General features: G+C 31.8%; 2 protein-coding genes and 1 long non-coding RNA gene across 5 annotated transcripts in view; 2 read left to right on the forward strand and 1 right to left on the reverse strand.

Annotated features, from left to right (window-relative positions):
* Positions 1-11,801: 11,801 nt before the first annotated feature.
* LOC145327762 (uncharacterized) lies at positions 11,802-24,546 on the forward strand. 2 transcript variants are annotated; one of them, XM_080171317.1, is made up of 17 exons: positions 11,802-11,872; positions 12,469-12,516; positions 16,305-16,393; positions 17,199-17,278; positions 17,468-17,537; positions 17,631-17,679; positions 18,518-18,593; positions 20,759-20,828; positions 21,230-21,305; positions 21,694-21,800; positions 22,760-22,820; positions 23,266-23,323; positions 23,449-23,555; positions 23,797-23,849; positions 23,974-24,051; positions 24,185-24,226; positions 24,358-24,546. In XM_080171317.1, the coding sequence occupies exons 1-17, from the start codon at positions 11,804-11,806 to the stop codon at positions 24,419-24,421; spliced, it is 1,197 nt and encodes a 398-aa protein (XP_080027443.1). In that variant the 5' UTR covers positions 11,802-11,803; the 3' UTR covers positions 24,422-24,546. The 2 variants fall into 2 exon arrangements, with proteins under 2 accessions (XP_080027443.1, XP_080027444.1); XM_080171318.1 differs by lacking the exons at positions 11,802-11,872; positions 12,469-12,516; positions 16,305-16,393 and adding an exon at positions 16,494-16,531.
* A 3,787-nt stretch (positions 24,547-28,333) lies between these two features.
* Positions 28,334-28,828, reverse strand: LOC145327763 (uncharacterized). Its single transcript, XR_013882235.1, has 2 exons — positions 28,716-28,828; positions 28,334-28,643 (listed from the first exon to the last, which is right to left on the reverse strand). It is a non-coding gene; the product is annotated as an uncharacterized LOC145327763 (long non-coding RNA).
* A 25,397-nt stretch (positions 28,829-54,225) lies between these two features.
* LOC145327764 (histone-lysine N-methyltransferase SETD7-like) overlaps positions 54,226-61,684 on the forward strand; it is a 16,413-nt gene continuing 8,954 nt past the window's right edge. For both annotated transcript variants that reach the window (XM_080171320.1, XM_080171321.1), the window contains exons 1-9: positions 54,226-54,305; positions 54,744-54,817; positions 56,088-56,127; positions 56,832-56,988; positions 57,272-57,315; positions 57,648-57,772; positions 58,976-59,099; positions 59,875-59,984; positions 60,401-60,443. In XM_080171320.1, the coding sequence (XP_080027446.1) occupies positions 54,251-54,305; positions 54,744-54,817; positions 56,088-56,127; positions 56,832-56,988; positions 57,272-57,315; positions 57,648-57,772; positions 58,976-59,099; positions 59,875-59,984; positions 60,401-60,443 (772 nt within the window). In that variant the 5' untranslated portion in view covers positions 54,226-54,250. The remainder of the gene's footprint in view (positions 54,306-54,743; positions 54,818-56,087; positions 56,128-56,831; positions 56,989-57,271; positions 57,316-57,647; positions 57,773-58,975; positions 59,100-59,874; positions 59,985-60,400; positions 60,444-61,684) is intronic.

Here is a 61,684-nt window from a genome sequence, read left to right on the forward strand (position 1 = left end):
TTTAAGTAAAAAAGGACCTAAAAACAAAGGTTGTTAAATAAAAGGGGGAAGGAAGCGAAAATTGACTTTGACCCATTTAAGGTCGGAACTTCATTACCAAACAAGGGACATGCACAAAATTGTTTAGCCCTCTAGCTCTAATGGGGACTGAGATAATAGGGGAGGGGGGCGTTGAACGCCCCCCCCCCCCAACTGATTAAGGTGCGGCAAGGGGCCCGACTGTTGAGGGTTAATAGATTCCTCCCAATTTTTTTCTATTTCAAAAAAAAAAATTTAAAATCCATCTCAAGTACCCCTAGAGGCCTGTAGGGTCGTAGCTGTTAGTATTTAAAAATGAAAAAAAGTAAAATCTAAAATTTTTAAGATATTAATTCTATGTTAATAATATTAAAACACAGTAACTCTATGATAATATTTGTTAATTTTTGTCCCCATATTTATTTTGTTAATCTTCGCTTTTACAGATGTTGTCATTCTTGTTCATTTCATGCATTGAATAAACTACTTATGTTACCATAATATAAGTACTGATTATGTTTATCTACTAGATTATATCAAATCAATTGTGTACACTTATACATTCTTTTTAATGGCAAAATAAATACTGCATAACTTTTTTTTTACATTTTTACATAAAACTATAAAGATTACTTTTGTGTTATTTTCTTCTCAAAAATGAAGAAGATAATCAAGTTATATTTTAATACAGAGATTCTATAGAAGTATACTGTTTAAAGAAAAATTTTACTAGTGGCTTCCTATGTTTTAGGGCTCTTTTTTTCTAAGGGACAGAGGTAAAAGAAAATAGCCTATAACTATATCAGAAGAATTTTAGTGGTTAATGAGATTTTAACGAACAGAAATTAAAACCTTAATACTTTAAATGACTGGATATTAATGTTGTTTTGACTAAAACAGGGTGTTTAATTATCATCTAAACTGTTCGAAAAAATTAAAAGAGGCAGAGAAAGGACAAGAGGGCATAAATTAATTTTTTATTCTCTTAAAATGATTAGTTATCAAAGGCAGACATTTATACACTTAAAATATATAATACATATAATACCATTAATATAATACATTTATAGAAATGTAATACTAAAATATGTTTCTAAAAAAGATGACAGCGTCTAAAAAAGCGAAGCTCTGAAACGGTAGGACAAATGAACATTAACACTTGTAGAGTTTCAGAACTGAAAAAGCAGAATATAAATGTATAAAATCTAAAACAAATGTATTTAAATTTGTTACTAAATACAGTATAATGTTTATGGACATACTTACATTTTTAAGACAAGACTATAGAGATAGTTTGCTCATAATATTGTACCTTGTTGTAATAGGAATCAATATTACAAAAATCAGATGGATAGGATAATTATATAACATACAATTGTTGTTACTAAGCTTCCTAAATCGTACCTAAATGCTAAATGAATCATCATGAAAAGTTTGAAATCAAAAGCACAATTCTAACATGATTATATGGACTGACTAACCTAAATTATAGAAAAGCTTGGCTTTTAACAACTAAGTCTATGCAATAAAATAAACAGAACTATATAATGATTTACAACATATTGATGTTTCTCCGCCAGTATTGTGTGTTCAACTGCAGCTTTACTCCACATTAGACTGTGTATTTATAAAGAGAGACTTTATATTTACTCTGTGCAGAGAAACAATTTTTCATATATATACATTTAGTAAAGTTAAATAAATTGCACTGTTTGCATAATTCTAAATAAAAGTGTTTTAACCTTATTATTTGAGGGTTTGAGGGAGGTGGTTGTATATTTACACTCCCCCCCCCCCTCCTCCCAATTGCTAGCTGGATAAATTGAAAATAATTTACCTTATGGGGGTGGGAAGTTATATCGTCCCACCAACAAAAAACTTGACACGGAGATTATTGCAAGGTACATTTTGATTTGAGGAGTATATTTATAATACAAAGTAGCTTGATGTCTGTCCGCCCGTCCCTTAAGATCTCGGTAACCAATAAACCGATCGGAAACTACTCTTCAGGGAATATACATACTGGTCCTGTGGTGGTTTTAGGCTATTTTTTTCGAGGGTGTTACAACCCCAACCCTAGAGGCTAGGGGCGAAGCCGCTAGTAATACATATAATGGTTAGTATGAGGTCAGTATGCATGTAGAAGCGTGCCTCCTGGCAAAATTAAAAGGGGGAATACACCACACCCCTAGTTGTTTATTACACCGCATTGGCAAGGGTTTTAATCCACTAAAACAGACTAGGGGTGTATAAAGTTTAATAAGTAGCAACCCCTTTCAAAATTTTGAAAGGAAAAATATTTTTTTTATATGATTTGTAAAAAAAGCTGCGCCCAAAAAAATAGGCATATGAACTTTTTGCTAAACTTTTAAAACTGTACCTCATTATTACAAAAATCTTCTTAGAATATGAAATATTTTCTCTTGTATTTAGAATATCTTACAGTATATAGTTAACTTTACATTAGAGGATAATATTATATCCCTCTATAATGATATTCTCTATTAAAAGCTCAATTAGTTTTTTTTGTTTGTTTAATTGCATATAATCATTACTTTTAATGTATGTACATATTAACTTAATTTTCGTATATATATACATACAGTGGCGTGCAGAGAATTTTACCAGGGGGGTACGAAAAAGCATTTAACATTTTTGACACCCGAACCAATGCATCAAAATCGAGGGTGGTTTAGAGATGTGTGAGTTCTATTGGGGGTTGGATACTGACACCTACACACTCTATTGGTAGGGTAGCAATATCCTATTATATAAAGTAGCAATTTTTTTATTATGTCCGTTAAGAATTCGCCAACTAATCCTTTTACATTTGTAAATTTGTATTTGCAAATTTGTATACACTTCGATTAAAACGACAAAATATTTGACTGTGTCCTTTGCTAGATGGATATAAATAGGTATATCTTTAACATTCAGGTAAATCATTCTTAATTGCTATTTTCAACATTTGTTAATCATGAAACAAAAAATATAAAAACCATTTATTATCAAGTCTAGAGCATTCTATAGCTTAAGTCAAAAAAGTCACATAATTAATGACCTTAAGGTTTAAAATATTTATAAAAAGTTAGTTTAAAAAAAAAATTTAGTATGGTATGTAATAATGAATTAGGAATCACATCATTTAATTTAGAAATGAGACCAAAGACCAAACATATTCTAAAAGACTTGCCACCATAAAAAAACGAAGCTATAAAATCATACGATAGGACAAACGTACATTAACACTTGTAGAATGTAAGAACTTTGTAAGCAGAATATAATGTTCAAGTTTAAGTGACGTGAATACAGATTAGCTTTTAAGGTCATGCTTACATTTTTAGGACTTGATTATAGAGATAATATGCTTAAAGTATTGAATCGTGTTATTCTAGAACTTACTGTTCCAAAAAGCAGATGAAAAGGATAATAATATTATACAGAAAAATGTTGTCAAAAAAGTGAAAACTCAGCATTTTTAAATATAACGATTTTAAAATTGTACCTAACGTATATGAAAATACGGTACTAGGTCAAACACTAGATACGTCAAACAGTAGATGCGACAAACGCTAGACAGACAAACAGTAGATGAGTCAAACGCTAGACAGACAAACAATAGATGCGTCAAACACTAGACTACGATAAACAGTAGAATGTTCAATTTCGCGACAAACGATAGAATTTTTTAAGTGCGACAAACACTAGAAGCGACATACGCTAGAATTTAAACTTACAAAATATTCATTGATATTTTTGTTCATAAATACTAAATTCAAAAATCTATCAATGCAGGGATCTAAAAGGATAAGATAATTGCCGAAAAATCTATGTACATAGCGTAAAATTAGTGGTTGAAACGTTTGAACACCCAACTTATTATACCAACAAATCAAAATTCATTCACGTAACAAAAGTTGTTTAGTCAACGAATAAAAAAAAACGTTCTTATAAAACTTTGGGGACTAGTGTAATAAACAGCCCATTGTCCCCTCTCGCTCTGCTATCATTGTCCTTTCCCTGCAGATTTGCCCCAAGAGGTTGATCAATTTTTTTGTGGGGGGGGGGGTGAGGGGGGTCTCACCCACCCCCCGGAAATAGCTTTAAACCATCACAGGACCATTAGTATATTTCCTGAAGAGTACAGCCCATTTGTTTCGGCGGTTGCCGAGATCTTAAGCTTCATACGGACAGACAGTTATCATTCTTTGTATTATAGATATAATAGAATTAATTCTAGCGTTTGTCGTATCTATTGTTTGTCGCCTTTAGAAAAAATCTAGTGTTTGTCATATTCTAGTGTTTGTGGGCATTCTAGCGTTTGTCGTATCTAGCGTATGTCGTGTCTAGGGTTTGTATGTCTAGCGTTTGTCGCATCTACTGTTTGACGTATCTAGGGTTTGACGTAGTACCGAAAATACCACCATAGGACAATTATAATATGTCTAAATAACGACTCGAATCATTCGTAACGTACGGACCAATCCTATTTATAGAAAAGCTTCGCTTTTAAAAATAAAGGTTTTGTAACCTAAGATTGTATTATGTATCAATGCCTAAAGTATGTGTACGTACTTTTTAATACTTGTGTTTACTCAATATAGTTTCGGGGATTTTTAGTGATTTACCCTTTTAAATTAAGTAAAGCAATCCCCCAACTTTTAGACAAGGTTAGGTTATATTGGGTACTGGGAAGCCTCTCCCCTTTATTTTCAATAATTTATTTCCAAAATATGGGGAGTTTTCCAATAAGACAATGGCCGATAAATTGATGTACATACCCAATGTTGCTACACAAAATTACAATGTAGATTATAATTAGTGGTTGAAACGTTTGAACACGCAACTTAATGAAACAACGAATCAAAATTCACTAAAGTCCCCAAAGTTGTAAAGCCAACTAATAAGATAACGTTATTATACAACTTTTGGAACTAGTGTAATAAACAGCCCTGCATTGAACCCTCTCTCTCTGGGAGTTTTCATTGGGGGGGAATGCGATTTTTTTTAGGTTCGGGAAGGGGGGACTACAACTACTACATAAAAGGAAATTACGGATTTTTTTGTTTGCAGAGCAATATCAGGTTATTGGGGGAAAAATTGCAAATAATACCAGGAAATAATTTAACAAATTATTTTCCAGGAAAATCCTGCAGGCTTGAAGCGCTGGAAAGTGTCATGTTTGATGTCTAATATCCATCTCTTTTTTAGAGGTTTCCTTTCCCAGTTCTCCTCGATTCCCCCCTTTTTAGACGTATTTTTATGACATATCACACGTGACACTTTCCAGTGCCATGCAGACTTTACAGGCCGTCCATTTTTCAACTGAGGGTGTTAAAAAGTGCACAAAAATCGAGTCAAAACCAATCACCCCTACTCAACCTTACTAGTTAGAGAGGCGTTTTCTCCATCAAATATTTTAGGTGTCGAATTTCAACCTACCAATTTTGTAGGTTTATGGCTATTTTAAAGAGTTTTGGAGTGACCTCTACTTAAGAGTAAATTAGTTACTGACATTATAAATGATAAGACACAAAACATAAAAAACAAAGCATTAATAAAAGCGAAGCTCTAAAATAAGAATTAAGGACAAACGAACAATAAATTACAGAATGTCAGAACCTAATAAGCAGAACATCAATTTGTAAGTCTAAAAAAATTTTACATAAACTTGTTACAAAACAGTTTTAAAAGATCTATATAGACTAAGCTCAACAAATCAGACTAAATATATCATTATATGAAAAATCAAAGAAGATATCAATGAAGGTTTCCATATAATAGAACAATTAAAACATGACTAGAGAAGCATTTATAGTGCCTTTAAAAAATGACGTCTTACTGGCCTACAATTGGTCAATTAAAATGTCTGCTATTGGTGATTTAGCCTGTGTAGTGTATCGGCCTATCATTGGTCATTTGTATTGTATGACGTAATGTTTTAAAGACTAGATTAAAGATTATTACTGACATTCATAAGAATCAAATATTGTAATTACAATAAATAGAAGGTGAATTATGGTAAAAGCACAAAGTTTATAATGATATTAATTTTGTGCAGAAACGTGATGAATAAATAATAACTAATACCACTGGGTCAATTCAACAGTTCAATTTCATATAGTATTCGAAAATACTAAAGTTTTAAATCTTTAGGATGGTTTTACTTTTACTAAATATACAATAATAGTTATTTATTGCATCGTATTATAGACATCTTTCCGCGGATACAAAAAACATAAGATTAAAACTAGTTTTGGTAGCCACGAGGGGCCGAAGTCCCGTACTAACAAACCGTTATTAATTTTATGATTTTTATTTTAATATTTGTGGAAAATTGTCTGTAATACGCTACTATACATGATATTTCAGTAAGGCTAAGAATCGGTTCTAATCCAGCAGATATTAATTGGTTTTGAAGCCAAACTGGAAATGATTTTAAAAAATGGCAATAAGCAATGATAAGTATAGATTGCAGATTGTATGTCAATCAATGCTCAATATTAAAGTTATGGGATGTCTCTCAGTACGTCGTAAAAGCTAGTATATCGGAAATTGCTTATTGGAAGAAGGATGGGTAACGACATTTGTAGAAATGGATTAATTGCGAGTGAGGGAGGGGACATTGGGCTGTTTATTACATTAGTCCCCAAAGTAACGTAATATAATGACGTTTCTTATTTGTTGGTTTAACAACGTTGGGTATTATGCATGATCGAATTTTGATTTGTTGGTTCATTTAATTGAGTGTCCAAACGTTTCAATCATAAATTGAAATTTACTGAAGGGGTAATTTTGTGTATCAATATTGGAGATATACATAAATTTATCAGCCATTGTCATATCCCTTTAGATCCCAGATTAATTACTCTGCCGCTAAAAAGTGTCAAACGAACATTAAGAGAAATTGAACAATTACATATTGAGGTGAGCAACTATTAATAATTAATTACTCAGAAGGGTTCAATGATTACTAAATTATGATTCTAAATTGACTCTAACCATATATTGTACAATATTATTAGCACTGCTACTCTTTAAATATGCCTGTTTTATTGCATTTTAATACTATTTATTATTCAGTCTTGTATAAAAATAATAACATGAGAAAAGGTTGCGTGATGTATTAAATTATTTTTGTTGCCTACATCACAACATTACATTGTATATATATGCATGTACTTACTAAAGTACTTGGATGTATGTGTGTTTGTCCTGTAATTGTTCGTAAACGGCTAGTTCCATCAGAACAAATTCCATGCAAGTTTCGTATTGGTTAATGCTGGATTTATGCCATTTTTTAAGAGGCCTATTCCACCACTGTGTAAATTATTCTCATACATTGCCATTTTCATATTATTTGTCTTTGTTGACATGTCTTATTAGCCTTAATTACAAGCTTAAACCATTTATTTCTCTACTTACTTATTTTAATTCTAATAATTGAACTGTGAACATTTTGACCCTAGAGCTGTAAAGACTATCATAAATAATAAATCAACAGTTTGTTTGTCTGCCTATATATGTATGTATGTTCTTTATATTTACAGATTTTTGATTTTTCAAGAAATTGCCAAAAAGAAAAAAAATAGCCTTTCAATTAACTTTCCTTATAAGCAGAGGTACTATCGTTTTCAAACATTGCTTTTAAATATAGACGGTAGCAGCGCAGCTACTATATAACTAGCTTCTTTTTATATATTGTAGGTCAATTTGTAAGGATATTAATTCTATAAATAATATTTTAGAGTTGTTATACAATTTAATCTGTACTACAAAATAGAAGGATGTATTTCTGTTCGTCCGTCACTTTGATTGTCCGTTCGTTTACATTTGATAATCTTAGTATATCTGATATGTTAAGCTTCGCTTTGTACATGGATTTTTTCATTCGTGTTTTTTTTAACTTATATTGATTATATTGATATTGATATGAGCGTTTTTTAGGCTAGGCGTGAAGCCAATAGTAACAAAAAAACAGAAAAAATAGTATATGTGTGTGTGTGTGTAGCCATAGTGTGTGTCATATGTATCATTCCGTATAGGTTTGTACTGGTCTATTTAGGAGTAACGTATGAATATAGTCATAGATAAGCTCGCTCCAAAAAAATAGCTTCTTTTAAAGGTGAGGGGAAGTAGAGAGCGTAATATATGCAATTTAAAAGCAAGGGAGTGTCATAACATCTTCTAAGTGGTGTCATTTGAGGCACACAGAGTAAACAATAAAAGAGTGGATGTCTTACTTTAATTTTATACCAGCGGTACGCCCCCTTGAAGCCTATAGTGGCATTTAAGATGGGGGGGGGAGGGGGAGTCTATCCATCCCTTTTTAATTTAATTTTAAAAAGAAAAAGTAATAGTTATATACTTTCCTTGGACCTATATGAAGCGTCACTGTAAAGGATAATCATATCAGTTCAGTGGTTACCGAGATCTTTTGGTACTAACAAACAAACAGACAGACAGACCCGCAATAAATTAAAATAACTTGGTAAGACTCTTAATTAACTTTGTAAGTAAAGTTTTAAAAAGATCGGATACTTCTTTCTTTTTTATGAATTGAACAGAATTTGTAGTTAAAAAACTTTATAGACTATGTGAGACCCTAACACTAATATGATATAATTATTAGATGATTTCATCCTCACTTTGTATTATTGTAAAATACGTGATAAACTTATTGAAAATGACCTCTTTTTCATTATACTCTATGGTTAAACGTAGAGCATATCTAAAAAGACGACTTGGGATGCCTATATAAGTGTTCATTCACTTAAGTTAAACTTACTGATAACTAGAAAATAAAAATTATAAAAAGTAGCCTGACTGGCAATAATATGAAAAAGCAAAGATACTAAAAAGAATTTACACAAAAAATACATTTATAATAGCTGAGAAATTCTTATTATAACTAAATAACTTGAATTCACAAGTATAAAAAAAGAAAAAAATATAACTATAAAATTATTGTTAGATAAGATTATACATTTTTTTTGTCAGTTTGTGTACACACTTTGATGTTGTAACCAGGCGGTTGGTTTGAAGTTGTTTAAAGCGGTTGGTTATTGCAACGGCGGAGAGAGGTGAGGGAATGTTGTGCAAGAGGAAGGGGGGGGGGGGGATAATTGTAAGCATAATACGCGCACTTTGGAAGGTTGTCACTCAATTCAGCTAAAATATATACCCCACAATCAAAATAATTATTCTGTAAAAAAAATTGTGGGGTCTTTTTGAAACAATTTTAAAGATTTTAAACTACAAAGCTCCTTCAGACATTAAACCTATTGAAATTTAAAAAAAAAATAATGTTCATGACATTGTTTGAACATTTTTTTCTACCAAGGGAGAAGAAGATAGGTAGTTGTTGTATGTCAAGAGAGAGAGAGAGAGAGAGAGAGATAGATTAATGCGAGGGAGATAAGTAAGTGAGGGAGATAAAGAGAGGGTTGTTGTCAGTGGGAGAGTTAAAAAATTGCTTTTTAGCTTCAGTGTCTAGGTGACATTTGAAAGGTCGATGCTTGAAAACTAAGGTTTTTTTGTCTATATTCTGGTCCTATGTTTTTTTTAACAAAAAAATCATGTGATTATAATAAAAATGCACTTTTGGTGTTTAATTAAGATAAAGTGAAATTATATAGTTTAAACCTTAGACCTAATATTTTAATAAATTGCATTTATAATATATGAATCTATGTTTGTAAATACATACATGTTTTTTTTGCTTCCTACATATGGTTATGGGTAATATGTATAACCAAAATGGGGATTTTGTTTATCTTGTAATTCACATATACATACAAGCATTTCATTATTTAATTATTTGTAACCGTAGATGCTCTACAATAGCACTTGTTGATTTTCATTCAAGATTTAGGCTAGTTTTTTTCTATACCAATGATACAAAAATTTTATTTTAAGGGTTATTTTTAATTTATGACAAAGGAGTTAATGCTTTTAATGATTTTTACGATATGTTACTTATAAATAATTGTAGATCAAAAACTATTTTATTTATCATAACTTTGCTGCTTCAAGAAAAATTTTAGTTGAGTTGCTAAAATACCATCTAATCTATCGATATCAGCTGCTAGCAAAGCCACGCTTTTTATGTTTAATCTGCAGCAGTTCAGGCTAAAGATGCTGTTTGTTTCTGGTAAATCGTGTTTTATGATTAACGGCCGCTATAATCAGCTGTCGTGCCATGCTTTTAAATAATTTAATCAATAACAGACATAAAAATATGTCAGAAGGTGAAATTTAAATTAACTTAACATGATTTAACTGGAAATTAATTTGAAAGTACTTCAATTTCACTAATAGATATTAATTAGAGTAATAAAGATGCGCCTATAAGAAGATTAAAAGTGCCCCTATTTGCTTTGGTTATCTGATAGGTGTTTTTTACTTTTTACTTTTGTCTGAATTGAATATGCAAATTTATGTCTATCATTTACTTTTCATTCATTCTGTGTAGTTTTTCTGCGTTATTCCAAACCCTTTTAGGAACATATAAAAGGTTTTCAGATGCAATTTCTGACAAAAGGAGTTTTTTTTACCCTCTATTGGGATAGCTGAAAGAACCTTACACCATACAAGAACTTTTAGGATATTAATTTAAAATTATACGCTCTTCCTCTTGCCCAAAAAGCCTAAAACCTCCAAGTAACCAAAACTTTTTTTTTTTGGGGGGGGGTATGGGGTATAAGGGTATAAATAGACCTTCAGTTTACTTGATTTTATTGGACATACTTTACTTAATACACATACTAAATCCCACAAAAACACACACATACAGCCTCTTACATTATAAGTACAAGGATGGATAAAGTTCAATTGTTACTCTAACTAATTCTCACTTATATCATTGAACCATAAAAATGAAAGTGAATAGAAATTATGTAAATTTTTCTAAATAAGATGTTGATGTTTAAATTTAAATCATTTATACTATAGACCTTAATTTGGTGTTATTTTATAGGGATTGTATTTTCTTTTTTTTTACTTAATAAAATTAAAGTTAATGCAATTAGTTTCAAAAGTTTGATTGTTACATTATAATAATAAAGTTGATATAATTTGTAGATGGTTGAACTCAAGAGATACAATACCAGAAAGTCCCTACATCTGTTTCTAGTGTGATGGTTTTAAAGTTATTTTATAACAACTTTAGATATGAATAATATTATCCTATTATCTTTATGTGTGACTCCTAAGAGAAGTAGACACAATATATATCACCTTTGTATTTAATTCTTACAAAAGTGTTTTCTACTTTATTTTAAGAATTTTGCTCGAAAAATACAGTGAGATTTTTCATTGCTTTAATAGTTATTCATAACATCGTATTATAGACAGCGTTGTGATTTTTATTTGAATATTTGTAGACAATTGTTTGTAATACGATGCTATACATGACTATTCAGTATGACAGATAACCGGTTCTAATGGATTTTGAAGTCCTTCTAGAAAAAAATATTATGTTTTCTAAGTGATGTCACTCTATAACTGTTATATTCATTCACGATTATGGATGTTGCCATCCTTGTTTATTAAAAAAATAACTTTTATATAAAAAATGTGCTGATAAAATATTTGCACTGGACAATAAATTATGGACAAAGAAAGTTTAAATATCTCTCGTGATTAAAACAAAAACATTCTAAAGAAAAATTTGTTAAAATGTCTTTTGTTTTATTTGTAAAACATTTTTTCAAAACTGTTGATAAAGTAATCATTAGATAACAAGGATGCTATTTTACATTTTAATATTTTTTTCCAGATAAAAATGCGGTTGCTAGTCATGGATGAACCAAAAGCATTTTTAAAATTTCTTTGCCTATTCTTCTGTTTTCAGGTAATAGTTTACAATTCTTAGTAATTTTTAAAAGGGAAGCTTTTTCTATAATTAGAGTCGGTCCATACGTCCATAACAGATAGCTCTTTTTGTTAATTTATACGTGTTAGAATTGTCTTTTCGATTTCAAACTTTGCATGATGATTTGTATAACAATAAGGTACAATTCAGAAAGCGTAAAAACTCTAAAATCGTTAAATTTCCAGAAAGTCCATAGGTCAATTTGAAAACATGTTGATTTTTAGCTTTTTGACAACAACTTTTTGTATGATCTGATAACCTTATTCATCATTGTTTTTTAGAATAATGATTCCTAGGTCAAGAAGTTCCAATATAATTTTTTTCTTGAAAATAAAATAGGGAGGGAAAATTGGACTGTTAATTACACTGCAGTTAACAAATTTTTTAAAAAATCTTCGTTGGCTCAAAACCTTTTGGTACATTATCAAATATAGATTATTTGGTTGACTTTTGTAGTGACCAAACTTTTCAAGCATTAATTTTAATCTACAAAAAGTGGTAACTTTGTTCATCATCATTGTTAATGGTTATCAATTTATCTCTTGAGATTTTAATTGTATTTTTTTTCTTTTTAGTCAAGTTTTGGAGTGATAACGAACCAGGGAATGCACAGCTATAGAGAGGCAGGATCATAATAATATGAAGTAGCTGCAGCCAAATGTCTATACAAACTTTGACTAATCAAATATTATAACTACCTTAAAATTTGGAGTGGGAGGGGACGGTTTTTGTATAGGGTAAGTTTTTCTTGGGCTTTATCCCCCCCATACAGCTTAAAATATGCCCTGGATCTAATAATGAACCTCTCTAAAAACTACAAAACGATTGTCCAACCGTTTTTGAGATCTTAGCAGACACACACAACTTATTATTTGACATAAAAGGAGTATGTGGTAAATAAAAAATATATAACAAGTACAAATAATATTTAACAGTTAGGGAGTTGAATCCATTTTTATAGAAGCAGAAATATAATCTATGATTATGGTTTGGACCCTCTAAAACTGTAATCTACCTTTCCACTTTCCCCTCTCTTGGTGAAGATATCTTCAACGCTGATACGATTTTTGAAATATAAGATTCCACTTTTGTCTCTCTTGTTGAAGATATCTTCACCAAGAGAGGCAAAAGTGGAATCTTAAATTTCAAAAATCGTATCGGCGTTGAAGATATCTTCATTAAGAGAGGGGAAAGTGGAATCTTACATTTCAAAAATCGTATCGGCGTTGAAGATATCTTCACCAAGAGAGGGGAAAGTAGAATCTTACATTTCAAAAATCGTATCGGCTTTGAAGATATCTTCACCAAGAGAGGGGAAAGTGGAAAGGTAGATTACAGTTTTAGAGGGTCCAAACCATAATCATAGATTATATTTCTGCTTCTATAAAAATGGATTCAACTCCCTAACTGTTTAAAGAGCCTAAAAAATGACGCCATACAATACAAATGACCAATGCTAGGCCAATACACATGGCAGGCCAGTATACATTTTAATTGGCCATTGGTAGGCCAGAATGCCGTCATTTTTATAGGCACAAAAAAGCTTCTGTGATACTTTTCTTTGACTGCAGTTTTGAAATGAACAAATTTTGATGATGTTTGCATATATTGTTTGTCACGGTATGTAACTTCTCACATCTAGGAATATTCAGACAGATAGGGGATATTATACTGTTTATTACATTGTTTAAGTACCCAAAGTTTGATAAGTTTTCTTATTTGTCGATTGAAAAACTTTGGGTACTTTTATTAAATTTTGATTGTTTAGTTTCAACCTCATGGTGCATAGACGTTTCAACCAATAATTTTATTCTACAGAAAGCAAATTTTTTTTTAGGATCTAGAACTTTTTCTAGTCTTTTCATATTATGATATTCCTCAGGACGTGTATCATTGGATATATTATTACATGGATGTTACATCAGCTTGTTCTTTAATAAAGTGAAACTCGCAGCGGGCTAAAATAACGATACCCTCATCCACCCCTTTAAACCCATCCCCTCCCCTCCTAATGGATGAACTAAATGAGTTCCTTGTTAACAACAACTTTTCCCCTGTCATAATATCCACGTATGTTTTATATCCATACGTTCCTTCACTTTCGCACATCGCAATACACTAATAAATACCAAAAGGCAAAAAATAAGAGTTCTTATTTGAAATTATGTCTATCAAATTGTAATCAATTAGATATACATTTTCTCAAAATCTAAAAATATTATTTCAAACAAAAGCAACAATACCGCACCCTATTTCTATTTGTAGTTTCTTTTGATGATAGATAAAAGTTTTTAAAATCATGATTTTGACATTTGACTTTTAGTTAGCGAAGCTTCTCTGTTACTCTGAGAATAATATATAGTAAAGTATATATTACTAAAAAATTCAGACTTTTAATGGCACGCACCTAGCATAGTCATAGAAGCAGTAGGAAATTTAATGCTTTTTTAAATTGAATTTGAAAGCACATTATAAACAGACAATAAGACTAATGTACTAAGCTCATATATAAGCTTACATCAGAAATCATCTAAGATTTCGTTATTATTAGACTAATTTTAGTTTAACCATTTATAATTGAAATAATTTTTTTGGAAGATTTAAAAAAATTTGCAAAAAAAAATTCAGAAATTTTATATTATATAATAATTAGTACTGTTGAAACAAAATTCAATTCCATATAATTTTATGGGAATAAAAATTGATTGTTCAAAATATATAAACCTAGAGTAAAATATTTAAAAGTAGCGTTGAAATATGAAAGTTGGAAATTATTTTTGTATTAAGTTGTACATGATATTATTTCATATTCTTAAATAAGTGATTCTTATAAGTTATAAAGATCTGACACAATGTTTTAATCGTAGCATCTTGATAGTTGTGTCTTTTTATCTTTAACTCTTACCACCTCTCAAAAAGCCAATGATTTCTCATAGAAGAACATACAGGATGCATAATCAACAGGCAATTGTCCTATCCCTGAAAAATTTTGACTCTCAGTAGCAATTTATATTTATGATAATCGCTCATCGGTGTCTGGTTTTATTATGTTATATCTATATTAATATGTAACTGTTACATTTTAGTAATAAAAGGATTTTAAAAAAGCATAGCAGCAAAACTGAGTAATAATGTTGTATTAAAACAATTTAGTTTCATTCTTTTGGACACTACTATATAATATCACTAGCGGCTACGCCCCTAGAGGCCTCTAGGGGCACTTGAGGATAACCCAATTTCTTATTTTAGATTTTAAAAGAAAAAAATTAAAAAATATTTGGGGGGTGGAATTTTTTTTCATTTTTTTGGGGGGGAATTTTTCATTTTTGGGGGGGTTGGGGGTGTCCTACCCCCCAAGAAAATAGTTATAAACCTTCACGGGACTTGTGAGAAGCTACCCTGTTAAGGAGAACCCGATCGGTTCAGCGGTTAGCGAGATCCTTCGGTACAGACAGACACACAGACAAACATCCTGTTACTTTAGTATAAGGAATAGTTGTTTTTCCCCTATCCTCTAGGGGGTAGTTTAATTCTGTATATATGCGTAACCCTTCTATGACCTAACCTAAAGTAAACCTAAAGTAAAACACAAACACACGAGAAACTAGACCTCTTATTTCCAATTATCTTAAAACAAGGGAGGGGGTTGTAAGTTCTTTTGTGAAATACTAGGCGCATTTAGGGAACCGCTAATATAGACTTACTTAAATTAACAAACTGACTATTCCTTTATCTGTAAATTTACAATGCAAATATATTATCAATCATTATAATTTATATTTAATATTACGCTTCATTTAATTTACACTTACCCCGTCATATATATGTAATTAGGATTTAAACAAATGCAAATAAACAAGGATGAGAACATGCAAAACAGCAAAACCAAAAAATTAAAAGCCAAAACATAAGCTCAAGGTTTTGGTTGAAAATTAAGAATGTCTTGAAAATAAATTTCGCTAAAGAATATGTTATAATAAATGATAATCAAGCCAGATTTATATAGGGTTCAAACTCTACATAACTGAACTTCAGATTGAAAAAATAACCAATACATTTAGACAATTGGGGGAATTGTGGGAATTAGAATCAGTTCCAAAAATCCTATCCGCTCCTTCTTGCGAGATATGAACATTTAAAGATTTCAGGTCAAACTACAATAAATAGCCTAATACAAACCTCACTCTTTTCTCAATTTTCATTTGCAATGTCTAAAAATGTAAATCAAACAACTCTGTCAGTAATCTATAATCAAAGTCTCTTCAAAGAGCTTTCCAAAATGGTCTCTAAAATTCATTTAGCTCAATTAGTTTTAACTTTGTTTCCCTTCAAAGAAAGGTGTGGGTTATTAATGTACATTTTTATAACTATCACCACTTATCAAACATATTATTGAGCCTTGACATGCAAGGAGTCAGAAAACCAGGTTGAAGAAAGAGAATTTGAGGGATGGCTTCAAAGTAGACCTGAGGAATATATCATGTCTCTACAACAACACAAGTAAGATCAATTTGAGGGATAGTTGCAGAGTAGACCTGAGGAATAAATCATGTCTCTACAACAACACAAGTAAGATCAATTTGAGGGATAGTTGCAGAGTAGACCTGAGGAATATATCATGTCTCTACAACAACACAAGTAAGATCAATTTGAGGGATAGTTGCAGAGTAGACCTGAGGAATATATCATGTCTCTACAACACAAGTAAGATCAATTTGAGGGATAGTTACAGAGTAGACCTGAGGAATATATCATGTCTCTACAACACAAGTAAGATTAATTTGAGGGATAGTTACAGAGTAGACCTGAGGAATATATCATGTCTCTACAACACAAGTAAGATTAATATGAGGGATAGAGTAGACCTGAGGAAAATATCCTATCTCTACAACACAAGTAAGATTAATTTGCATAGTTTTTAACTTGAGGAATATGTAGCACGGTGCTTTGAACCTTCAAAGGTGTAAAGGGGGAGGTGCATTGGCCATCTACAGATGGTAGATGGGTGAGGGATGAAACTGACCATGCCTGGTATTTATGGCTTTCTATAGATAGCTGTGTCCATTGTCCCCAGCTGTACGGTCAACAACAATTAGCGGTCAACCTACGAAAATAACAAGGACAACCATGTTATACACGTAGCGATGCTTCTCTACAGACCGTCCCTCAGACTACAAATACATTATGTTTAACAAGAAGGACTAATTTAAGGGATGCTTGAACTTATATCATAAAAGATAATAAATATACAAGACTTTTGAAGCTATAGTAATGGTAAATTTACTAAACAATATTATATTTTTAGTAGAAACAAAGTGACTGCACCAAAATTATCAACTCAAAAAGTCACATTCTTTGATGAGAGCAAGCTCACCTACAAGAAAGGTAATATTTAATCCTGGTGGGTCATATAATCCATTTTTTTCTGGACAAAAGAACAAATTGGAATTTAGTAGAATTTATAATTGGTGTTAGATTCAATTCTTAGTTTTTGGAGACAAAGCATTCATGTTTATTACAATTTAGAAACCTAGTCATTCTTATGGTGTAGCCTAAAAACAACTGATATTTCAGGTCCATACAACGGATTCCCCAAACATGTGATGGGAATGTATATTCTTTTGGCTGATGATACTGAACCTGGGTAAGCTTTTTAATCATACAACATTTATCTTATAGTTCTTTGTGAAAAAAAAAGATTTCAGTCAATAACCATTGATTTTAATTCTAATTTTAGGTATGGAACTAATTCTGATTGGGAACCAAAACTTCACAAATATCAACAGGTTTGTTTCCATCAGGCATTCAGAAATAAGGGAATGGATAATCTTTTAATCCTCCCTCCTTATTATGATTAATGAAAGTATTTATTTGGGTCTATTATTTACATTTCTTTATCCCCTCACTCTTTGGTTTTCACTTCATTAAAACTTTATAGAAATTAAAGACAATCTATAAATTTAGTTTTGGATCTCATATGATAGATGAATAATGGACGATAGTTTGATGTACAAATAATGATAAACAATTTGCCCCTATTGTAAATCATTGCTAAAATGGTTTAAACTTCTTTGAACCAACTAATCATGATATAATCAATCTTACTAGTCCAAAAGTTACCATTGTTAAAAATTAATTATTATATTTATTTCTTTACTTTTTTGTATTGATTTCCAATTTAAACAAAATCTGCTATAATCCAGTTACATTATAAAATGTGCCACTACTAGTATATATAAAACATTGATAATCAAATATTTACCTACAATTATAATACTTATAAGAAATTCGTCCGTTTATACAAAAATGTATGGCTTTGCAAATAGAGGATTTAAGAAAGTCTTTAGTTTTATTTATATTTAATAGTTTGTGTTTTTAGGTCATCATAGTAAAGTTTAAAACAATGCAATGCTACTAATGTTGACTTATTGATAGCTGTGACCCTGACTACAAATATTCTTAAAACTTTTAATTTTATTTATCATATGCATATAAAAAACACAAAATTTGTTGAAAATGAAGGATTGTTAGATTACTTGTGGTTTTGGCTTAATCATTCTTGTGAATCTTACTTTTTATCAAATCAATCTTAAACTTTAAAGCTTTTCTTAACATTTTATTTAGGAAGGAGCTAATGTTCTGTTTTTTACATTTATAAATCCTGAAACCATGGAGGTGCCAAGGTCCTTCAAGCGTTTAGGTAAATATTTTGAATTATATAGCTACAGATGAACATTCATTTGTTAAAGGAACATTGTTTGCTTTAAAAGACATTTCAACAGAAAAAAAAATGAAATTAAACCAAAAATACATACATTTTATCTTATAGTTTTATTTTATTTTTTTCATGATTCTTTGACAATAAAAATTATTTTTTTTTCATAATTAAAGTTTTCTTGGGGTTTGGGGGTGTCCCCCCCCCCCCAAGAAAATAGCCTAAAACCACCACAGGACTAGTAGGTATATTTGAATCAGTGGTTACAGACGGATGGAGGGACGGACAGACGGACATACATCATTCTACTTATATGTATTATAGATTAAATATTTATATTTGTTTCTTAACTCCTATGCTTTGTATGTCAGGGAAGTTGTTTTATAATTAGTCTAAAACTTTTAATGGCAAACAGAAGGCTTTCCGGAAAACTCAATTATAATTCTTTTATTTTATCATCTGCTGCTTTTTTTGTTTTTTTTTGGGGGGGGGGGGCAAGGTCTTTTAAAAATCCTTAAGTCATTTTCTCTTCATAGGGCTCTTTAAAACAGGTTGATTTGAACTAATTTACATTGAAGGCTTAGGGTTTGCTTGATCTTTTTAGTGCATGTTCATTATGTTACTAAATAAAATTATCTTGCACTTTGATCCTCTAACTTTCTTGTGTTGATAATCTATTTATCAATTTGATTAAAACTCTGCAATATGTTGACTGAAAAAATATGTTTCACAATATTGCAATTTTTAGGTTTCTAAACATACTCAATTGTTAATATTTGATCATTTTATTGCAAATTTTTGCGGTTAGCTTGAAATAGAATTTAGAGCTGTAAATAAATAAGGGAAAGAGAGTGAGAGAGATTATTTAATTAAAATTATGTTAAAAAGATTTCAATAAATTTAAAAATCAATTTAATTTAGGAATAAATTAAATAAGATTATTTCATATTAAGTTAAGTTTATTTATTTATTATAGAATTTAAAGTAATGTCAAATTATACTTCTACAAATATCTGCCCTGCAATAAAATAAAATTCCTGTGATATTTGTCACCTGTTGATTCTATCAATTGTATAAAACTTTTGAAAACACTTGTATCTGTCTATGAAAGTAAAGTACAAAGTAAAGGTTTTACAAAAGTTCATTAAACTCAGAATTAATGGGAATACTTAGCCCAGTTTTAATTGTTTGTTTTGTTGGTGTTGTAATTTTTTTATTGTAGAATATGTAGGTATATTTGTAATGAAATATATATCTATAATACAAAGTAGAATGATGTCTGTCCGTCCGTCCGTCCGTCTGTCCGTCCGTCCGTCTGAAGCTTATGTTCTCGGTAACCACTGAACCGATCGGATTCTACTCTTCAGGGTATATACCTATTGGTCCTGTGGTGGTTTTAAGCTATTTTCTTTGGGGGTGGGACACCCCCAACCCCCCCAAAAACAAAAAAATCCCCCCCCCATTTTTTTTTAATTTTTTTTTATTTGCTGAAGATTTCCTAGGTCCTTTGTTAAAAAATATTTTTTATTCCAGCATTTATTTTGAATGAAAGAATAGCAACATTCTCTCACTAAAAACAATAAATATTAATTTTTTTTATCACCTCTTGGGGCAAAGCCCCTAGAGGCTAGGGGCGAAGCCGCTAGTACATATATATTTGAATAGGAAATTTTGGACACAATAAAATAACGGAATGTATTGTTTCATTTTATTACAGTGATTAAATTGTTATCACCGCTAATATGACCGACAGAACACTTAAAGGCAGAACTAGCCGAACTTGTTTACATGTTATTTACCATGAATAAAATGCTCCATGCAGGGGTGCAAATATATATCAGAATTTTTTGATAAAAAGATAAAATTTTAGGATAGTTATTTCTTTCATCGTATTATAAACGGCTTTCCGCGGATATGGAATGTACAATTATAAGATTAAAACCAGTTTTTTAGCCCCGAGGTGCCAAAGGCACGGGCTAAAAATAACTGGTTTTAATCTTATGATTGTACATTTTTATATTCGTAGAAAGCTGGATATAATACGATGCTAGACATAGTTTTTTCGTATGGATGAGAACCGGTTCCTATCCACCGGATTCGAATGAATATAAGAGAAAAATATTTATACTTAATTCATAAAATTATTTCAGCTGCTACCCGCGGAAAGGATGTTGAAGGTGCAGTTCCCAAAGATACTCTTGTCATCTTTGCTATTGGAGGGTAACACATTTTCTCGTATTCATTCGAATCCGGTGGATAGGAACCGGTTCTCATCAATACGAAAAAACTATGTCTAGCATGTACAATCATAAGATTAAAACCAGTTTTTTTAAGCCTGTGTCTTCGGCAACTGGGGGCCTAAAAAACTGGTTTTAATCTTATAATTGTACATTCTATATCCGCGGAAAGCCGTTTATAATACGATGAAAGAAATAACTATTACAATATTTAAATACAATGATTCAAATTAGGGGGTCCAATGGTGTAAGTTAAAGGGTAAATATCCCAGGGATCCAAAGGGATAAGACAATGAAAAAAATTAAATTCAACTAATCATCTTCTATTTACTTTTGCTTTAATCATTTACAAATATTTTTCAATGAAATTTTAACCATTTTTAGTTATCAGTACAGTTTGGACTACAACCCATGGAATTGGTTGAAGAGCAGGCCCGCTGCTGAGGCTATGGCCGTTGAGGTAGTGTAATTATTTATCTACTAGAGAACTTTAGGTTTTAATTTTAGTTTTAATATAATTTTTTTGCTGGATTATTTTATATGTGTGATTTCACGTGAGAAGGTGTTTGTACCCTCCCGCTAAAAAGTTATTAATCTTTCCTGGATCAATGAGAAGATACAGTGTGAAGGAGAAGCCTATCTGTTAAGCTTTTATCAAGATTCTCTGGTATATACAGACAGACATACATACAAGCAGACAGCCATCATGTTTCTATTATATACGGATTTTCATTAGACCATTTTTTCATGAAGCTTCTATGAATAGAATTTATGGCAATGGCTTGGAAATAGATAGCTCTATCTTTTTTTTTAATATATCAAAACCTACACATCTATTTACCTTCTAGGTTGCCAAATGGAGAGACCTGTATGGTATAGATGGTATTGATCTGGATATAGAGGAAGGTGCTGGTAGTAGAAAAGAGGCGGGACCTAACATGCTCTACTTTGTCAAGTAATTTTATTATAAACTCATAGGCCATTTATTTTAGATACATCATAAATTTATATACAACCCAAATAATAATAAACAAAGTTACCCCTTTTATTTAAAACATTTTTGTGGTTATAATTTTTGAACCAACGAATGTGATAATGTTTTATACAACTTTGGGTACCAATAGTTTATCCCCTTTTATCCCCTAACCCTCTTTGTCTTAGAGGCTAATATCGCAGCCTCTAGTTTGATAAAAAAAACAAGGATGACAACATCCATAAAAACGAAGCACAGAAACGGTAGGACAAACGGACATTAACACTTACATAGTGACAGAACTGAATAATCAGAATATAAATGTATAAGAATCGAAGCAAAATTTTAAGTAAGTTTGTTGAAAAACTGCTTGATACAGGATAATGTTTATGGTTATGGACATGGACATGGAGTTGATTTTCTTATGACATTAAAATTTGTTGTCCTAGGAATCAACATACCAAAAATCAGATCAATCGGATGATTAGATCACATAAAAATTTGTTGTTAAAAAAGTAAAAAAATCAACATGTTTAAAATGGACGTACGAACATTCTTGTTATGATTATAGAGTTGTTACGCTTTCTAAATCGTACCTAACTACTAAAGGAATCACCATGCAAAGTTTGAAATCGATAGGACAATTCTAACATGCCTAAATTAACGAAAAAAGCTATCCGTTTGTGACGGACGGACGGACGGACGGACGGACTGACCCTAATTATAGAAAAGCTTCGCTTTAAAAACAATAAAAGTACTCATTGATAAATTAAGCCTATTGGCTAGTCTCCTTAAAACCCAACAAGGGTTCTTAAAGAAAAACCTTTTATTCAGTATTTAAATACGCCATTGGGGAGGGAGTGGAACCTTAAACTGTAAATTACACTGGTACTTGTAATAAAAATAACAAGGTTCATTTATTTATTATATGAAAAATTTAGAAAGTTAAAGTCCATTCATCCAGATCTTTTGGTGAGCCAGCCTACCTATGGTTATCCACAGGTGAAAATAAATATGTAACCATGGTTAATATGGTTATATATGTAAACTAGATCATGGAAAGAAAACTAAGTAGGGGGGTTTCGTCGTTTTTTTTACAGTAGCTTTTGATTGGTTATTTTAGGTTAGGTAAATGTTAATGATTGCCCCGTGGATTTAGAAGATTGGCCCTGCAGGGTTAGAGTCCCCCGTAGGGGCTAGAAACAGGAGAAAAGCTACTGTGAAATTACGAAGAAACCCGCTACTTCATTTTCATTTCATGATTCTGTAAACTTTCTTCATTTTTAAAGTATATTCTAGAAAACTGCATATAACAGACTAATGCATAGCTTCAAGCATGCGTAATGTATATTACATTTAATTTACATTTATGCTGAATTTGATCGCAAACTGTGTTTTAATTTGGCCCAGACGACTGCCTTCCATTTCAATAAAAAAAATATTTAAGGTTCAAGCTGAGATTGATGTTATCAATGGAGGCTGGAGAAAAGGTGGAGACCCAACAGGTGAATAAAGTTTTAAAATAATATAAAGTTTATTTTTACAATACACATAACATATTTACTTGAATAATAATTTTTCTTTCGAAATTTAATTGTTTATTTGACAAATAAAATATTTGTTGTAATAGGCCTTGTAGACAGTATTGGCTTGATGGTTTATGAGGGCACCCAGGCTCTCAATTATGTTAAGAATTATGCTTCTGGTACTAGCCAATGGGATGGATTCCCTATTAAGGTACATAAAAAATATTTTTTCAAAATAATTTAAAAACTTAACGAATGTCCCTAATATTAGTTCATTCTAACATTAGTTACTATGAATTATTAATAACTCCAATCAGAAAAAAAATGCTTTGATTAGAATATATTCTACAGAACACACTGATGCTATTTGTCGTCTTCCATGAACATTATTTTTTAATGAAAACAATTCTAGATTGTGATACAACAAGATTACAATATTTTGAAATGTTTAGGTCGATGTACCAAAATCAAGAATCCTGCTTGGTTGCAAAGGTTCTAGTAATAGGTAGAAATCATATTAATTTTATCAGAAATTATGTACTTGTAATTAGTAATCTATGTGTTGTTCCTTTTGGCATCTTCTAAATTCAACTTGATATTTTGATACTGAATATTATATTTGTTTGTAGGGAGTCAATAACTGGGCTAGCTTCAGCTGCTGTAAAACAGAAAATTATGGGTGTTATGGTCTGGTACTGCTCAGTTAGGTAAACAAAAATAGATAGATAATTGTTTGTGTTATCATAACTTCCATAGTGATAAATTACCAATTTCTTTAATATAAAAATTTTCAATTCTAATACCTATTCATTTATAATTTTTAAATTTCTATTTTTTTAGAAATGGTCTTAAATACTCAGAGGCTTGGGATTGTTCTGGAAGGTAAATCTTTTTTTTATATTTTTAAGGAAATAAGTGAGAAATATAAATATTTTATATTACTTTCATTTAAGTACATATGTTCATCCAAAATTACAAATTACTAAGTTTGAATTTTTCATTTTCTTTTTTAGGCCTGATAGTGAGCAAGCTTATGTGGATTCAATGAGTTTATTTAGTGCTGCCAACACTTATTAATTAAACAAATATCAAGAAAACTAATTAAAAATAAATATTCTCATTAACTATATGTATTATATGTATGCATTATCAAGTTTAATATTTTAAAATCTTAATTTACAGACAATAAAATAATTCTTTAATTTTTTTTGGTAATTATCTTTTGTCATTAAAAGATCTGCTTGTGAGCCAACCATTTTTTCTATCCCAATTTTTGTGTAAAAGATAGAAAGATAGAAGGCTTTTTATTGGATAAACTTTTTTAATGTTTCAAAAAAACATCCAGGCGGGACAAAATTTTTTTTTATTTTTCTTAATAACTTTGACAATAAAATAAACGTTTGTATGATACTTAAATATCCAATTATAGATTACAATATCTTTTTGTTACATATATGTATGATGTATATGTATATATGTTAAGAACAACTTAAAAGGGATCCTATTTACAAATTAACTAAAGCCAACTTTAAACACACAGAATTTATTAAGTATTTTTAAGACATCAATAAAAATATGTTTTTAAAATGAAAATATTTTCTAAAATAACAATTTTAGTAATAAAACCTGTCCTGTAGTGTTATATCTATATGATCACATAGCATATCTGAATAATGCTTTAATCTTTGTAAACACAAAAGCAACTAAATCAGCTATAGTCATAAATGAGAACCCAAGGAATAATCCTAAAATAAAACATGATAATTTAGGTTTTATTCATTTTTTTATGAAAGATTCATGGCCTAATGAATTCCAATTATTATATAACTCTTTTTTTGTAATCATCTTTGTAATAAAAAGAATTACCAATAGTACCGCCATATCCTGAAACTCTGGTGAAGAATGAACTTCTGTTCACAACAATAGTTTTCACATAGAAATCATTAGCAAAATCAACTTTTACAACTGCCAAATTTCCAGCTCTTTTATATATATAACAAGAGATTAGTTCTTTACCTTCCTCTTTACACCTAGGTATAAAAGTCAACTTATTTACATAAAGTATAAAAAATAAAGTTAAATATATTTAAAAGGTTCAAAGCCCACAGTTGTTTATTCGTCATAATATCAACATCATAAGTAACATTGTCTCCATTGTAAAACCATTTACTCTCCAGTCCTGAAGCATTTATTTTCGTGTCATTTATTTTAATTGATTTAAACTGAAATTTATTCCTTGTAGTTTTTTTATATGTAATTGACTTTCACACAAACTTTTGTTTGTAAGTTAATGTCTACAATTGCAGATAACTTGCCCTTACCTATAAGTTTATCCCTTGCATAAGGCAGCAAATATTTGCCAGCTCCATATTGTGTAATCCAGTTATCATCTTTCCAGTTTTCATCAAGTTTACCATCAATTGTATATACAAGATCAATGAGCTCATGGTTCTCGGTAGTTTTTAACTGTAAAATATTTTAAAAATAATAATGGTAAATTCAATCTTTTTAATATACTTTACCTCTACTACCCTATTCTTAGACTGTGGAGTAATCTCTATTTTTGAGCAATCTGGATAGCATAGACAATCTGGTTCAGCTAAAATAGTTGCAAATGGTTTATTTGTATAATGATGGAGATTATGTAATCAAGGTAATTACACAGCAGGATGTAAATATAATAGAACTAGTAATAGAGAGTTATTTTTTATTTGCTTGTCTTAAATTTAGTGTCCCTCATTTTTTTAATCTCTCTTCAAGTTCAAATTAATGAAAAAATTAGTCTTGTACAAAAACAATTATAAAACCTTATAAAAAATAATTTATATAGAAAATAACAATAAAAAGAAAACCTGTACTAAATACTGCAAAAGACAACTTTGAATTGGCCACAAGCATAGACTGTTCATAGCACTTGTTTCCAAATATGTTACAAACAGAAACATTCTGGTCAGCTCCAACTCTAATTTGATGAACATACCATGGTAAACATCCACAAACATTGGAGACATAATTCACTTTGCATTCAAAGATACAATTTTTCTACACAAGAAAATGATATAATAACAATAATCTCATGTTATAGTAGTTATTTTTGTACCTAAGAATATTTTACAAACATTGGAAGTTCAAAGTTCTCATTTTCATACCTACATCTGCGTTGTTTGAAGTTGAAGTCATCCTCTAGGTTTGTGTCATATTCTACAAAGCCACTTACCTATACAAATTTATTATTGCCATGTAATAAATATGAGCTACAACTAATACTACCAAAGAGGACTATCCACGAACCAGAGCAAGTGATTCTAAGCATCTTCCAGCATTGACCCAAATAATTTTTTTAGTGAATATACTAGGTTTATGTTTAATATTTGCTTTATCGACTAAACAGTTAGGTTTCACCATGTTTTTATATGAAAAAAACTTTGAAATGTAAATCAATTTCCGAAGCAATATCATCAAGTGCTTTGTTGAGTTCAAAGGACAAACTAAAATAACACTGTAGAAAAGCATCAAATGTTGTACATTAATTAAACTGTTTACATGTTACCAACCCTTTTTCTAAATATACATTTTTAATCACAATAATATACTTTTGTGTCAAAGCTTTTAAACAACAGTTTGAACTCATTAAAACATTCGATGATATTGCACCAAATAAGGCTTAACATTTCAAAGTTTTTTTCATATAAACCATGGTGAGGCCTAACTTTTTAGTCGATAAAGCAAATATTAAACATAAACCTAGTATATTCACTAAAAAAATAATATGGGTTAATGCTGGAAGATGCTTAGAATTACTTGCTCTTGTTCGTGGATAGTCCTCTTTGTTTACCTGGATTGGAAATCTAATTTCTTTCACCCATTGTGATCCAGGTGTATTTGGATTAATAACATTGATAGTATTTTGGGGACCCAAAAACATTGGGACTTCATCTCTTTTGTGAATTAAAATTGTATGTCCATTGTAAGGATCAAAAGGTGTATATATGTGTTCCAGCTTCCCAGCATTATACATTTCAGATGATTTAAAATCTCGTATTTTTCTTAGGTCATTGTTGTAAGCAGATGAATCCAAGATTAAGTTTATTCCTTTTTCATAAATAACACTCTCTCCAGTTGATGGATATTTCAGGTTATCTTTAACATTGAAAGTTGTACAAATGCCAATATCTGTTAATCTCTGGAAGCTTTCATTGCAAAATTCATAATTTAAGTTTGTTATATTTACATCAATCAACTCTTTGTTAAACTTTTCAGCTTCATAACCTGTAAAACAGAATGGCACTAGCTTTGTGTGAGATTTCACAGTTTGAGATGAATGAGAGATGTACATGATCAGTTTCTTCAATTCATGGTTAGTATGAATTTGATCTTCCATAATTTTGGAATTCTTGCAAAACTTTGCACATATTTGACTTGGAACATTGCATGGATTTCTGTATTTTAGGTTTTTGTGTAATACACTAAGAACATGTTCGTACTCATCTTTAATGCATTCACGTTCTTCTAAATTAAGTGAATTCCATGGTTTGTCATGGTGTCTATACCATAAAGTTTCATTATCTAATGATGTTCTTTTTTCTAAAATGATATTGTTTCTGTTATATTTAATTCAAATTTTGCATCTTAGAATGTTTACATGTAGTGTCCTATTGATATCTGCCTTATTAGATATGTTATTTCCTTCTTGTTTTGTAATAATAATTATTACTTACTTTTTAAGGTATTACATTATCAACAGTTAAGATACAAAATTGTAAACAAATTAAAAAAAAATTAAAACAATACATTTAAGCTTTACAATTAGCTTTTAACTATTTTAACAAATTAGTACAAAATAAATATTCATGTAGAAAAAAACAACATTGCAACCCAAAATATGTAATTGCTTCAGCAAGGTTGAAAAAAATCTCTTTGTTTTTCTATTAAGCAACATGTATATGCAAATTATGCACCCTATCCTATAATCATTTAGCAATTACAAACCTGATATGACAGCTGATCCAGTTGTGAGGTAAATCTCAATAGCATCATCTAGTGCCCAGGAAATTTCTGAGTTGTTGACAATGTTTTGTAAAATTATGTTTAATATTTGTGTTGTTTCATTTTGAGTTTGCTCAATAAGTTCTTTGGTCAGATGATAAGGCAAAATTGTATTATTTGATGACAATAATTTTTTCATAGTAACAATTAAATCTCCTAAACTATTGATGTTTGATATTTTCAGCATTTCATCTTGAAGCATAACCAATTGATCATATTTTCTAAACCACTCACACCAGACTACATCCTGATCCTGAATCAATGAAGTTTACATGATATTCTAAATAAAAATAAACTTAAAACAATAAAGTTAATAATTGCTTACTTTAAATGTTTGAGGGACAATCAATGTTGAGTTTCTATTCATAATAAATTCATCTGTTAACCCTTACAGATCGGGGGGAGGGCTCAAAGAGCCCCCCCCCTCTAGTTTTTTCAATCTCATTTTTTTTGTAGGTAAGATGGAGTGCTGTGACTTCATGACTTTTTAAGTTTAGTAATTATACGTCGGCTAGACTTGATTTTATTAGGATATCTGGTCTGTGTCGGTCGTGGTGTCCGGTCAAAGTCGGTTGGGTAGCACCAAAATTGGAAAAAAATTTTAAATAAATCTTAATTTCTACATTATGACTTTTGTGTATAAGGAGAAACCTAAAATTTTTTTGGTGAATACTTAGATATCAATGACCTTCTAAGAAAAGTTGTGTTATGACCGTTTGACCGCTCCCTGACCGACTTTATGACCGATTTTTGTCCGGCTTTTACTACAGACATATATCATGAATATCGTGGCTTCTATTACAGCTAGAGACCTATAAATTTTTTTGGTAAATCCTTGAGCAACATCAAACAGATAAAAATATTAATTGGTGCCGCCAACCGCCGTTTTACCGCCGTAACCGCCGAAAATGGCGGTTTCCGTTATTTGCCGTTTTTCGGCGATGATCAGAAAAAGTAATTTTTTTGTTATGAAAAATAAAAGTTCGTTGGTCATCCTAGCTGCAAAATTGGCCGCTCTACAGCTGTTTTAAAATTTAGCGGCTAAGGAGCGGCCTGGCCGCTATGACTAGAAAAAGTAATTTTCTCTAAAAATACACATGAACCACCAGAAAAAAATTTTACGTCTTTATCTGTAACAGGAGCCGAGATAGAGGGGGGGGCTCTTTGAGCCCCCCCCCCCCCCCGATCTATTAAGGTGGGAATTGGGGCCCGAGCTGTAAGGGTTAAAGACTCAACTGATCTTTTACTCCAAAAATCTTCCCATCCTTCATAATCTTCAGTTGTACCCTCTGTTGTGGTAGTCATCATTTCATCCTCATATAAAGCCTACGGATTTTTAAAGGTATATGAAAAAAATAAGAAAACATTGATTAAAGTTTTTTTGCACTAGCCAATCTAGATTTTTACATATCAGGAAAATATTTGACATTTTTCATCAAAAATCTGGGTTTTACCATCCCAAATATATTTAGGGACTTATTAACTGCTTCCCTTTCCTTAAAATCTGAAAGGGGAAATACAACACTTGTTTTTTCTTTGTTTTAACATCAGCATAGTTTTGATAAGATAACTTATCTTATAAGAAAATAGTAACATTAATTAGCAATTTTGATTTCATAATATTCTACTCATATCTAAATAGATTAATAGCTAACCTGCAATGTCATTTCCATTGCAGTCTCTGGTTTTTTCAAATCAATGGCTTCAAAAGATGCAATGTCAATCATAACCAGGGGCGTCCAAGCTTTTTTTTTTGGGGGGGGTAAAAAATTTTAGGGGGGGGGGGTAATTCGTGTTTGGGGGGGGTAAAATAGCGCGCCGAAATTTTTTTTTACCCCCCCCAAAATTTTTACCCCGGGGGTAAAATTTGATTGGGGGGGGTAATTACCCCCCCTAAAGTCTGTTGGGGGGGGTAAATACTCCCCCCAAATCTGTTGGGGGGGGTAATTACCCCCCCCCCCCCCAAACTAATTTACCCCGGGGGTAAAATTTTTGGGGGGGGTAATTTAATTATGTAAAAAAAGCACCTACCTAATCTATTAAGTTAATAAGTACTATCCTATAACATAAAGTGGTAAGTAAGGTTTATTTGACTATAGCTTCAGATTTCATTACTTTTAATACTGAGTTCTCCTTTTTAGGAAAGCTTCACATAGATCCCATGATGGTTCCACACTATTATAGGTCAATCCTTTGAGTGGTTTTAGGCTATTTTTCTCCTCCCTTTTTACCCTTTAGAAAACACGAGTTCTTAGATGCTTAGGGCGCCACTACTATTCAAATATATAGTAGTATCTCATTCTTTAGAACATAAAAATACAATAATTAACTCACTAACCAATGAACCAATATGATTATACTTTAAAGTGAAGCGTCTTATAGGTCCTGGTAAGTTTTATAACTAGTTTACTCCCTCCCCCCCCCAAAAAAAAATTTTCAGTAAAATTTTTTTTAAGAACATTCAATTTGGGGGGGGGTAAATACCCCCCCAAAAAAATTTGTTTAAAGAACATTTATTTTGGGGGGGGTAATTACCCCCCCCCAAATGGTTTGGGGGGGTAAATACCCCCCCCAAAATCGTTGGGGGTGCCTACGGCACCCCCAAGGTAGGGGTAATTTTTTTTTGGGGGGGGTATTGTTCACAAAATTTTGGGGGTGCCAAATGGCCCATTACCCCCCCCCCCCCTTGGACGCCTATGATCATAACAGTCATTAATTTTATTTCCTTCATAAGATTATTCTTCTGAAGATCTTGTAATGATTTACACAACTCAATGTTTGACTCACATTGAGATCCAATGTCAAGAATATGATGACTCAGAAGGTAAAGTGTTTCATTGATTTTCTTTACAGCTTTTGTCTTTAGGTTCTTTTTATACTCCATTCTTTCATTCATCATGGTTAGGTAACTTATAAAGTTACAAAACTCTCTATATTTAGAAAATCATTATTATCTATAGATTTCATGATTAGTATTTGATTAACATTTTACAAAATATTTATTCATAGAAAATACTTACAGTTTAACAGATTACCTTGATTTCAAGTAGGTTTTGTAGTATTTACAATCTAATATTGTGTTTCTACATTTAGTGCAATCATATTTCTTCTCTATAACAATGGCCACTTTCATCCTTAGGAAAATCAAGTTGAATCAAGATTAATAATACAATTTTTTAATTAAATCAAATTAAAGTTCAAAATATTAATAATGAAATTGTCCAATACCACCTTAAAAAACTTTTGTATGTGTTTTCAAGTTTTTCTTTGTATTCCTTTAAAAATTCCTTTTCATTCAAAAATTGTTTCATTCCGGGTTCCATTGTAAGACCTGGAATAATGTACAGAATTAAACATAATCATAAAGAAGGCGTCTTAACTTTTTTGCTTTTTATTTAGAATAGCTAGCCGGTGCTTTTAGTACGTAGTAGATGTAAAATTTTCCATAGAATTCAGATATGCAATCGTTTTTTTTTATAGACCTCTTATTTTTGAAGTAATTTAAGTTTTTTAAAGAAATAATTAAGTCAGTTTTAAGGTACTAAACCGCAACAAAATAAAAGAAGAAAATTGCCAGTATGAACAAAAATAGTAAGATCTTTAATTTGACACCTTACTTTTTAAGTTCTGTTGAGTAATTATTGAAATAATCTATATTTTTAACCTCGGTTTAATAAAATCTTTAAACTTAAATATTTTCTCTCACAGACATAAAAAATATGGGTTCATATATACCTTTAGAATCAGAAAAATAATACAAATCCATTGAAAAAAAGTAAAAACTTTAAAAAATAAAAATGGCCTAAACTATTATATTTTTACAGGCAACACTTAATTGTAACTATTAAACTAGCCAATCAAAAATCTCAAAAATTGACAAATCAAGAAGCTTCAACTCAAAACTTAACCAAAGAATTGACAAAAAAAAAGGATAATGTTCATACAATATATACAATAGATACTACAATAAAAATAGTGATACTTACATAACATGTAAAGAATGAAAAATTATGAACAAATATACTTCAATCTGTTTATAAACTTCAAAACAATGCAGTTAAAAATGCATTATTGTTTCTTGTGTTTAAAAAATATCTGTTACAGTGTATGTACATTTGTTTAGGTTTTTATCAGGTTTTGTTCAAGTCAACCCTTTAAAGCCAAAAATTATGATTCTTAAGATAAACTTATATTTTTTATTATATTTTTATAAAACTTTTTCAATTTTGCTTAGAATGGATTCGTAATATTTTTCTCATTCTAAAGTCATATATAAACACATATTTTTTATGCCTGTGAGAGAAAATATTTAGGTTTAAAGTTTTCATTCACCGAGGTTAAAAAAAATAGATTTTTTTAACAATTACTTAACAGAATTAAAAAGTAAGGTGTCAAATTAAAGATCTTAAATTTTTGTTCATTATGGCTATTTTTTTCTCTTTTTTGTTCCGTTTTAGTACCGTAAAACCGACTTAATTATTTTTTAAAAAAACTTAAATTACTTCAAAAATAAGAGGTCTACAAAAAAAAACGATTGCATATCTGAATTCTTTGGAAAATTTTACATCTACTACGTACTAAAAGCACCGGCTAGCTATTCTAAATAAAAAGCAAAAAAGTTAAGACGCCTTCTTTAAGAATATACTTGCACTTAATAAAATATGTTTCATACTAGCTGCTTTGCCCCTAGCCACTAAGGGCGAATCCTCAAAAGGTATCAGAAATTCCAATTCCTATACAGAATTTGTTCATAATTTGTAAAAATAAAAGTTGAAGTGGGAGTTCCCATATCCCATTTAAATTTTTATAGTTTACAAAAAGAAAACAAAAATTCTTAGGGTGATATTTTGCTTCTTGGTGGATTGGGGGTGTTCTATTTCCCAAGAAAATAGCCTAAAACCACCACAGGAACATTAAATATATTCCCTGAAAAGTAGAACCCAATTGGTTCGGCTATCACTGAGATCTTAAGCTCTAGACAGACAGACAGAAACACATTATTCTTCTTTTACTCATTATAGATTATAAAAAAGGTATTACAGACACATCTTACCAGAAGGACAAACTGTAATGCTAGGAAACTCAATTTGTTGCTTTGGAACAGTTGTTGTGTATTCTTCAAATGGTCTTGCATTCCAATCTTTGTTCAATTCAATCAGTTGGTACACTGTGTACAATCCTAGATATTTTAGATAATTGTTGTGCTCATCAATATGATTTAAACAAAAAATGATAATATTAATTTAAGAAATATCAAGATTCATATCATAATACAAGTTAATTATCAGATGAAAAGCATACATTATTGATAATTTTTTGTAATAATACAAATAGTTGGTTCATGGCCATAAATCTAACAATGAAACAAAAATTGATAATATGACACAAATATTTACACAATCAAACATTAATAGCAAATATACACGAAAAGATGATTAAGTTTACAAAATATAAAAAGATTAATCATACTAAATACAAATTCTTCCCAACCCCTCCCTCACATTTCAGTAATATATTTTTGTGTTGAAGATAGAAGATCTTGCTAATTCGATGTTTATATATAAATACCTTTGATGCTACAGGATTCTTACAAACCTTTCCAGGTAGTTGTCATCCCTTATCAATAGTTTTTTTCAGGGGGAGGGGAAATTTTAATCAAGTCTACATGAAAATTACATTTTTTGTAAATTTATCCAGTTACTACCACCAATAGACATAATATAACTAGGAGGTAATCTGACTACATTTTTTGTCAAAATTGATTTTTAACAGAAAAAAAAACTTTTTTTCTTTTTGTTATAATAATAAAGGCAATCTAGTTATTTGATGATTTTTATAAAGCTAAGTTTACCCTAAGAAATTCAACTATCTATAATACAAAGTAGAACGATGTCTGTCTGTCTGTCTGTTTGTTTGTCTGTTTGTTTGTAGCGAAGGATCTTGCTAACCGATCGGGTTCTCCTTTACAGGGTAGCTTCTCATAGGTTCCGGGAAGGTTTATATCTATTTTCTTGGGGGGTGGGACACCCCCAACCTCCCCCCCCCCCAAAAAAAATCCCCCCCCAATTTTTTTTGTCAATTTTTCTTTTAAATCTAAAATAGGAAAAATTAGTTTGATCTAACCTCTTGGGGCATAGCCCCTAGAGGCTAGGGACGAAGCCGCTAGTTTATATATAACTTTATATTTTTTTGTGAAATGCTTCACATTTTAAACAGGTAGAATTTTTACATAAAATGATTTCCACAAGGAAAGCTTTTTCCTAAGATATGCGACATTTTAAAGCTGACTCATAATGCAATGGAAATGAAAAAAAATTATGCCATTATACACCAAAATCTGTAAAATATTTCAAACTATGAAAAATCAGGAATGTACCTCCACTGTTATCCTATTGGCATATTTAGAGAGTATGTATCTAGATAATCTCTATTCTACCGCCACATGCAATTTTTTGCAGTTTCCTTTTGTTATATATAAGCTACAACTATAATAAGGTTAACCAGATAATTTGCTCCATTACCCCTTTTACCCTTGTGCAAACTTTATCTCTAGGACCTGTAAATCTGCTCCCAAAAGAGATACAGTTCTCATAACTAATCTGTCTTACAAAGAGAGACAGACACATGAAAGACAGACTGATACACAGATAGATGGACAGACAAACAATAATAAAGACCTACAGCTACAAGTGAAATCAGCCATTTATCTCCAATAGCAACAAAAAAACATGTGTCTACATTACAACAGACAATTAAATAGACTGATTTACACACAGACAGAGGGACCAAATAAAGAGTATTATGGCGACAAAAATTTACCATTATTTTTTACTAAATAACCATTCATAGGTATATGCCATGTAAGGATCTATTACAAATTTCGTGACACCTTTGTAACTTTGACCATTGCACTGCAAAAAAAAATTCTTACCCAATACAAGGACATATAACATCCAAAGGATCTTTCCAAGATGGTTTGTTATATCCATCCTGAAAATCAACAAAATTGTATCAGTATTTTATTCAATTTAACAGCCTCTTCTTTTTTTAAAAGTCGAAAAAAATCTGTGGTATATTCCCTTCCGTGGAAACGCCTGATCAGGGGCATTTCCTCGTATTTTCACATTAGCATTTCTCCTATTTCTAGCTACTGATGGGGTTTCCAACCCTGTGGGGCAATCACCTAACATAAAATAATCAAAAGCTACTTTGGAAATACGACGAAACGCCCCTTAAGAGGCGTTGCCACGAAAGGGACTATAACTCAAAATTTGAATTTAACGAATTGACGTCCAAGTGGGTAAGGGGAGTTAACCCGCTCAAACTTTGAAACCCCTGATTGTTATCCTGTTATATAAAGTATTAAGCTTTTTAAAAGCCAAGCTTTTCTATAATTAGGGTAGGTCCGTCCGTCCGTTACAGCTTTTTTTCGTTAATTTAAACAGGTTAGAATTGTCCTATCGATTTCAAACTTTGCAAGCTGATTCATGTAACAGTTAGATACGACTTAGAAAGCGTTGCAACTCTATAATCGTTACCATAAAGTCCGTACGTCCATTTTAAACATGCTGACTTTTTACTTTTTGGGACAATAAATTTTTGAATGTTAAAACTATCCTATTCATATGATTTTATTAATACTGATTCCTATTACAACAAGGTATAATGTTATCAGCGAAGCATCTGTATAATCAAGTACTAAAAACGTCAGTATGTCCTTAAACAGTAACATGTATTTAATCAGTTTTGTAACAAATTTACTTACAACTTTGTATCGACAGACATATGCATTAATATTCAGTTTATTCAGTTCTTACACTCTACATGTGTTAATGTTCGTTTGTCCTTCCATTTCAGAGCTTCGCTTTTCTGAATGTTGTCATCCTTGTTTTGTCTGTAGCGAAGGATCTGGCTAACCGCTGCTCTGATATGGTTCTCCTTTACAGCGGAGCTTCTTATAGGCCCAGGGAAGGTTTTTAACTATTTTTGGGGCAGTATCTTCACCCTCCCAATTAACAATGACCCCCGCCCCCTTAAAAATAATAAATATTTTCTTATTTTTTTAAAACTCAAAATGGTGGGAGGGGGGGGGGTCGACGTTTTCCCCTTCCACCTTAGAGGCTTCTAGGGACATAGCAACTAGCTGTATTATAAACAAACTAGCAGCTACGACCCTGGAGGCCAATAGAGATCTTCACAGGACCTATATATTCAACAAAGGAGAACCATTTAAGTTCAGCGGTTAGTGAGATCCATCGGTACAAACAGACAGAAACACAAAAATCCTTTACTTTGTTATGTTATAAGAATAAAGTTTACTTGGTTAGGTGTTGATTAGAGGCTGTACCATAAACAAATGGCATTGAAAATCCATATCTTAAAGGTGCAGCAAATCAGGAATCTAAAGGGATAAGACAATGGCTGATAAATTGATGTACATTCCCAATGTTGATACATACAATTACCCCTTCTGCAGATTACAATCAGTGGTTGAAACGTTTAGATTCTTAACTAAATGAACCAACCCATCAATATTCAATACAAGTACCCAAAGTTGTTAAGCCAACGAATAAAAAACGTTATCATAAATCTTTGGAGACTAGTGTAATAAACAGAGGTGGATTCTTAAAAAAAATTTGGGCTCAATACCAGTTGAGTATCCACAAATTCCCCAATAGTAGCTGAGTATCCACGCATATTTCCCAAGAGTATTTGAATATCCACACTTTTCCCCTATGGTAGTTGAATATCCACAAGAGTTTCCTATTGGTATTTTCATTATATCCTTTCATAATACTGATTCCCATGACAATAAAGCACATTAATGCAAGCAATTCACACCTATCATTTAACTTTAATACAGATTTAGGAACCAAATATTGAAAATTCATAAAAGCGAAGCTCTGAAATGAAAGGACAAACTAACATTAACAGGATAATAATGCATAAGTCTATATAAAATTATTGTAATTATAGTAAATTTAGTGCAAAACTGCTTAAGTATATGCTACTGTTTAAGGACATACTGACATTTTTAGGACTTGATTATTGAGATGCTTCGCTAATAACATTGTACCTTATCGTAATAAGAATCAGTATTCCATAAATTAGATATCCTCAAACTTATAAATAATAAATACCATTTAGATAGAAATCAATCCACGTATGTTTTTGTCTTGAATTTAAGTTGTACAAAGAAGCCGAAAAATCTCCTCCCACTTATTGCACCTTGCACTTTAAAACAAGGATGACAAAAATCATTAAAAGTGTAGTTGGGCATACAATAATTAATTTGATTTGTTGGTAATTACGTTCTTTATAATGTGCTTTACAGGACGGACAGACGCACAAACCCTTATTATAAAAAAGCTTCGCTTTTTAAAATGATCAATCTACATGGCTAATAATCCTTTTATTTAGACCGAAAATCCCTAAAGCGATTTTATAGAGTTGATATAATTTCCTAGAAATGTAGAAAAACTTTGCTTTCATTATATAAAAACAAATTTTTAAAAAGTTTAAAAAGCAACATATTTAAAATTGACCTACGGACTTTCTATTATAGAGTTGCTACGCTTCCTTTTGTATTAAATCGTTAGGACAATTCTAACATGTATAAATTAACAAAAATGCTAACCAAAATAATTGTTTAAAAACTTTTTTTCCCCCAATGGTAGTTGAATATCCACACATTTTCCCAATGGTAGCTGAGTATCCAAAAATGACCCCAATAGTAGCTGAATATCCACGTGGATACTCAGCTGGTATTGAGCCAAAATTTGCACCACTAATCGCTTAGTGGGGCAAAATTGTTTTAAGAATCCACCTCAGCTCAATGTCCCCTCCCTCCCTGACAGCAAAGCGATTATATAATATACATTAAAGTATATTAAAGTAAACCTTTTTATGATAAATCTAAACAAATATTTGAATTAACAATTCCGTATATAGGCTTAGTTTGGACATATGCATACCCCTTTCAATAAAATTAGATATTTGCAAATAACACCTGTTGAATTTCACACCAATCATACACAATTTTCGGATTACGGAAGGAAAACGAAGTAGCGGGTTTCGTCATATTTTCATGTTTTCTTTCCATCCCAATTTTCTTAATTCTACAGTAAATATAAAGAATAATGACATCCATAAATAGGGAAGCACAAAGAAATCATGGATGAACAAACTGACAAAGTGAGTTATAGAAATTAGATGTTCAGAGGTTATAAAAAGAAAAAGAAGGAAAAATAGACAGTCATTATTGAAAAGTTCACGAAACCTTTTTAAAATGAAAATATTTTTCCTTTATAGCGTATCCATCAGAATGACGGCCTAAGTAAATAGTTCAATGGATGCTCTTTGGTAAGGGATATCCTTACCAAAAAAAAGCAGCAGTCTGTCTATATGAGATGTGAGTGGGTTAAGCTAAGGTTCATATTGATTATCATAATAGTTTATTTCTAGAGGCCTCCTGTGTATACAAAGCAACATTTATTAATTAAAGGCCATAATATTGTGTTTTATTAGCAGAAATGTTCAAACAAGCCAAGTTTGCTTTCATGCCCAAAAACATTATAAATGTAAATAGACTGTCTAGATACTCATAAAGTAAATTAAACATTAAACGTGGATAGTGTGAGAGATTCTTGCATATACTCACCACCAGCTGGCTACTATAACCTTAAACCCCCTGTCTTGTCCTCTTTTAAAGGAAGCTTTAGTTCTTCTAGTCCAGAATTAATTCTCTGAAATTTCTTATCTTTTGATTGATTGTGTATTGAGTGATTGTATTGTTTGGGAAGCCATTTTGAATGTAAGTGTGCACGCATCGTTGCGGCAGTACTTTTAATAGAATCATTGCTAGATAAACACATAGTGAGACTATGATAAAGCTTTTGGTGCGTATAGAGAGTGAATTTCATCAGTAGTAGGCCAGGTGCTTCACCAAAATTCAGGTGCGTAGGAACCCACACTTGTAATTATGAATTTGTACATAAGGAAAATATGAGTAGGTTTTCTAAAGGCATTTAGGCCAAAAATAGTAAAAAAATATAGTTATGATTTTAAGTAATTATTCTTATTTGATCATTCCATTGCAAAAAACGCGATCTTTGGTTTGTTTAAATGTCCATTTATTTAGCATTTTTCAAGAATGTCAAGCGTGGGAAAATTTTTAGAATGTGGGAACCATTTATTTTGATTTAAATGGTACATATGATTTTCATTTAAATTCATTTTTTGGACCCGTGAGAAAATTTTTTTAGCGTGAGAACCATTTAATTTTCATTGAATTTCAATTTTTGGAAGTGTGGGGAAAAACGGGAGAAAAAATATGTTTTAGTATAAAGAAATGTTCTATCAGTTTCAAACCTTTTTCATTCGATAGATCATACTGACTTTGATAAAACTGTCAGACCGATTTTTGAAATTCAATCTGTGAAAAAAGATATTCAAGTTTGAATTTTTTGTTTTGAAAATATTATTTTACATGTATTGACGCCATCTTGGATTATGATAATTTTTTTTTGTTAGAAGATTTTTTTTCTAAAATATTTTTAAAAAAATAACTTTTTACAATAAAAAAATCTTTGAACTTAAATTGACCAATAATTCAAAGATTTTTTCTCTTTGATTTGGAAGATTTTTTATGATTTTTATTTCTAATGTCAAATAAAAACACAACAGTGAAAAAAATGAAAATTAAATGAAAAAACGTTTTATGATTTTATTCAAGAAATTATTTGCTAACATCACCTTTTTGTTGCAATAGAATGTTATTTAAGCAATCAAAATTTAGCATAAATAACTCATTTATATACCAAAAAGTTAACTTATTACATCACATTTCAAGGACTGACTAAATTAATCCAATTAATATTTTTTGAGTTATTGAGTTTTAACCCAAAGAATTTAAACATTGAGCTTCGTGATTCATTAAAGCAAACCAAAGTTTAGACCTTAAAATATAAAATAATTAGTTACCAAAGCAATTATCATGTATGTTTTTTAATTATAACAAATAGATATTGTTATTTCAGGATAATGTAAATAGAAATTCTTCAATAAATCTATACTCCTACCTGTTGTTTTTGGTCCTGGTCTTGGCTGATTGTCTCAAGTTGTTGATCTCAGACTTTTGTGGTTATTAAAAGTCAAAGCATGACAGAAAAATATATGCGGTCATCACACCCCCATCCCCTTACCTCCTACTAGACAAACAAATTGACCAATAAATGACGAGCATTGCAGCAACTTACATCAACAAAAATATTTCTCCTGGCATTATATCCATTTATTTATATCCATTTAATCAATATAAATGTTTATCCTTATACTAAAGTAACAGGTTGACTGTCTGTCTGTCTGTGTGTTGGTACCAAAAGATTTCGCTAACTGCTGAACCGATTGGGTTCTCCTTAACAGGGTAGGTAGGTACGAGGAAGGTTTATAACTATTTTGGGGGAGGGTACCATCACCCTATCAAGATAAATCACAAAAAATAAAAATTTTATTTTACGTTTCTTGATTTAACAAAGAGAGTTCAACGAAACATAAACGTCAAACGTAGCATAGACATATTTAGATATAAAAAAAACATCTGAAGTGCCACTAGAGGCCTCTAGGGGCGTAACCGCTAGTCTATGTATAATGTAAATGTAAAATTATACGCAAAAGTCTGATTATATCCTGTTAGATTTCACTAATCCTAAAAAAAAGGTCCTGATAAAAGGAAGCCTGCACGAAACACGACGCTTTAACTGCTGAAAGACTGCCACAAGTAGACCCAATACCCCAAATTTAAAGCCTTAAGCTTCAATACAAAAAAGTTCTAGGCATTTTTAAATGATATTTTATGTACAATGAAAATTTTGTAAGATTTCCATTGGTCATAATAGCAATTAAAATATTAAATTACGTAGCCTAGACACAAAATTGTAACCTTATCTTTGTCAGAAACTTAGATTGTAATTAACTGATTACATTTTTACAATAAAAACACTACATTTAATAGTAAAAATCTCTGAAAAAATCCAGTTTAATTTGCGTTTTTAAGCATGAAATCTCAGAGGAACAAATGAAACTAATGCAAGCTCAGCTTTGAATGGTTCTTGAGCTGATTCAGCCTTCCGATTGGCTGGAAATACTACAGAACTTTCGGTACAACACAAGTTAAACTGAATTTTTAAAAATCATTTTGACTATGAAAATAGGTCAGTTCACATTTGAATCTCAAGGTGGAAACATCTCCAAAGTTGAAGTGAATTAAACCTGTCTATTATATAAGTTTATGATGGATCTATAAGGTTTAATATTCCCTATACAAATTTACCCCCAACTTATTAAATTTATTTTTAAAGAGAAAGTTATTTGTTTCCTTTTTTTCCAAGCTTGTATTTTTTTCCTCAGTTATCTTTTTTTTATATAAAATTTTGTTCTAGCTATACACCCCTGCTAATTATTTCACATACCCCTTCCCCACCTCCTCTTTTAAAAAAACCATCCCCCTACCAACATAGACAAATAATATCAAAATGGATTGTGATGGTGAAAACACAAACCCAACGGTGATTACTCTCCAAGCTGAAATAAAATCTTTATACAGTGAAGTGAAAAAACTATCTAAATCATTACAAGAAACCCAAAATTTAGTTAAAACATTACTAGAAAACGGTAAGGTTAGTGATATTTCAGCTGAAGTTAAAAACATTAAGCAATTACTTGACATTGACAAAAAGCCAACACCAAATCTAAACCTAAACAGTCACAACCCATCCCCTGATCTTGCCAAAATTGGACGCTCTGTTCATATTGGCAATATAGGTTCTGTCATTAATGTCAACTCCAACACATGGATGTACAAAGACAGCCACTGGGACCAAATTGCAGCTCTATTTGGTAATAATGCTGGAATTGTCAAAATCCAACAGCTGCGCCACAAGCAGTACAATGGAAAGCTTGTCTTTCCAGTCAATGTGTTCTATGCATCTGAAGGACACAGAAAAAGCGCTCTGACAGCTCTGAAATCCCATTGTGAAGCCAATGGAGTTTCCATGCCATCCTGTCAGTTTGCCCTGGCCTCCTATCCAGAACTGCAACACAAGGTTAGGCTTGTGACACAAACATTGCACGAAGCTAAACACCATGGTTTGGTCCAATCCTACTCCATCACAAACTTCACCACAATCAAAGGCGGCACTCTCATTCCCCTTTACCAATTCAAATCACATGGAATCTGGTCAAAAACCAAAGATGCTGCATCTGTGGCAGTGTTCAGTGCTGAGAATGCTCCTGGCATGGCTGATACATTGAAAACAGAAAGAGGCCTTTACCTGAAAGAAGCAATATTCCAACATATCGATGACACTATCCCACAATACCTCCCCCCTCCTCCACCCCCAAAACCAACGCTTAAGGACATGCTGCCAGAATCTATCAAATCTCCTCAATCTAAATCTCCATCTAAACGCTCTATGAATCAGGATTCTCAAGATTTTATTTCAAATAAAATCATGAGAAAAGACTCGCAGGTATCCATCAACACACACACATCCTCCCATCAAAATCAGGATTCTCAGGATTTTATTTCAAATAAAATCATGAGAAAAGACACACAGGTTTACATCAACACACACACATCCTCCCATCAAAACCACACTCCCCTACCCCCTGCACCTGTAGCACACGGAGATTACAGCCTGCCCCATATAAGTAATACCTCAGAATTCCCCCCCTTCCCCCCTCCAAACTTTCCAACCCCTCTCCTAAATCCCTCATATTGTTTTGATCAAGGAAGTAATTTAAATACAATGGTCTAAACTAAACCCCCAGGATGTATATATATAATGCAACTACAAAACATAAACTCTCTACAAGTGTCTTATCCCTGATTGAACTAATGTCTTTTATTGTAGCCTTCTAGTTTCTATGATCAATAAAAACGAAGATTTTCTACAATTAGGCCAACATGTCCGTACATACGTCTGCAATCCTGGCCGTCCGACCGCAAGCAATGGATTACATTTGAAATGTGCTGAACTCAATCTTTTTTTTACATCAATTCTACTTATACAATCGTTCTTGAATTTTCAATATATTATTCTAAGAAAAACAAAGAAGTTAATTATCAATTTTTTTAAACAAAGTATTTTGAAAAAGTTACTGCATCTTGCAACAAAGTAAGTACTATAACGCTCAGATCTATGAATTTCTTCTAGTTAGGACTCCGCCTTTAAGAATGTTGTCATCCTTGTGTAATAGTTTTTTTTAAATAGGGGAAACACAAGCTTTTTAATACAATAAATGCGAAGCAGTGACAAGCTAAAAACTTTGTTAATTAACATTTCTCGTTTAACAATTATTAACATAGTAATCTTATTTAATATATGTAAGGGACCAGAACTATTTAAAGGAAACTTCGCACCTAAAAACAGTTGTATCATTACAAAATTATAAGATAAAGAAAGCAGTGGGAGTGTCGAACTGTGACGTCGGGGGAAGGTGACAATTGACCAATGAGAGGCCGCTACATATTTTACTGCAGTGAATACTGGCTTCTTATTGGTTAATTGTTGATTTTTTCTGGCGTCATGGTTGGAAACTTTTACTGTTTTCTAAGTTAAACCACGGAAAAGGGATCATAAGCACAATTAAACAAAATCTTTAATCTATAAGCACCAACTATTTCTTAATCAAAAGTTAATTTTATTAGTAACACTGCGGAAAAATACAAATATTAATGCACAAAGCCAATATTTATTTTATATTTCAGGGATAAGACACCAGAGTTGCTTTTGTTTTAACATTTCAGCATAATTGTAATAAGCTGCTCTCTCTTTAATTGAATGATTAATTCTCAACAGTAAGTTGTTATAGGGAAAAATCTTTCATTTGTTTTTACCTATTTTTGGCCAGAGCCCAAAGCCAAACTTCTATTAGAAATTTGGGCAAATACTTTTCAGAGGTTTTTTTCCTCTGAAACCCCAGTCCCCCATCTCTGTGTTATCAAGCACAACCCCCCCCCCCGTGCCCCCCCCCATTCTCTGTTTTATATTAAGCTCTGTAAAAACTTGTATAGTAGTTTAGTGTAAATATTTTTTTATGTCTCTTAAAGAAAATTTTAATATCATTTTTAGCAATGTACGCGGGTTAGGATCTCTATGCACAAACCAAATAGGACATCGAACAAATAGAATCTCCCATAAGATACAAGAACTTGACTTTTCAAGCCAAGGCATTCCCTCCTTATATTGCTTACTTGAAACAAAACTACCGGCAGATAAAAACATACCAAAATTACCAAGGCATTTAAAATTTGTAGGGCAAACTGCAAACAAAAAAGGTGGCATTCTTATTTACATCCATAATAGTCTTGAGTTTGATAATTTTAAAGTTATTTATTCAAAATATGCTGTGTACGTAAAAATTAAGATTGGAACTACATTCATTGAAAATATCATTGTATACCTTCCCTGTGAATTAAAGGAATGTTTAGCAGTGTTACATCAAATAGAATTGTTTATTCAGGAAAATTCTATAGAAAACTTTTGTTTCTATGGTGATTTTAATATCTCCGACACTTCACCACACCATCTGACAAAGGCCAAACGATTAAATAGAATATTAAATAGATTCAACTTGTTTGATTTATCTGAAAAACTAAACTACAACCATGATTATACATGGTGCGCAATCAGAAACGGTAAATTTCATTCTAGCAAAATCGATCATTTTTACTGCAATATTAATATGTTTAATTCAATAAAATTCCAACACAATAGTTTCAGCGATCATAAGCATTGTACTGTGTCTTTTAGAAAGTCCTTTATTTATTGTTCTCCTACATGGAAAAGTCATCTTTTCAAAAAAAACAGACTTTGTTGAGCATTTAAAAAAAGAAACTATTTCATTTTTGTATGATTTGTCTGAAATACAACACCTAAAAAATACTAAAGAGGTTTATGTTACAAATCCAAACTTATTTGATAATGAAGTGTCATTTGATCATTTAGAATACAAAGAAACCTCAGCATTTTTTGACCTTTTAACACATTTAAAAAAAGCTCATGACAAATTTTTTTCAAAAGACAAGGCAAAAAACTCTATAAAGCTTAAATCGTTTGATGATGAAATTTCTAAACTGTACAAAAGTATGAAAAATCAACCCAACATTGACACAGTGGAACAAATACAGAAACTTGTATCAAGTCAACAGGAATATTTTAAGTCTCTTGTGTATTCACAAGCAGAGTTTAAATATTTTCGGAGGCTGCAATATGATGGAGGATACAACAACATGACTTTTAGGCACATACCAAACTTTAAAAAAACGTCGTATAAAATCAATACAAATGGAGAAACAGTAACATCTCCCCAAAAGTTGGCTAATTTGTTTGCTAACCAACATGCTAAAATTATAAGCCCTGAGTGTGTTCCAAAGTCAACATTGAATAACTTGCTCAATGATTATGATCTTAACATGGAAAAAATTTTTCCTAGAATTAAAAATCTCACTAGTCCATATTCAACTACAAAACAATTCAGGGAGATTATTAATTCTATGAAAAACACAAGCGCGCCAGGAATTTCATCACAACCAAAAGCACTTTTTCTTTTTCTCTTAGATTTATTGCCAACTTTCTTTACTAAAGCATTAAACAAATTATATGATATAGACATTGACAACAGTCCCTTTAGATGGATAAAAGACAGAAATGTAATTTTCATTCCCAAAAAAAACTTTGATCTGACTTTAATTGAACACTTTCGCGCAATAGTACTGTTAGAGATTGTTTACAAAATATTATCTAAAGCCTTAAATAGAAAACTTACGTCATATTTGGACAGAATCGTCCACAGTGGTCAATTTGCCTATGTACCCACAAGATTAATGTCTAATGCAAGTATTAATTTGACTGCCGAAATCAATCACATGGAAAAAGCCCAATCTAATTGCCAAATAATATCATTTGATTTTTCTAAAGCCTTCGACATGGTTTTGGAAGAGGTTTTTAATGTCATTTTATCCTTCATATTCCCTGAAGGCAATTTTGCTCATTGTTTTATTAATTTTACTAATAGGGGTAGATTCAGAGTTGCTGTTAATGGATATTTCTCTAAATGGTTTAAAATTAAAAGGGGCTCGTCGCAAGGAGACTCGCCTTCTGGTTCAAAGTTCATTATTGTCAACCATATTTTTATTGCATGCTTAGAAAGTACTAAGATTAAACATATTTATTATAAAATAGGACCCACCCCTGTTAGACCAAAAAGTTTTGCTGATGACACTATTATAAGCACCATTTTAAAAGAAAACAAGGACGTGTTGGAACTTATAAACCTTCTGTCCAAATTAGAAAATAGTATAGGACTGCAAATAAATTTTGACAAAACAAAAATCTTAGTTCAAGGTTCATATCCAAGTGAATTATCAAAATTAGGCCAAATCGTGGAATACTTTAAACATTTAGGGATATATATTTCCTTTAATCAAACACTAGCTAAAGAAATGACATATAATGAACTTTGTTATAAATTAGAAAAGAAAGCTAAAAGGTTTCCCCTTAAGCCAGGATACAATCTGCTAAAAAGAAGAAATCTATGCTCTGCCCTACTTTCTTCTTCAGCCTATCACATCTACCGAGTTTACAACCCTGACGAGAAAACCCTGCAAAGATTGCAAAAAATTGTGCTGCAATTCCTATGGTCTCAAAGAAAAGAAGATGGTACCATTACTTCAAGAACAAAAATCGCTCGTCCAAGGATTGAATTAGATCTTAGAAGGGGTGGATTAAATTTATTATTACCAAAAAGCCAATCTTTCTCAATATGGATTAATAGTTTTATGAGTTGTCTTAAGTATGCATCTGACCACCCTGACACAAGTATTGGCTTAATTTTCACACACAAACACATGCCTATTAAGTCATTATTAAAGACTTTTAGTTTTCTTACTCTTACTAAATATCAAAAAACTTTCAAAGAACTTTATCCTTGCAAGGGCGGTGATTATTTCGAAAAAGCTTTAGAATTTTTCTACAACCTTGAACATGATAAATCAACATGTCTTTTTTCACCCATTCTGACATCCAATTTTGCAAATATTACTACACCCTTTACTAAAAATGACAAACACATTCTTTCTAATGCAAAAAAATTCACGATAGCTTCAATTTTAGAATGCAAAAAAATTGGTGCCAAAGCTCTATATCTACCAATTCTTGATCTCAATATACATGAATCAATTCATGATCTAATTCTAATTAACAAGTTACAAAAAGTGGTTGATGCGTTCAAGCCCTGCTTCTCTGCTACTAGTTTCAGCCTGCAAAAATCCAAGCTGTTCCTGAACCCACTTAGTTCATTGTTGGTAAAGAACAAGAAACTCTTTTCTTTTCATTTCAAACAAATGTATAAATCTAAAATTGACATAGAATTACCTTCTATAATGACAAGAAAAAGAGACAAACTGTTCTTTCCTGACAAGGAACTTTTTGAACTTACTATTAAGAAACTTTTTAATTTACCAATTATATTACATTTCAAAAACTTTTATCTAGAACAATTGAATCGCACACTACCAAGCAAAAATAAACTATTTAAATTCAAATTAGTCGATTCAAATATTTGCAACAAATGTAATACAGAAAGCAATACAGATCATGCATTATTCTTTTGTTTATTTCCTTCTTATTTTATTCATAAACTAGCTGTCTTTTTAGATATTAAGTATAATAATGGACAACCTCAATTTATTTTTCTAAAAGAAAGCTTTTACCTATTTAATATGTATTATGATGATTTCTCGTTAAATGTATATACTCAACTATCCAATCTTATTTTAGCTGCAAAAGACAAATCACTCAAATTAAGCAAAGAAGACTGTATTTCAAATTGGAATAAAAACAACCTGCATGCCCATACAATTCTCCTAACCCAATTTTCCTTCAAACTGTTACAAAATGCAGGGCAAGAAACTAATTTTATCTCTGATTTTCTTGAGTTTTTAATAACACAGTGATTCCTGTTTTTTCTGATTAATTTCCAGCTACTAAGCTATGTTGATGTAAATAAAAGTCTCGTACTATAATATGTAATTCTGTATGTATATGTCTTTTCTTTATGAAATACATATCTTTAAAAACAAAGACTATGAAAATAGGTAATTTTTATTGTAAAAATATAATTAGTTACTGGCAACCTAAATTTAAATAAAAAATTTTCTTATAATTTTATTTCTAGACTATGTAGTTTAATTTCTAACATAAGCAATTGAAATCATTCAAAGTATTCATTGTACTAAAACGTCATTTCAAAATGCCTCCAACTATTTTGTATTAAAGCTGAAGGCTTTAAATTTTTGGTATTGGATCTACTTGTGGCAGTCTTTCCCCAGTTAGATCAGTGTATTTCTTGCATACTTTCTTTAATATCCTAATATTTGGTGGATTAGAACCGGTTCTCAATCTCATACACACAAAAAAAACTATGTCTAGCATCGTATCACATCTAGTTTTCAGCATCTCGGGGCTAAAAAACAGGTTTTAATCTTATAATTGTACATTTTGTATCTGCGAAAAGCTGTTTATAATATGATGCGAGAAATAATTATTTTTCAACTATGTTAAGTGGTGGTACTTGGTAGCTTCCTTCCCCCCAAAAGGAAGCTACCTTCAAATTTTAAAATGTTGCAAGCTACCTTGAAATTAATTTTTCCGAACAAAATTTGTGTACATGACTGTCTCATGGTGGTCTGAAGTATGATGTGCAAAATTGTTAAGATTGTTATGTGTTTTTCTGTGTGTGTGTTTGTGTGAGGGTGTGTGTTCTTGTTGAGTGTTTTTCTGTGAGTATGCGCTTGTTTGTGCAGGTCTGAAGTATGATGTGCAAAATTGTTAAGATTGTTATGTGTTTTTCTGTGTGTGTGTGAGTGTGTTTGTGTGAGGGTGTGTGTTCTTGTTGAGTGTTTTTCTGTGAGTATGCGCTTGTTTATGCAAAATGCGCGAGCGCGAAAATTGTGTGTGTGTGTGTGTATGTGTGCGCGCGCTAGGTAGCCAGTAGAGATAGAGAGATACAATTTTGTACATGTATCTAGGCCCCTAAAGTAACTTTTTAGGTCGGTAGAAGAATTAAATTCTAACAAGGATGACAACATCCATAAAAGCGAAGCTCTGAAACGGTAGGACAAACGGACATTAACACTTGTATAATGTCAGAACTGAATAATCAGAATGCGAATGTATAAGAGTCAAAGCAAAATTGTAAGTAAATTTGTTGAAAAATTGCTTGATACAGGATAATGTTTATGGACATACTTACATTTTTAGGACTTGATTATAGAGTTGCTTCGCTTATAAAATTGTACTGTGTTGTCCCAGGAATCAGTATACCAAAAATCAGACCACTCGGATAATTAGGTCACATACAAATTTGTTGTTAAAAATGTAAAAAAATCAACATGTTTAAAATGGACGTACGGACATTCTGGTAATGATTATAGAGTTGCTACGCTTTCTAACTCGTACCTAACTATTACAGGAATCACCATGCAAAATTTGAAATCGATAGGACAATTCTAACATGCCTTAATAACCGAAAAAAGCTATTTAAAAAAGTAAAAAAATCATTATGTTAAAAATAGACGTACGGACATTTTGGTAATGATTATAGAGTTGCTACGCTTTCCAAATCGTACCTAACTACTAAAGGAATCACCATGCAAAATTTGAAATCGATAGGACAATTCTAACATGTCTAAATTAACGAAAAAAGCTATCCGTTACGGACGGACGGAACGACCCTAATTATAGAAAAGCTTCGCTTTTAAAAAGTACATTTTGATTCACAGGTCTAGTACATGACTGTCTCATGGTGCACGTATGATGTAGGAAAATGAATTGCATTTTCATGGATAAAGGAGAAATTTTGCAGTAAATTCTTGTCTAGTCTAGTCTAGTATTGGCTAGTCTAACTTGGAGTTTCTTGGAGTTGGGATATATTTTTATTCATAGTATTTGTATGTGTATATTTTTATGCCTGATCGAAATTTTGGCATTTTTTTATAACTATCAGCTTTTTAGCTTGCTTTTTATTAAAGAGTAAACAGGATGAATGATGTAATATATTTTGGATAAAAAGGTTTTGTCCTTTATTTTTTAATTTTTTAGTCTAATAGCTTAAAACCTGCATAGGTCTCAATCATTAAAACCAAATTATCCAAGTTACTAGTTGGTCTCCCCCTCCCCATCCTCGCTTGGCAATAGGAAGATATTTAAACTAACGATCTATACTTTTTCAGATAGTTTGAGAATGTTCAGATTTTTTGCAAGGAATAACAAAAATTACAATCCAGTTCTTTAGAAATTTTCAAATCTGTTATTTATAGATTTAGAGTGTAATATTTAATACTAGAGTTGGCTCGATATAATTATCTCCCTATTGGCTAGTTTTCTATATGCATATCTATTTCTCAATAAATCTATTTTCCTCACCCGGCATTACTATCTAAAAGAAAGTAAATATTTAATAATCTATATATATATATTTTTTTTTACATTACCATCACCAAAGGGTTAATGATGATGATTACAATTTTAGTTTAACCCTTTACAGTCGGGCCCCTAGCCGCACCTTAATTGGTCGGGGGGGGGGGGGCGTTCAACGCCCCCCCTAATTATCTCAGTTCCTATTAGAGCTAGAGGGCTAAATTTTTTTGTGCAAGTCCCTTGTTTGATAATGAATTTCCGACCTTTTATAAGTCTAAGTCAATTTTCGCTTCCTTCACCCTTTTATTTAGCAACCTTTGTTTTTAGGTCTTTTTTTACTTAAAAATTTCAAACGGCTATAATTTTCTTATTTTTGAAGCTAGAAGAAAATTTTTTTTCCAGAAAATGTTTAACTTTATGTAAATTTTACATTTGAAATATCAAAATATAAATTTCAGCGGCCGCAGCTGTACTTGGCAGCTGCCAGCCGCCGCAGTCGGCGGTCGGCGGGAAAACGGCGGCGGATCTTCATTAAATTTTAATACGTTACGTAGACATGTCAGAAAAGCTTAAGTTTCAAATTTGAAGTCTCTAAGTCAAAAATTGTGGCCACAGGAGACTTTTAAAGATTTCTGGAGACCTGGAGGATCAGGACCTGCAGGATCATACCTGGAACCTGAAAGTGACTTGAACACCTGTATTTCATATAAGGATGTACTACTAGAGGATTTTTTTAGTATTTTGGTATGATAAAATGCTTTGTTTTAGTCAAAAAACAAATTTGCTCTTTACCTGGATATACCTGCCAGGTTTGCTGGCATCTTGTGCCCGCCAGGATGGAGATATTCAAAAAATTCCAACTCTCAGTTATGTGTCATACCCATACTTAAAAAGTCAAGCAGTTTGGGCTCTTTATCTTTCACACACAGAAAATGAGATAGAAAAAACCGGATGGGGGGGCGTTCAACGCCCCCCCCCCGACCGTTAAGGGTTAATATTTGAACACACAAAGTGTCGCCACAATCGAATTCTTTTAAAACAGAGTTTTCTTAAATTTATTATATTATAAATTTAAATTTTCTTTTTTATGATTAGAAATTAAATACATTGATATAAGGTAAATAGCAACATGAAATTAAAAAAAGGAATTTATTTTTAATAAAGTAAAATAATGGGTCTTATCGTTCTGAGCAATGAGAGTTTATTATGGATTATTGGAGCACTATGAGTTTTAAACAAATATTCCTTGGAAAACTTGAGCTCGTTTATAGACATTTATTTCCTATATAGATCTGACATGGATCTTGAAGCAATTAAGCAGGCCGTTTTGTACATGTTAAAAATTGGAAGATTTCATTAAATAAAAGTTATCGCAAATATACTTAGTAAATAAAAAATAAATCAATCTTTAATTAAATTATTTAGTGACAAATAAGATAAACAAATTAATATTCATCAGAGTGATAAAAGAGGCAATGCATTGTAATAGTTATTAATCAAATTTTATTATTGACAGCTTTCATCGGATATAAAAATGAAAAAATATAAGATTAAGATCATCCCCGAAAGGACGAAGTCCCAGGCCTTTATTTTAATGTTCGTGAAAGTTTGCTTAATTCGATGCTATACATGATTTTTCAGTATGGTTGGGAACCGGTTCTAATACAGCGGATATTAATCGATTTTATAGCCTTAGTGGAATAGTTATTTTTCGCATCGTATTAAAAACAGCTTTTTAATCTTATGATTGTTCATTTTTATTTTTATATCCATAGAAAGCTGGATATAATGCGATGCTAGACATAGTTTTTTCGTATGGATGAAAACCGGTTCTTATCCACCGGATTCAAATGAGTACGAGAAAAGAATTTCTAATAGTTTAAGTAGTTTAGAAACACAATAATATTCTGCGCCTGTTTGCTCCAATAGTCCGATATAGGGGCAACTTGGTTACCATAAATAGGGTAAAGATATATGTATCCAATTATTCCTGATTTTTAGTACTCATTCTGTGTCTGTTTGTCAGCCCTTCCGTCAGTCCATCCGTAACGCTATTTTTGCGGCTAAAGATAAAGTGTATGATTTACTTTGTCCGTCAGTCTGTCGGTCAGGCATAAAAAGATATTACAAAAATTTATTTCTGAAAGATTTCTTGATTTCTATGAATTATTGCATATTTATCTTCTCAATAATTCATCTTGTATGTTTGTCTTTCCATGATTGTTATTTAACGTTTTTAGGTCCTTTTTTACTTAAAAATTTCAAAAGGCTGTCATTTTCTTATTTTTGAAGCTAGAAAAACAATTTTTTCAGAAAATGTTTATCTTTATGTAAATTTTATATTAGAAATCTAAAACAAAAATTTCGACACCTGCGGCTGTACTTGGCAGCTGCCTTCCGCCGCAGTCGGCGGAAAACGGCGGCGGATCTTCATGAAATTTTATTACTTTATGTAGACACATATTAAGTTTAAAAATTGAAGTCTCTAAGTCAAAAATTGCGGTCACAGGAGGCTTTTAAAGATTTCTAGAGACCTGGAGGATCAGGACCTGCCGGATCATACATGGAACCTGAAATTGACTTGAACACCTAAATTTTATATAAGCGTTTACTACTAGAGGATATTTTAGTATTTTGGTAAGATAGAAAGCTTTGTTTAAGTCAAAACAATATATTTGTTCTTTACCTAGATGACCATGTCAGGTTTGTTGGCATCCTGTGCCCTCCAGGATGGAGATATTCCAAAAATTCCAACTTTCGGTTATGTGTCATACCCATATTAAACAATTCACTGGGTTATAGCCCTCTATCTTTTACACACAGAAAATGAGATAGAAAATAGATAGGGTTAATCAATTTTGTTATTTGTTGCTTTAGAATTCTGTTACTTGTATATTTTCACAACCAATGTGAGGGAATAAAAGAAAGCTTTGAATGCCAAACAATAAAAAACACCAACCCAAAACAAGAAAGATTTTAGGTAAATAAATAAGACCCAAAACGGTCATAACATGCAAAGATGCAATGAAAAGATTAAGATACTAAAATATTAACAAAGATGACAATATCATAAGTAAAGAATTACAAAAAATAAACAACTGGAAAAAGTGAATTATCAAGCACACGTTGAATGGTATTAAGAAAAAGAAAAGGAAAAAAAGGACATAAAAATATGAAAAAAAATAATGTTAATAATTAAATCACAAAGTCTATTTAAACAGTAACTATTTAATTGCAATTCTACGCTATTTAATGGAATTTCAAACATTGGTGCCATCCCGTGTGTGTTCAAAATTTAAATCTATTCTTAACTATAACTATAACTATATAACCAATTTGTATTTTGTATAGGAAATTTTTTGAAGATTGGAAGCACAAAATGAAAGAAATTGACGTATCTAAGTTTGACTTATTAAACAATGACGTGAAATTAGGTAATTTTGTAAAACTTTTTTAGCCGACAGGCCTTCTGAAAATTAGATTGTTAATAAAATGAAAAAGAATAGATGTATATAATCTAGATGACTTGACTACCTAGCCCAAGTGGTGGAGACCCATTTCTTTTGGTAGCAACTTGCTTTCTGTTCTTTGTAGGAACTTTGCTTTGTTTATATTTAAGAATTAGATCAATCTTCAAAAATAAATCAATACAAAATCGGGACAGGGTCCCCACCTTAAATATAGCTCATTCCACCTCTATTCTTTCATATTAACGATACACAACTGGTCTTTTATATAAGATTTTACTATCCCAATGAGCCTCTACCTTAGAATCCACTTTGTCTCTCAGACTTTTAATTTCTCCGCTAATAAGATAATTGTGATTTTTAGAGCCTTTTAAGTGAATCAGATCAATAAAAATAATTATTTAGGTAAAGACAGTTTCAATAAGTCATGCTTTTTACGCCAATGCTTCTCTAACCTTTCAAATTTAAATATGTATAAGGTAAATATATTTTTTTATAGAAAAATAAGACTTAGATATTCTTTATTAGTTTTTTCTTGCATCGTATTATAAACGGCTTTCCGCGGATATAGAATGTACAATTATGAGATTAAAGGGACTGTGAACGTAAATTTTTCTCATCTTAATATCAAATATTAACATTATCTCATTCATAATATCTCACAGATAGAGCAAAACGCGCTTTTGTTTGCTTAAAAAACGGCTTTTTCCGACGATTTTTATAAGGTACGGGGAAAGGAAGAAATTTTCCGTATTATATAAAATGTGCATTAAATTGCTTTTTTCTCCCATTATAGCTAAAATTAAACTTTTTCACATAGTTCTAGATTTTTCCTAACAGTTAAGCTGACTTTTAACATAATCCTTGCTTTAATCCAATGTATAGTTACTTAGAAATTGATAAAATAAGCAATATTTTTTTATTGAAAACCAAATACAATAACAAAGCCAGAAACAGGTTTTTTATTAGTATCCAATTAACTTTAAATGGCCTATCTCTCGCCCACCTTTAATTACAAATTTGTAAATAATAAAGACGCAATATTTCTTTATAAACAGTCTGATAAAAGTGTAAACTAATTCTCCAAAGTGGGTTATTTATTGTTCAACACAATAAAAAAGGATATTATTATCTTATATAACCTATGAGATTCAACCCTTTGTAAACAGTAAGGTATTTTTTTGTCAATAATACGAATTTAAAATATGTCTTTATTACCTAATTACTACGTTATAAAAAAACGAATTGGCAATTTTATAGCATAAAATAAATCCTTAACAGTAAGTAAATTGTTTCAACTATATATGACAAGTTAAATATCCCTACAAACATTATAAGAAACAAAAACGTTCAGATTTTCCCTGTTTTTTCCTTTTTCCCTCTCAGAAAACCATAAAATCAAGGCATTATTTCTGGATATTTTTGTGAATAGGACATTTTTGGTTGATCAGTGTAGTGAAATGTGCTTAGTAAATGTTAAGATTTGATAATCAGATGAGAAATTTTTACGTTCCCACTCCCTTTAAAACTAGTTTTTTTTAGCCCCGAGGTGCCGAAGGCACGGGCTAAAAAAACTGATTTTAATCTTATGATTGTACATTCCTATATTCGTAGAAAACTGGGTATAATACGATGCTAGACATAGTTTTTTCGTATTTATGAGAACCGGTTCCTATCCACCGGATTTGAATAAATACGAGAAAAAAAATTACTTAAATTATATGATAAAAAGTAAAATCTGATTTTCAGAGCAATGGAAACTATACATTTAATCTACTTCCTGGAAATGGTAAACATAAGTTGTTTTATGCACATTCAATGATTTTTTTTATATTTCTTGATTTGATAATTATTATTATATTTTAAAGTTAGTATGTTTTTCAACCTATATTTTAAAAAACAAGGATGACAACATCCATAAAAGCGAAGCACTGAAACTGTAGGACAAACGGACATTAACACTTGAATAGTACCTGAACTGAATAATCAGAATTTAAAAGTATTAGAGTCGAAGCAAAATTGTAAGTAAATATGTTGAAAAACTGCTTGAAGCAGGATAATGTTTATGGACATACTTACATTTTTGGACTTGATTATAGAGTTGCTTCGCTTATAATATTGTTCTTTGTTGTCCCAGGAATCAATATACCAAAAATCAGATCAAACGGATAATTAGAACACTTGAAAATTTGTTGTTAAAAAAGTAGAAAAATCAACATGTTTAAAATGGACGTACGGACATTCTGGTAATGATTATAGAGTTGCTACGCTTTCTAAATCGTACCCAACTACTACAGGAATCATCATGCAAAGTTTGAAATCGATAGGACAATTCTAACATGCCTAAATTAACGAATAAAAGCTATCTATCTCGGACGGACGTACGGACGGACGGACGGTTGGACGGACGTACGGACGGACGTACGGACGGACCGACCCTAATTATAGAAAAGCTTCGCTTTTAAAAATTACACTATTTATTATTATTTTCAGTCTGTTTTGATAAACTTGAAATAGAAATGATTCAAGTAAATGGAACCTATGATGGCGAATCAATAGTAAACGGAATAGTTGAAATAAAAAATGAAGACAATATAGTGCAGGCACCTGTTACAGATAGTTGCATCAATGGACTGTTAAGAGTGTTCAGGTAGAAATTTAGGTTTTCAAATTGAAAAAAATGACGTCATATAATACAAATGACCAATGATAGGCAATTCACAGACTAAATTAACAATGGAAAGCCAGTATACATTTTAATTGGCTAATGGTATGCCAGTATGACATAATTGTTATAGGCACTATAAAAAGCTTTCTAATTTATTATCATTAGTTATTATATATGGCTTTTTTGATATATTTTGATATCCGCGGATTAGCTGTCTATATTACGATGCGCTAAATATCTATTACTGCTGAAATGTAATTAAAAGGTGTAAATTTGGAGCATGCGCAACAGAAAATGGCAAAATATCAGGTTTTTGATTAATTATATTACAAAATCTGATTATTTTAGAAATTACAAAACATTGAATATGATAATATTTTACAAAACTAGTTGACAATTAAAGATATAACCAGGGTTCGGCAGCCGCGCCTCAGCCACGCATAAGCCTCAGTTTTAAACCTGCTTGTGAGCAGAAAAAGAATTTTCAGAAAGAAGGATTTTCTGCTAAAGAGTAACTTTATACATCCAGCTGAATTTTATAGTGATAAAATTCCATTTCACTGAGGCTTACACGCGGCATACGCGCGGCTGACGATCCCTGGATATAACCAACTATCATTCTTTGATTTATTATAATTTAGAAACCCCATCATATCTTGATGAGTTAACATTTTACAGTGAAGATTCCCCAGATCCAAATATATTTTCTTGGTGGTTTCCATGGGGTGGTGGAGCTATTTACTGCACAACTAATAAAAACAGACAGGTTGATCAATACAATTATTGTCAATTAAACATAAGCTGTTCTTGATTATAATGGTAATTGTTCAACATGCAACAGGTATTATGTACAGGGTGCGTCACATAAATCGGGACATTTTTTAAACGGCCATAGCGCAAAAACTACTTGACCAATCATGACGTTTGACTCCACTATAGAAAGCTTAGCTAATGACCTTTTAACACAAAAAAATCTTTGGACAAAGTTGGAAGTGTACATCGAGCTGGCCGCGCATATGTTCAACAAGGCAGATTCCAAATGCGCCGATGGTTCAATCTGGGTTCTCGAGTAGGGCCCACTAAATCTAATCTCAGCCAATCTGTAGGTGAGGTAGAGTTATGCAACTTGCTGGGGATACTGTTAGATACATGAGTAAGACACTAGAAAAGACTAGAGCTCTCTATATGAAATGGCTTGGCCGTAGTACTCCAGTAAAGTGGAACGTGGCAGATTTTGAGATGTCAAAAACGTCAAAATTCGTGAAAATTCATGAAAATTTCTCGGTTCTCGATATCAGAGACCCATATGGAACTTTAAAATTCATTTTAGACTATGGGTTGCGTTGACAACCCTATCTGAAACTTCATGCCATTTCCAAAAAGGTAAAGAACGTCTTTCTAGCTCAAAGCTCAACTGTGGTCCTAATGAGAGCCTCCGTTTCTAAGGGCAGCTTGAAAGTTGTTTGAAATTGGATTCTGCGGTTACTCATGATTTTAAGGAAATGTGGCCTCCCAGCAGCCCGATCTTAATTCAATGGACTTTTGGGCCTGGGGCTACTTTGAATCATGCACCAATTGACGTGCCCATACCACAAAGACCTCCCTCATTGCCACTATCAAGGAGAACTACGCCAGCTTGGACAGGTACATTTTGACCTGGACTTGCCGGCGGTTGAGGAGGCGGGTAGAGGCGGTGATTGAGGCTGGCGGCGATTAAATTGAATAATCTACTAGTCATATACCTATTTTGCTTCCAAGTTTTTTAAAATTCAATACTATCTTTAAAATTGACGATTTTATGTTCATTTCTTTAAAAATTACAAAATGTCCCGATTTATGTGACGCACCCTGTATATGATTTTGAGTGATAAAACAGTAATCAATACAAATCAATTGAATTTTCTTTTTAAATACTGCTTTTAAATTTAGCATTTTGTTTTAAAAGTCAATACAAAAAATAAAATTTTAGGCTGAAGGAAAAGAGTGCATATTTTTGTATCCAGATATTGAAGTTGGTATAGTAGGCCAGTGGAGGCATGGAATAATGGTGACTGGGCAACCAGCCAGACTCAAAGGTTTTTCCATTGCATCAGGTAATACATTAGTATGTATAATAGGATCTACTGCAGTTCACGGTAAAATATTGCTGGTAACGAATATTGCCAAAAATCTATGAATTTTAAAGGCTGCTAGCTGCCAAACGGCTGAACGTACAGATCATACCTGCACACCATTTTAAGCGGTATAAGAAGGCCTACAAATAATCTGAAATAGCCAAGATCCAATGATGCACAGGGAAAGCTTCACTGAAGAAAAAACGCGTAAAATAGGCCTTTTTCACGCATTTCTCTGCACTGCGAGATAATTATGCATTATTGATTTATGGCTATTCATGATTATTTGTAGGCCTTCTTATGCTGCTTAAAACAGTGTGCGGGCATGATCTGTACTGTCAGCCGTTTGGCAGCTAGCAGCCTTTAAAATTCATAGATTTTTGCCAATATTCGTAACCAGCAATATTTTACCGTGAACTGCAGTAGATCCGTATAATATTGTGGCATCTTTAAACGAGAAGCTTTTTTATAATTAGGGTTGGTCCTTCCTTACAAATTTACTTACCATTTTGTTTAGATTTAACATCTATATTCTGCTTATTTAGTTCTGACACTCTACAAGATTTAATGTTTGTTTGTTCCTCTGTATCACAGTATTAAGATGTTACTTACAATTAAAAATTATGTTTGATTTTCTAGGTTAAAAATTAAAAAATTATTAACAAAAAAGATCGTAAATGACAACTATAGAGAGCACATTCTAGATCTGATTATCTTTACACAATAAACAAAACTCTAAGTTGATAAATTGTAGGTATGCTGAAGCCTGAAATGGAGATGATGCAGGATAAGCCACATTATACTTTCTTCCAATCCAATTCAACATCAATAACTCCTGATCTAATGCTAACAGACATTTATGAGGTATTTATTTATCATATCGTATTAGAGACAGCTTTCCAAGGATATTAAGATTAAAACCATATTTGTTAGCCCAGAGGGGACAAAAGCCCTGGCTAACAAGACTTTGTGATTTTATTTTATTGTTCATGGAAAATTGTCTGTAATACGATGCTGTATATGATTTTTCAGTATGGCTGAGAACTGGTTCTAATCCACTGCACCGGATACAATCGGTTTCGAAGCCATACTGTAAAATAATTCAGGATTTTTATTACTTTATCATTGGAGTTTGTTTCCTCCCTATTAAATAATTTTCATTTACTAACTCGTAACAATCTAAAGATGTATGATTTTTATGCTTTATCAATTCTAACTAATATATCTTTTTTGATTGGTCCATTACTTTGATGATGTTAAATATTTCTTCCTGTCTTTAGGATTTGCACATTGAGGTTAGACCTTCTAAAATCCCAGATGCAGGTATGCTTGTATTTATTTATTAATTAACAGCGGCTATGTCCCTAGAGCCCTCTTGTGGCACTTTAGATGTTCATTTTTGTCGAGGAACATGCTAATGTGGTATCCGCCGAGGATAAATGGCAGACACCGGAGTTCAATTAGATTACGGCAGTGTGACAGACGTGGACACCTTACTATAGAGAAGCTACGCTTCTCTAGCATTTACTAGATAATGATCAACATCTATTTCAGTTGTCACTTTATTGAAGGTTTAAAAGATACTAAAGCTATATACAACAAACAATAATTACATGGATAGGAATAAATAATCATAACATAAAAGCATCATAATACATATACAATGGTCAGTTTGGGCAATAATGATCCCCCATCCCTGAAAAGGGTGGGGGAGAATTAAGAATACAGTTAACCATAATAAACATGACAGATTCAATCATTAATTTTAAGCATAGGGAGGGGGTCATTGACCCTCCACCGAACCCTAGATCAGGGGTGCCATAGGCATGGCTCACGGTTGCCGAATACCACAACTCTCCCCTCGGAAGGCTGGGAGATGATTTCCCTACCAGACTTCCGACAGTGGTTGAGGCCTTCGGTCCGCTCCTTAGGGCTAAGATATATATACAAACGATAATGATTCAATGGAATCCTAGTGGTGAGTGTCTTCTTAGGGTTGATGGGCTCCCAATGTGGGATAGAAGGCAGAGGCTGGCTTGGGTTGGACACGTTGGTCAGCGCCGGCAGGTATCAGGTTTGCTGGTGGCACAGTTGTTGCTGGAACGGTCAGCAGTGGGGCCTGCTGGTTGTTGTTGGCAGCGGCTGGGGCGCTGGCTGCCAGGTTGTTCGTCTGAGCAGCGGCCTGTCCTCCTGAGGGGCCGCGGGGTCTGCCAGAGGGCGGTCCTGGCCTACCTGGGCGGTCATGCCCGCTGTCAGTTGATTTCATAGACACCATTTCCTCGGCTGCTTCCCTGCCGATGGGAATGGCATCCCAGTCCACTGAAAAGTCCCGGGACTTGGCATGGTTGAGCCTGGCTCTAGCCAGCGCTTTCCTATACAAAGCTGGATGGTACAGGAACACTTGTGATATCGCATTCAGGGCTGCCCGGACTCCTCCTTGTGCTGCTGCCAGGGAAATGATGGTTAGGTCCCCCAGCAGTTTGAGGATCAACAACAGCAAACACAGTATGGCTGCGCCATCTCCCCACTCGTGGATGGCTTGTCTAAATCCAGCCCAGACATCC

The sequence above is a fragment of the Acartia tonsa genome, chromosome 9, assembly GCF_053477335.1.
Source record: "Acartia tonsa isolate MP-2025a chromosome 9, ASM5347733v1, whole genome shotgun sequence".
In the NCBI taxonomy this organism is placed as follows: domain Eukaryota; kingdom Metazoa; phylum Arthropoda; class Copepoda; order Calanoida; family Acartiidae; genus Acartia; species Acartia tonsa.

Coding starts and splice junctions, on each gene's coding strand:
- LOC145327762 (XM_080171317.1), top strand. CDS start 11,804: ATGCGGTTGCTAGTCATGGATGAACCAAAAGCATTTTTAAAATTTCTT. Junction 11,873..12,468: donor GCCTATTCTTCTGTTTTCAG/GTAATAGTTTAC, acceptor TTTTCTTTTTAG/TCAAGTTTTGGAGTGATAAC. Junction 24,052..24,184: donor GTCTGGTACTGCTCAGTTAG/GTAAACAAAAAT, acceptor CTATTTTTTTAG/AAATGGTCTTAAATACTCAG.